Genomic DNA, 72089 nt, shown 5'->3' with positions numbered 1-72089 from the left:
TGTTTTTAATTTTACAATTTAAAATTTCCCCAATTTAAAAACACGTAATCCAAACTTCGCTACCACGTCAACTAATTTAGGCCAATTGATTGTTACGTAGGATAACATTTAACGTCGTTTTTACCTATTTAACGGAGATGATTGAGTTTACACCTTTTTCATAACATAGGGACCAAATAGCTTCACTTTTAAAACTGGGTACTAAACTGGAAATTACCTCTTAATATGAGGACGAAATAAGTATTTAAACCTTGAAGAAAAAAGAGGAAGAAGAAACCAGTAGTGTCTTGTTTCTTTTGGACTCAAACGTGTCCTTTGATTTGTTGCTTCTCTTTTTTGAGACCTTATCCTTCTTCCTAACCCTAACATTATACATAATACACTCGAATTCAATATATATGTGTAAAGTAAACAATGAATTGAAAAAAAAAGTGGAAGGAGAGAAGGAGGATTCATCATTTGCTTCATAAGGCGAAAAACAGCGGATTACCTAACGACACCGACGTAACATAGAGGAGATTCAGCCACCGTCATGGCTCCCACTGCACACCACCGTTGCTGCCTTTTTTTCTCTCACTTCTTCTCCTTCTAGTGCTTTATTTCAAAAACCCCAAACACAGCCTCTCGTACCAACCACTGCTCGCTAAGGGTTTTCGTTTTGGTTGAGATTGAAACCAAAACCAAAAGCTTCACTTTAAATAATCCTAACCAAACCCTCATTCTCCCATTTCCACACCATGGAGGTCACTCCTCCTCGCTCCCTCATCGTGTTCCGCCAAATCCGATGTAATCCTCAAATACCAATGTCTCTTCCCAAAACACGTTGCTCTCTCAATTCCCATCCTTTTCCTATTCCTCCTTGTCCACTTCTACATCCTCATCACCATTGCCCAAGACCATTTCTCCCTCGTCACCACCAAACTGCAGAAAGAGAAAAAGAAAAAAAAATGTTCTACAATTATGAAAATCATTAATATAGAAAGAGAAAAAGTTGAACTTTACAGAAAAAATAGATGAGAGAAAATCAAAAGATTAGATTTTATAGTCACGTCAACGCGGAGTTAACTCTGTTTATGCCGATTTAACGAAAGAAACTTGATTTATATAATTTTTACAATTTTATGACCTAATATATGCACTTTTAAAATCGTGTACTAAAGTGAGAAAAACCAATAAATAATTAAACCTAAAATATATGAATGAGTAAATAAAACTAGTAAAAGAGATAAACACAACTATTTCAATAAAACATAAAATAAGATATAAAATATTTAAAAATTAACATTTAAAACAAGTTATAGAGTTTTTTAAAATCATTGCTAAACCGAAGTCAAACAATAGGGTAAAATGTTAATTTTAGCTAGGTTTAATACCTATTTTGGTCCCTCCTTTGGGAGGGTTTGTTCAAAGTGATCCCTCCTATTTTCAAAAGTTCACTTTAGTTCTAGTTTTCGCAAAAAGTGTTCAAGTTGGTCCTTTTTGGTCACGATGTTAAGTTCACTAACAACAGAGCTGTCAGGTGTGTAATGTTTGATGATGTGGCATTGTAAGTTGTTTTAAAAAATAATTAATGATGACGTGTAAATGAATATAGTTAAGGTAAAATAAAAAAATGAATTAGAGGTATTAAAAAAAATTATTAGTTGTGATCATGGAATTTAATAAAATTAAAGTTAAAATAAAAATTGAAATTAGGATAATTTGGTGTAATTAAGTCAAGTGATTTTGGTCAGATACAAATTTGGGTAAAATCTGCGAATTGGAAATTTCTGGGCAATTGCAATTAGGGTTCATCAAGTACCTTCAAACATCATGAACACCAAACACGACAAATAAAATCGTGACTGAAAGATTCAAATGTTTTGAACCAAAATCTTCAGTTACCCATAACCCTCAGTGCATCCTCGACACAATTATTCCGAAGGTACCCATTTATCATGGTATTCCAAGAAATCACAGTCCGTTCCTGCATCAAGTCAAAAACCAGTTGGGCTGTTTCTTTCTCCCCAGCATTCATATACATTGCCAACCTAAAAAAATCAAGCGGGTCTTCAAAGAAGTTGTACCCAGTTGGGTTGTTTCTGAGAAGTCGTCTTCCATCGAAGGGTCTCTAGAAGAAGGATCCAAAGTTGGAAAAACAAGCGGGTCTGTGAGATGGGCCATGCCATCTTCTTCTTCACCGAAGAAGAAGTTTGGGTGCTCCGTGGTAAGAGTGAAAGAGTTATGCTTTCGTGTTGAGAAAGAAAATTGATCGAAAATGGAAGAAGAAAAACAGAGGCAAAGGAACCCTTTTGACTATTATGACGAAAACCTTAGTTTAGGGATGNCGCCGCCAATGTTCGGAGCNGAAAGGAAAGTGCTTTTGTAATGAAAGAATAGAAGAACATCATAAGTATATGTCTCTACAATCTCAAAACTGCACAAAAACTGCTGCTTCTTGATTTAGGTATGCAAGATGCTTTAATCCACTTTCCCAACTCCATTGTCGTGTTTGGTGTTCATGATGTTTGAAGGTTGATGAACCCTAATTGCAATTGTCCAGAAATTTCCAATTCGCAGATTTTCCCCAAATTTGTATCTCACCAAAATCACTTTACTTAATTACACTAAATTATCTTAATTTCAATTTTTATTTTAACTTTAATTTTATTAAATTCCACATCACAACTAATAATTTTTTTTAATACCCGTAATTCATTTTTTTATTTTACCCTAACTATATTCATTTACACGTCATCATTAATTATTTTTTAAAACAACTTACAATGCCACATCATCAAACATTACACACCTAGCAGCTCTGCCGTTAGGGAACTTAACGTCGTTATCAAAAAGGACCAATTTGAATAGTTTTTGCGAAAACTATAACTAAAGTGAACTTTTGAAAAAAAGAAAGGATCACTTTGAACAAACCCTTTCAAAGGAGGGAACAAAATAAATATTAAACCTTTTATCTATTAAAAGGTTAACAAATAACTACAATGACGTGTCAAATGACAAAAAGTTCAAAAACTAAAGGAAGTTATCATGCAACACCTGTAACTCCTTTTTAACTTTATTTAAGTAAGAGAAAACAAAACTTTTTTTTTTTTTTTTAAATATAGCAGCTAGAAGGATGAATTTTAAATTTTAATAAAATATTTATTTTTTATTATTTGTATTTAATTTGTGGGTTTTGCTTGCTATATAAGTTGAAAAAGAGGGGGAGGGAGGCTCGTTGTTCACCCGCCGCCTGAACAAAAACGAGAAGTGTGCCTGCAGAGAGGGAAAGAAAAAGGGTTCAACCAATTCATACATCACGCATTCCTTCCCATCAAACCCACTCTAAAACTCAAACCTTCTCTTTCTCTTTCCTCTCTCTCTCATTCCTTCTCAACACTTCTTCATTTCCATTTCCTGATTCAGATTCCAACCCTTCAAACTTTCCCACCAATACCCCTTTTTTCTTGTTCTTTTTCCTTATACCAAAGGATAAAAATAACCCTTTTCGCTATCACCCTCATTGTCACCTAAGGTTTTCTCACACACCCATCATCTCTTTTTCTGTAAAGTTTCCGTCTTTGTCAGTTTTTTCTTCGTGTTTGTTTGGTTCTGCATGCGGGTGATGTCTCTGCAATGTCACTGCAGCGTGTGTATTTTGTCATCTCATATTTGCATTTTCGTGTAATGTTTCTGTTGTTGGTGGTTGTGGTGGTTTCATTGTTTTCGTTAGTTTTGTGGCTAAGTGGTGGATCTTAGGAATGGTTAATTAATTCAATAACACTGTTGTGTTTGAGTCTAACGATTTTTTGTGTGTTATGGTTACTGACGTGTGAGTGTTTGCATGTGGTGTAGGAGAAACATCAAAAGAGGGATTTGGATTCAGAGAAAAAGATGAAGTTTTATGTTATGGTTACTGACGTGTGTGAGTGTTTGCATGTGGTGTAGGAGAAACAGCAAAAGAGGGATTTGGATTCAGAGAAAAAGATGAAGTACGTGTTGGTGACAGGTGGGGTTGTGAGTGGACTTGGGAAAGGAGTCACTGCAAGCAGTATCGGTGTGCTCCTTCAGGCCTGTGGCTTTCGAGTTACTTCTATCAAGATTGGTATTTTTTTGTTTCTTAGATTTAATTGTCACTCATTTACTGGAATATAGAAAAATATGGAATGGAATGGGGTGGTTTTGCCGGTTGCATTTTTTTCTTGAAACAAGAATGTATGGAATTGAACAGAATAACATGCATTTTGTATATATGGGATAGAGTAAGTTTTTTCTTTTTTTTTTTTTTAATTTCTTTTGTTTAGTTTTATTTTAAAATATCCAAACAATGGAACGGTGAGATTAATTCTTTCCATCTGATCGTTTGTTACATTTTTTATGCATGTTTCTGAATTGAGTATAGTCGTTTTATAAATGATCTTTTTTACCGTTGTAACCAAGACAAGTGATTATTTATTTGAAATAAGTTGAACACAACTTAATTAATAATACTGAATGGCAATGTGAAGTTCAAGGGAGAACTGAGAAAGATTTCATTTTAATGTATCTGTGTTGGCATAGAGGAAATGGCTGGTTTGTGTTTTTTATGTTGGTAATGCTGTAAAAGCCTGGTATTTCTTTGTTTGCGAAACTATTTTGGTTTACAAATTAATGTTTGTTTTATGCAATTTGAGTTGTGATTAAACTTATCTATCACTTGCAGATCCCTATCTGAACACTGATGCAGGAACAATGTCTCCTTTTGAACATGGGGAAGTGTTTGTTTTAGATGATGGCGGTGAGGTAATTATCTGACCCTTTTTATATGCCATGATGCTATGCACTCATTTCTTTGAACTTAGTTGTTGAATACATGGCATTGGGCATTATCATGTGAATATTCAATCTTGTGGTTGAATTCAGTTATTATAAAAGGATACCTTTTCATTCATTTATATTTTCAATTTGGTTAAAGGTTGACCTCGATCTTGGAAACTATGAACGTTTCCTGGACCTCAAATTAACTCGTGACAATAATATTACAACTGGAAAAATTTACCAGGTTGGTAAATTTGTCTTTTTTGCCCTTTTTAAGTGTCTTATGAAATCTGTTAATCTTCCTATTTGTGTTTGAATTCTTAATGTTTTTGTATTTATTTTGAATGCTTTTTAGTCTGTTATTGCAAAGGAGAGAAGAGGAGATTATCTTGGCAAGACTGTGCAGGTACATCTAGTCTTCTGTGTTTGTCTCCAAATATATTTGTTTTGGGTTGAATGCATCTTGGTTCTGATTTCATCTTTGCTGTATTGGTAGGTTGTTCCACACATTACTGATGCCATCCAAGAATGGATAGAGCGTGTGGCACAGATACCAGTTGATGGAAAAGAAGGCCCAGCTGATGTTTGTGTCATTGAGTTGGGTGGAACTATTGGTAAATTGATATTTTTTAAATATTTTTTTATTAAAATAGAATTTGATTTCCAATAGTATTATAACACTATTCTTCCAAATAAACTCATGCTAGGCATCACTACGAGATTTGACACTTTAGTTATGTTGACTTTATACATTATTCTAATTATTCAATATTTTAATTTTAAAATTCTTGGATGGGATGAAGCCATAATTTCTTACTTTAAGTAGGACTCTAACAGTATTATGAAAATGCCTGAACCTTCATATTTTCGATGTTAATCCGATGACTTTTCTTTAATGTAGGGGATATCGAGTCCATGCCATTTATTGAAGCACTTGGCCAATTTTCGTACCGTGTAGGTAATAATTGTCAGGCCTGATACCTCATATTCTACTGAATTATATTGACTAATTTCTGTTGGGTGTCTTCAACAATGTAGTCTTGCTTATGTTACTGTTTCCTTTTCCTAGGCCCCGGAAACTTCTGTTTAGTTCATGTCAGCTTGGTTCCTGTTCTCAATGTTGTTGGTGAACAGGTATAGTGCAAACTGTTTGCTATCACTGAAGCATTTTTATTCATCTTTCTTAGAAATGAACTAGAGAAAATGTTTTTAGATTATATTTTAGATCTATTTTTCATAGTTAATAAATAGATTGGGATTGCATTGCAGAAAACAAAGCCAACTCAGCACAGTGTCCGTCAACTCAGAGGGTTAGGGTTGACTCCAAATCTTCTTGCTTGTCGTAGTTCAAAGGTCTGTCTATTACTTCTTAACTTTATTTTTTTCATGCTGTTGGTTCCACATTTTGATTGTAGTTTTTCATTGTCTTTTACAGGAACTTGATGACAATGTCAAGGAAAAACTTTCTCAATTTTGTCATGTTCCGGTAATGATACTAATGTTGACTATTTTCACCTTGTTATCTTTATATACCCTTGCATATTCAAAGGAAACTTTTGCTTGTGCAGTCATCAAGCATACTCACTCTCTATGATGTTCCAAATATTTGGCACATTCCTTTGCTGTTAAGAGTAAGTAGTTCTGTGATATTTTACGAAACTACTTTTTGTGGTTGTGTTTGTGAAGTTTGAAGTTGTTTAGCTTGTGGTTTATGTATTTTTTTTCCTAGACAGTTGAATTGCATTGTTTTTGATTAAGCAATGTGATTCATATAATGACCGAAATTTCTCCTTTTGGATATTCTTTTACTAACAGGACCAGAAGGCACATGAGGCAATCTTGAAAACGTTAAACCTCCGAGGGTTTGTTTGACAAACTCATCTTTAATTTGGTTTACATCTTCATCATATTTATATGCTAATGGCAGTTACCACAAGCAGTTCTGTGATTCTGCTAATCTTTATGGTCCTATTATTTGCAGTGTTGCTACGGAGCCCAATTTTAAGGAGTGGATTGCAACAACAAAAGTATATGACAAATTTAATGAATCTGTGAGTTTCAATATTCCTGATGTATATCCTTCAAAAAGCCTTGTATATACCATCAGTGTGAGTTTCACAACTATTTTTTTTATTCACAGGTTAGAATTGCAATGGTGGGAAAATATACAAATCTTTCAGATGCATATCTTTCTGTACTGAAGGTACGAAAAATTTGCCAGTGATCTTTGCAATATCCGCAAAATGTGTTCATATAAAGGCCAACTAACTCTTAAATTAAAGTATAAATTTTGTCCTTTTCAACCCGTACATTAGATTTTATTAGAGTTCAATCACTGTTTTATCAATTTTGGTCCTGATTCTGTTATCTGTAGCATAGATGCACTCATACCACTTGTGATGACTAATCTGCAGTAATGTAATCAACAATGGGTGTCTATATCACCCTACGATTCTGATGCATGGAAACCTGGATTTGGTTTACTAAGGCAAAGCAACAGAACCTTAAGAAAATAAGGAAAAGTAAGAAAAATGGCTAAAAGGAAGCATTGGTTTTTCAGAATTTATAGGGAGTTATGACATCACTAGTGATAAATTACGACTTACAAACACAAATATTGAATTGCTTTTTCATATGCTATGTTTTCTTGTGCAATCCCATTCTTAATGTCAGTGGCACAAATATTGAATTGCTTTTTCATATGCTATGTTTTCTTGTGCAATCCCATTCTTAATGTCAGTGGCAAAGTGAGTCAACATATTTACAGATTTACTTGAGTAAAATAACCTGAGAGTTTTTCATGTTAAATTTGTATTTTCCTGCATGGAATATTGCATCTTTCTTTATCACTACATTTTATGGATGAAATCCTTTGCCTTTTCTGTTGGTTTTTCTTTTCTTTCCATCTAAAAAGGATGCAATATTTGTGAGGATAAGCCAAGGACTTGTTATTGCTCAAAATGAATGTATATGAAGTAAGATTGATTTTGAATATTTGGTATGTATTTAATTTCCTCATTCAAGTGAATTTGATATGAACCATACTCTAAGGAGTGTTTGAACTATAATGTTGCCGAAGCTTACGTTCTTTGTCCTTTTGTGCAGGCACTTTTGCATGCTTCTGTTGCTTGCAACCGTAAGCTTGTTGTGGACTGGGTTCCTGCGGAAAATCTTGAAGATGATACCTCTAAGGAGGTGGACAGATCTTTCTATTGTTCTGCATGTCATTTAACTCTTTTGTTTTACTTTATGCCAAATCTCTGATGATATTGTTTACTTGCAGGATCCTGATGCACATAAATCTGCTTGGGCTCTTTTGAAGGTTTTTTCTTTGCTACCATTTGGACTGTTTTAGACTAAATGCTTTAATTGTGTGCCAATACTCCTATTGACAATGAATGTATTGGAATGTACATGTAGATTATCTTGAGATGTTCCCTTAATGAACTCTTATTGCAGGGTGCTAATGGGATTCTAGTTCCAGGAGGATTCGGTGATAGAGGTGTGCAAGGAAAAATTCTTGCTGCAAAGTACGCCCGAGAAAACAGTGTTCCATTTCTAGGCATTTGCTTGGGGATGCAAATTGCTGTCATCGAGTTTTCAAGATCTGTTCTGGGTCTTCATGATGCTAATAGCACAGAATTTGATCCCAAAACTAAAAATCCATGTGTCATATTTATGCCAGAAGTATATATCTTTATACACCCATTTTACTCTGTTCATATTGTGATAATATTCTTGGTAAATTTAGTTAAGATTGTTTGTAACTTTGTATTGTATATATCAATAGGGTTCAAAGACTCATATGGGGGGAACTATGCGTCTCGGTTCAAGGAGAACTTACTTTCATGTTGCTGACTGCAAATCGGCCAAGTTGTAAGGATAAATAAGTATTTCATATGTTGTCATTTCCTGAGGGAATAACACTGATTAAAAGTTTTGATGATCTTTGTTCCAACAAGAATATATTCATTATCATGATATTAAGAGTTTTGTTCACATTGTACAATATTGGTCTCCATCAAAATTTGATATAGCAGCCATATGATATTATTCTCTTCATTAGGTATGGCAATGTACAATTTGTTGATGAGCGACATCGGCATCGATATGAGGTAAATTGTGTTTACTTTTAGAAGCTTCCTTTATGTGAAAGAGATATTGAATCATGCATACAATAATTGTCTTGCTGTACAGGTTAATCCTGACTTGATATCACAACTTGAGAGTGCTGGTCTGTCTTTTGTTGGCAAAGATGAAACAGGGAAGCGCATGGAGGTGTGTCTTTGAGATTGATTAAATTATGAAATTGCCACTAACTGTTAAACACATATATTCCTTTTATCATTATGTGACTGCGATTTATACAAATGCAGATAGTTGAATTTCCTGGCCATCCTTTCTTCATTGGTGCTCAATTTCACCCCGAGTTTAAGTCAAGACCAGGGAAACCTTCTCCATTGTTCCTAGGTATTTTTCCCGAGTTACTTCATGTTGTTTTTCAAAAAAACTTGAAGATAAATTAATTGATTCACTTCCTAGGTGAATGGAGTGTAATTTTGCCATCCAAAGTTTAGTGTTTTATGATTTTTCTTCCATAGCTTGCTATGGTTATTGCTGATATCAATCCTCTTCAGTGCTGAACCATATATTGAAATTTATTGCATTGATTAAGATGGGAATCTACATCTTGGGAAGTTCCAAACTAGGTTGGAGAAACCTACAAATTTGCTTCAATAACATTGCCACATACCTGTTTCAAGGAAATCAAACATTTTACAAAATTAAAGAAGCATGTAGTTTCATCACCTTCAATTGAATTTGTGATTAGGATGGTTGTTCTACTAGTAATGGGAAGTACTAATATTATTTGTTTGAAAACCTTTCTTGTGGTGTGGTCCATTTAATTGATAAATTTTGATTATATTCATTGACAATGTTGCAATGAATGAACTAAATGAAGAATGGGTGATTGTGACAGGGTTAATAACAGCAGCATGTGATAAGGCAGTTGTGCCAGCAAGCAAAGGGTATACCACAAAGATAACAAAAGGGATACTTGGTTCACACTCACCAATGTTGAAAGCACACAATGGAAATGGGTTCAAGTCTCCCAATAGTTCCTTAAATGGTGTATATACAAGTACAACTGCAAATGGGGTGTGTGTGGATGGTAGCTGTTAATCAACTTGGTTGTTTTTGCTTACAAATATGTGGGGTTTGATTTTCTCCAGTGAGAATTTTGTCCACGGGTTAGCTTGTACAGTTTTTAGTGGGCTTAGTAGTTCATTAGGGATTTTCTTTCTCCAGCATATCAAGCAAATTTTGAGTCTTAACAGCTTTTCATATTTCCAACCATATAGGCCAAACCTTGTGGATCATACTTGTTCACAATGAATATCAAAACATGGTTGTTGCCTATGATTATCAATCTTCATAAGGCACTTTAATTTCCATTCTGGTTTTGTTCTGTAGTTTTTGAATGAATAATCGAGAGGGGTGATCCTATGTTCCATGATTCATCATGTCACACTTTGGATTTCCTTGGGGAAAGAATAAAATTAGAGCAAAATGTGTTTTTTAGAGACTTCATTTTTGTGTCAAATTTGGTCTTAGTTATTGTATTTTAGAATCAATGATTTGGTCTTTTTGACATTTTTAAGATAAAGGTGGAATTGGTTTTTGTTTTACACCTTATCTCTTTTAGACTTGTTTGTTGATGTGGTTAATTTGGCCACATGACATTTGGGATTAATTTAATTGTATTTTAGAAATGTGAAGACTGAATTTTTAGATTTAAAGTACAAGGATTATCATCAATCTTGATGCAAGTTTTATACCAAAAGTTGTATTTTATATATTATTATCAACTCATTTTTAATGGTTTATAGATAATTAAATTTGGAAGTAAAATTCACTTATATATTAACAACAATAATTAGGCTATTGTTAAAGATCAAGTCTATATCAATAATTTTTTAGAAACTTGAGAACAACAATAAAGAATTTTAGTTTACAAAGATAAAGTTTGTTATTTTAACATGTTTAAACATTTTTAATAATATTAAATGTTTTATAGTAAAAATAGTCATATTAAAATTACTTTTTATATAATTATTATCATGGATACGGCTTGCCAAGTAAAGAAAAAAAAATATATTGCACTACCTACTTAGGTGTGAATTACCAAGACTAACCAATTCCATTCTCATAGGATTTATTGATATTTCTAGTATGAATAGATCTATTTTCACATCAACTTTCATTATAATATAGTTTTTATTATGATAAAAGTCATAAAAATAAGTGCATGAGCTCTTTTTATATAGAGTGTGGTTCTAAATAAAGCATAGACTACAATGATGATAGTTAGCTTATTTCCCTTTTCAAACAATTCAAGCTAAAGCTAGATATAGACAAATCAATATATTTTTAATTCCTTTTTGGGATCACATGATTCCCTTATAAACTCATGTACATCACAACATGTAAATATTTAATTTAGTTTATTTTTCAAATATTTAATTCATGTAATATATAAGTTTTACTCTTGAGAATAATTTGTTCTCTTGAAAAATAATATCGAGAATTGTAATAATCTTATCAAGTGGGTTTTGATCTTATTCAAAAGTTAATATAATTATCTATAATTTTTATGCCTAAGATAAGGAATAACACTTTTTTTGTAGTCCTACCAAATCAACCTTGCCTCACTAAAAAGAAACACTTAGAGTCATATTATTTGGAGTGATTCCAAAACCCTTTATTAGTTAATATATAAAAATACAATTCCAAATTAGACATCTAAGCCAAATTGGATAAATACTTAACTTAAAAGAAGATCATAATTTTCTTAAATGCAACACTTCCAAATTGAATCAGTCTTAATCCACATACATCTCAATAATCAATTCAAATCCTAAAATTCTAATTTCCTTTACACAGTTAAAAGAACAATTTGCAAAAATAAATTAATAATTAATTTAAACAGTTAATTTTTTTTATAATTAAACTGTGTTTAAAATTAGAACATATTTAAATTTCAATTTTAAGTCAAAGTTTTAAAATCTAAAAACATATTCTCTTTCCAACCATATCCTCTAATATTGTTCTCGAAGTTTCTTATACAAAGTTTCTTTTTCAATTCTTTCTGAATTATAGAATAAAACAAGTGAACATGAAAATAAAAAGACCTAAACCAATGTATTATCTTCTAAAATCCAAACTCAGCTAATTCTTAAACTTCTTTTACTCTCCCGATCAATCCAAGTGTATATAGTTTTAACTTTATCTATTATCACTTTGTTTTAATATTTATATTTATTAAACACTTTTACTCTATGATCTAATCTGAATTAAATAAGTTAACTAAGCTAAATAAATAACATATTATATTTTTTATTTTAGTAAAAACAAAATGTTTATCACACAGAATCAATTATTTTAATCATTTAATCAATTGACTTGTATGCTGAGTTTTTTAACTGATTATTTGGAATTGTATGATATTTCTAGAGAAAGATTTGCTTTCCATTTAAGTTTGTTTCCCACTTTTTCTTGCATTACCTAATTTTTCTCTTTTTAATGAATTTATAGTTTTATTAAAAAAACCAATTGAGTTGAACTTTTCTTTTTTTAATATTGTTGTGCCTAACTTTTCATGTGCAATTGTTGAGTGTTGTCTAGAAACTTAGGAGTTGCAAATTCATGTGTTGGCTTGAAAAAGCTTATGAGGATGTTACATAGAGGAATCAAACAAGACAGAACTCATGGTATGATGTTGTTTTGGGTAGAAAATATGAAAAAGAAAACGCCTGAATTTGAAAGATTTCCTTTTATGATACATGTATTCACATGGTATGATGAGTCACAATTGGTTACTTTTTCTCATTTCAATTAAAAAACTTGCTAATTAAAGAAAATGTTAGATATCCTTTATAAGTATTTTTAATAGGAAAAAAAACTAAAATAAATTCCTTTACGTATGAATTAGTTTATAATTGTCTTTGATAAAGAAAATGAAATAAATTTCTTAATAAAGTACAATACTTTTATTTGTAAGTTGAAATTGATTTATATATAAAATAGTTCCTTTTAACCGTTTTTAGAAAGTGATACGACGGGAGAAAGGAAGATGGATAAGATGAGGAAGTAAAAAAATTAGAACTAAACTTAGACTTGCAGATAAACTAGATCTTTCACATGCACCTTCAACAAAATATATTGTGTCATCAAATAGAAAGGTCCAAAAAAAATTACTTCAAATTACACTAAAATTATAAGTGGCAAAATTAAAGATTTATTTCCCCCACTTCCCAAAGACAACTTATCATTCAAATTTGATATTTGTAGTTCTAGTTAATATTTGTATAAAACATATTCCGAAAGTAAAGCACACTGAAAATTTTCACCTTTAGTTTAAATTTCTCTCCTCTTATACCGCTTATATATATATATATATATATGAGTTTGTTAACACTGTACGTCTGTTTTTCAGTTGGTACATTTTAACAACGTGTATAGTAGACAAAAATACCCTCATATATTATGGATTAAGTTTTAAAGTTAAAGATATTTAAATAATTTTCAATCTCAAAAGTAAAAAAAAGAAACCCCAAAACCCTTACCATCCTATGGTAGATCCAACTAAAAAAAATTAGAAATACTCATCGTTAAACAATTTACCTTTGTAAAAAGTCGAGTCATTGGCATATTCGCCTTCAGGCAAAGGTTCATTCAAGATCTCTTCAATCTCAACATCTTCACTAACCTCTCTAATTTCATCATCTACAGATGTTGAATCGTCATCTCTTAAAAAACCTTCAGGCCAATTACCAATTCCTTTTGATGTCATTATGCTTATGAAAATTAGATAAAATTAGATAAGACAAAAATTATAAAATGAAAGCTCATTATAAAATCATTTTTTTTTTTGTAAGAAATTGTTTAATAGCGAGTCTTTCTGAATTTTTCCACGCCAATTACCAATTCCTTCATATGTCATTATGCTTGTGTGAAAAATAGATAAAACTAGATAAGAAAAAAAATTATAAAATGAAAACTCATTATAGAATCATTTTTTTGTAACAAATTGCTTAACCGAATTTTTGTAATTGGGGCTATAGTAGAGATGACAGAGAAAAGGTTAGAGGGGGAGAGATGAAAGAGAAAAGATTGAGAGGAATGAGAGAGGTGAGTAAGGGTTTGGGGGTTTCTTTTTTTTTTTTTAGTTTTGAGAATGAAAATTATTTAAATATTCTTGACTTTAAAACTTAGAATCCATAATATATGAGGGTATTTTTGTGTACTATAATCCGGTACACCTTATTAAAATGTACCAACTGAAAAACAAGCCTACGCACGTTAACAAACCCTCTCTCTCTCTCTCTCTCTATATATATATATATATATATATATATAAAGTTTAAGATTAAATTTTTTTGTAAAAAATATAAATAATTAAAGATAAACGATAAAGATAAAATATCTAATAATTTAATGTATTTAACCATATCTATCGTGTGTATAGTGTTTGATATATAAATATAGTCAATTCTCGGTTTTATAAATTTTAGTGAAAATATTTGCTAACTGATCACTTAAGTTGAAAAAACTTAGTCTTAATGCTTCCAAATACAATATTCTCTCAAATGAAATGATAGCCAATCTTAATGTGTTTTGATTATTTAATGAAAGACAAGATTATAACTAATATGAAAAGCAATATGATTGTCACATATAACTGAAATTTGAGTAACATATCCAAATTCTATCCAAGCAATTGCTTAAGTTAAACAAGCTCGAAAGTGGTTGAGACCATAACTCTATATTGTGTTTCTACACTAGATCTTGCCACAACACTTTGTTTCTTGCCTTTTCAAGATATCAAGTTACCACCAATGGAGACACAATATCTTAATGTAGATATTCTATTATAAGGAGATCCTACTTAATCAACATCTGAATATCAAACAATTCTTGCATTATTATTGAAACCATGTAATCAACATGACTTTAATAAACAAATTATTGTGTTCCAATGATCTTCTCATGGGAAATTAAGAAATTGACTTATCACAATGAGTGCAAAGGAAATGTCAATGTCAAGATGAGTAACTATAAGATAAATCAATCCAACTAGTCTTCTATATATTGCTGGAGATCTAACATAGGTTCCCCCTAATTTGGTAGAAGTTTTGTACAAGGATTCATGGGTGTGTCAATAGGTTTTGAATTCATCAACACAGTTTCTTCCAAAATATCCAATGCATACTTCCTTTGAGATATAACAATACCATCATTGGATTGTGCCACCTAAATTCCCAAGAAATATATAAGTTTACTAAGACATTTCCACTAGTGAAAAAAAGGGTTTCAACGTCGGTGTTTTTCGGTCTTTAAAGTCGAAAAAAACATTGACGTCATATCGGGAGAAGTTAATTGACAACGGAAAATAAAACCAATACCCTTTGACGTTGGAAAAGTATGCCTACCGATGTCATATATGTTGGAAAGCAGGTAGACTTCTTTTCACACCAAGACGAGGGGTGAATTGGTGGTGTTTCAAAAATAAGTTATTTTCGCAATCTTGAAAACAAAGTATAAAGCTTTTTAAACTTTCTTGAAATGCAAGCAATCAGAAATTGTATGCAGCAGAAAAAACGTAGTTGATTGCATAAGAAATAGAGTCGACTGGAGTGTAAAAGACAAGCGATAAAGAAAATCAAATATAGGTTTTTATACTGGTTCGGCCAACAATGCCTACATCTAGTGTCCTTCCACCCTGAAGCAAATGCACTATAATGGTTGCGGTTTTTACAACAAGGAATTTATAGAAGACCTCCACGTCAAAAATATAAATCTCCTCTCTAACCCAAAACCAAAGTATAGCTGCAGAACAAAACCAGAATTACAGCAAGAATCCCCTCTTCTGCAATCTGCAACACCACTTTGAACAATCCTCAAAGTGAACTATCCCCCTGTATCACAATAGGTACAATTTCAACAATCTTCACAGGATGCCAAGCCTTCAACACGATCAAACAGAAGCACCTTTCTTGTGCAGGTAATGATCAGTAAGTGTAAGCGTAGAAAGTCTCCTCAATGAATCTCGTTCAAGAAAGATCACCACCATCTTCTTGGAGAGTTCTTGGAGCTAAGAGAAATCTGAAACAAAAATGAAAATTATTAGTTCATCAAAAGTCTCTGAACAAACCTGTGTTCAGTCTATTTATAGATTTCTGTTATACAGTCAAATTCTCAGTCGAATGTGCTACTAATTCAGTCGACTGTATTATGACAGTTATAACAGTTCAATCAACTTAGTAGCTCACGGTCAACAAATAACAGAACACATTTAATACAGTTGACCAAGTCATCAATGCTCAACTAACTTTTAAAAATATAGTCATTAGAGTGCAAGAGCATAACAAAATTCCAAATCAAATAACAAATACAGTCGAATATGTAAAACACATAGACGACATCAACCATGTAAAACATTTTGAAATTCTTTTCTTCTTAAAAATACATAGAGCACTGATTCTCAAAATCTGCACAAAGACTTTAGCATAGTCGAATCCATTCACAATGTAGTCGACTATACTAGAACTTTGTCACACAGTTAAAAGTACATAAGAGTGCTTGTGGTTTTCAGCTTTAAAACATGTTCCGTAAAACATATGAAATGATGCATAGCAGATAACACATAAAGCATGTAAAGCATATGAACATGTTCCACATATATATTAATCAATCAACATAGGAACATGTAACATAGTACATAAACATGTTCAATAGATATAACAGTTAATTTTCATAAGAACATGTAATAACAACAAACAACATATGCATGTTATTAAGCAATGTGTTGTCATCATCAAAAACTAGATTGATATAGAAATTGAGTTGTCAACAATCTCAACAATCTCCCCCTTTTTTTATGATGCACAACCATGATTAATAACCAACCATGTTTACACAATCTAATTCAAAACAACAAAATATCAAGCAGAATAAGCAAAATATGAGATAGAATGAAAATGCATTCTCCCCCTTTCATAAGACTTTCATACAATCTCTCCAATCTCTCCCCCTTTGTGCATTAGCAAAAAAGGTATGCTCTAGATATTTATGCTGAAATATTAAACATAGAGATGCATCGAAACATAAATATGCAATAATCAATATGCAGTGAAGCTTTCAATGGCACATTTAGATCACTTGAAAATGATAACTCCCCCTGAAGTGCATGCATGTGGAATACAAATGTGTAAAATGTGATACTCCCCCTGTCATTATGCATGGATATTAAAATCAGATCAGATGCATAATGCAGTATAACATAGAGTACACAATGCAGTATTTTCTATCAAAGATAGGATAGCAAACAATTTAGTCATGCAATGATACAATCAACAATCTCACAACATTATCTCAAATATGATATGTAAAGATCAATTTATATCAGAGATAATAACAGATATTCAGAATAAGCAATCAATGAAAGAATAACCAAATTCCAAAATTGGAATTTATAATCCTATTATAGAATAATCGATTGCTATCCTAAACGTTCTCCCTCCTCATTGGATGCCAAAAATGTGCAAGAAAGTAAAAAAAAATTTCTTTTATTACATTTAGACGTCCGTCCCTCTCCAACCTGACGTTTATAATCGATTTACATGTCGGCCAACCACGTTCGAAGCCAAATGGTCTGCAAAAGTAACTCAAAAGTCACTTTCTCCATGCTTTTAGACGTTCGACCCCACCTCCCCGACGTCTAAATTGGCTTTAGACATCGGCCCCCCAACCCTCGGATGCTAAGTTGTCTATAAAAGGTAACCTAAAAGCTTCTATTTCATTGCCCCTAGACGTCCGACCCCACCCCCGACATCTAAATTGGCTTTAGACGTCGCCCCCCAACCTCGACGCCAAATGGGTTCGTAAAGGCCTCATTCTCAACGCCAAAATTAATTTTTTAAAGGCCTTAGATGACGGTTGGGGAGGGGGGCCGACTTGTAAATACAATTAGACGTTGGCCCCCTTCCCAGCTGACGTCTAAAGTCCTGCTTTTTCACCCACCCCCGAGCGTAAGCAGTAGTTACGCGAGCATTATTCATCTTCTTCCTTCATGTTTCTCTCATTTGCCATTGACATACAGGTATGTTTTTGGCCATTTTCACTGTTTAAAATCATTTTTGCTTCGATTACATTACGTTTTGATGAACTATCTTTCATTTGAACCAATTAAATTGTGTTTTGATGGGCTTTTGGTGCAGTTGTTGGGCGCATTTTAGGATGACTGCGACAACGATTTTGGACCGTTGTTGTGCGCATTTGTCTCCTAAAGGGCAACCTACAAATTGCTTTGCCACTCCTCCATTTCCCTCCACTCCATTTTCAACTCATTTCAAAGGTTAGTTTTTGGTTGTTATATTTGTGTATGCTTGTGATTAGGTTTTGGGTATGCATGTGATTGGGTTGTTAGTTATAACATATATGAATTTTAGTTTTGAAATGTTATTGGTTATTGAGAGATATGATTATTTGATATGTGATTTTGCATGATAGATTAAGTTTCTTGTCTTATTATGATTGTCATGTTAGGTAAACTTTTTAAATTCAATTTTCACAATATATTGTTGATTTAATTTTGAATATATTTGTGGTATGGAATCATTGAGTGAAAATTAGTTCTCGTTTGAGATTTAATACAAACAATTAATCTTTTAATCGTTGTATTAAATTTCGAATTGTCCGATTAGACAGTTTGGAAAAATTATTTTTCATAATTTGGTATAACATATAGGTTGGAGTGTATGGATAAGTTTGATAAAATTTTAGTTCAGATTATTTATGTTGTTCTCTAGATGCATATTTGATTGTGGTCATCCTTAACCAGTCTCATTTTGTGTATTTCGGAGACCAATGCGAAATGCTGCCAAAATCTTATCAAATTTATTCTTTGCATGTGTATTAGCAAATTATGAAAAATAATTTTTCATAATGTGTAGGGCCTAACCTTGTGAGAGTTAAAAAATTGAGACTAATGAAGTTTGTTACGAACATAATATGGATTGAAGCTGGATGAATGAACGTTGCATCAGTCAAGAATATGAAAAGGGAGTTTCAGAGTTCTTGCAATATGTTGAACAAAACACAAACTCTGTGAACGAGACATACTTTTGTCATTGTGTTCGTTTTCTTAATCAAATAATCTAAGACTTAGGCAATATACGTGACCATCTATTCATGTTTGGTATGATGAGAACTTATACCGTTTGGACTTGGCATGGAGAAGTACTAGACCAACCTACAACGTCACGATGAACAAATTATGTAGAAGAATGATTGAGTGATAATTTAGAGGACATAATACATGATGTTGGTGAAGATAATTTTGGAAGAGCTAATTTGTATGATTCTCTTAGAAATGATTCAGAGCAACAATTGTATCCAGGATGCTTCAACTTTATAGGTTTGTCTGCAACTTTGAAGTTGTTTAGTTTAAAAGCAAAGAATGGATGGACTAACAAAAGTTTCACAGAGTTGTTGGAGTTGTTGAAGGAAATGCTTCTAGAAAATAACACTCTACTTATTCATAATTACGAGGCAATTTTTTTTATTTCCAATGGGTCTAGAATATAAAAAGATACATTCTTGTCATAATGATTGTGTTTTGTACATAAAGACATACTTGGATGGTTGAGTCAAATAGAGACATATACCTTGCTCCATAAATTGATGGTATGTGTCCAAATGTAAAATTTGATTAAAGTTTACTTAATTAGTCTAGTAACTAATTGTGATTCATGATAGGTCTCATTGGAAACTCATGGTCATCATTCCCAGACAATGCAATATTCTATGGTTTTGTTCATTGCACAAGAGGATGAAAAATGACCTAAAAAACATGCTTTAAGGGTAAGTGTTTCTCTTTTTATGTTTCAAATTCATGTTCACCTTAAATTTTTATGATGAATATAGTTATATTAATATTACCCTGTGTTTTCAATGTAAATGGAGTTATGGGTAAACCCTGAGGTCAGCTAGTTCAAATCTTGTATCCAAAGGTTGTAAGTCATTTATAGTTCTTATTTATTTTCTATGTTATTGTATGATCTACATGTGTGACTATTTAGTTTGTCATTTTAGTGTAAAAAGGAGTTAGATTCATGGGAATGTCGCTACTATGTGACATGGATTAAATACATCATTCGAGCTGGTATTACAGATGAGTGGACTAAGGTAATGATGCTTACCTTCAATACATTACAAATCAAATTTACCATTGAACATATGCAAACATAATGAATTTTTCTTCATTTTGCATCACTTCAAGAATACATCTCCTATATTAGAGGAGACAATTAAAAAGATACGACAAGAGTGAGCAACTTATCTTCTGTAGAGACGCACCTAGGTGATAAGTCAATATTTTCTCGACTTTACTTAGTTTATTGTGCTAGAATTAATCAGGGAATTGTGCTTAATTGTCCGGTATTTTCCCGTTTCTGCTAATTGTGCTTAATTTGACCGAAAATTCTAATTTTAATTAATTTGAATTTTCTGAGCTAATTATTTGCATTATTATTTTCAGGGAAAATTTTGGAAATACAATTTGGGACATTTGGAGTGCTATCAAATAAGTCAAGACTCTTCACATAGACACTTCAAATTTAATTACTTTGGAACTTAGTAGTCTAGATAGTTTTTAATTAAATTTGTAAACATTCGGCCAATTTTTGGCAAAATAGTTTGAGCCCAAATAGAAAACATGACATGGCACCTAGGGTTTTGCAAAGTAGGTGGACCCCACCTCATTTTTTGGAAGACACATTGCCCCTTAGAAAAGTGTTGCAGCCGTCATTTTGAAGACTCACTCTCTCGACAAAAATTCATTTTGTTTGGAGCTGCTGGAACGTTTTGCATTTTCTTGAAAAACATGTCTTAGGCATTTTGATGATGGATGAAAAAAAAGAAGGCTGCAACGTTTTCTTATAAGCTCCTGCCGCCACTTGCTTTTAGGCATTTCTTTAAATGGTCTTAGGTGCACTTTTACTTTTCTTGGAGAATGAAGACTATTTTGATTTGTGCACACTTTAGTTTAAATTGAATGCATTAATTTTCATTTGCCAGCAGCGTTCCTTCATTTTGGCTAGAGCACATCTGTTTTTAATCTTATAAGCTGAGTTATATTTTGTGTCTTTCAATGTTTAGTATTCAGTTTTTCCTTTTTTTTTTGTTTTTAAATCACCCCTTTTCCTTGTTATTAGTTCTATGATTGTCTTTCTTTTAATTCACAGAAATTGTGTTTGCTGCCACTGGATTCCAAGTGATTTAGCCCTTGGGCATTTAATCTTATCGCTGCTGCACCAAAATTCACTTTCATTATTTTTTTGGCTGGAAAATGTTTTCTTAGGAAGGAGTATGTCACGGCTAAGGGGTGTAGCTTCCGTTTTTTTTTGGAGTTTAATTAGGAGCACTTTCATTTAGTCTTTAGGTGTAATGATGCTTTTAATTTAGTGAGTTGTACCGTGTTGTAGCTATTCCATGTTTAATTTGCATTTCATTTATTATATAAAGCATAACCTGCTTTATTGAAGCTACGTGTTTGCTTATGCATTTATGATTTTGCACTGCACTTTAATGGATGCATGTTTTCTTGCATTAAATTTTTATTTTGCATTGTGTCTAAATTCGGTTCAAGCATATTTTATTTTTTTTTATTTGTTTTTATTTTATTTTTATTTTTATTTTTATTTTTATTTTTTTAATTGATCATTCATTTTTGATTTTATTTTAGTCTTTACTTCAATGCTTTCAATTATGTTCAATTGCGTTTAATTTCCATTTTAATTTAGTCGATTTGCATTTACAAAAACCCTTTCAAAACCCCCCCTTTTCGTGTCTGACCTAATGCTCGAACCACTTTGGTCCTTGAGAGACGACCTAGGAGTCATTCCTAGCTATACTGCATTTCTAATATGCAATTAAATTTAGGACCCATGCCCATGCCTTTACGAAGACTTTTATTGTTGTTGAACATTAACTAACTTTAGTTTAAGTTTAAGTTTAGGATTGTTTTTTAGATTGTTTAATATCCTGTTAACTTGAAACGCACAGAATATATTATATTTTGATGTGCTAGGATCATTTTCTACTTTTCAGATGTGATTTTACAGTAAAAATAAAATTATTTTTTTTTAAAAAAAAAACAATTTGGACATCGGTTAATGCATATTCGACATCTATGGACGTCCGTCAGTGCACTGTCTGACATCATATGCCTTCCAGTGGCGATCCAGGGATTTTTGTGCTCAAAACGGGGCAGTGGGCGCTCAACAATGATAGACGTCAGACATGGGGGGATCCAATGTTAACTTCGACGTCCGTCGTGGTGTAGTCGACGTCTATTGACGTCCGGTGAGTGATCCGACGTCCAATTGATGTAATCCAATATGACGTCAGGGCAGGATCAGACGTCAAAAGCCCAAAATAACAAACATTAAAAGCCTTTTCCGCAGTAGTGACTTGACTATTATTTGCATTCTAATGTTCAAAGTTGAATGTAATTTGTAAGATTTCAAAGATATATTATTACCTCAGTCCAATCATCTCTATCTCCTGCTTTGATGGTGGTCTTGATCTATAACATTATGTAGTAGTCGCATACCCAGGAATCTGACTACTTGTTACACTTAACATGACAAAGAAAATAGAAAAATATGATGGTCTAAATTTCACATACGAAAATTTATAAGTTAAAGATCAATGAAGGAAAACCTTTGGATAAATTATTTCAATTTATTGTGCTCTAGACCTACCCACAACTCTAATTAAATTTGAATAATTTGAAACATAATTTAATATATTCATATCATAATGAATTGATATGAAAGAATGTAATACTTACGTTTTTAACAAGGATTTCGAATAAGATTTCATCTTCCTATGTAGGGAACAAAACCATACAACTTAGGTTTGTCTTGGTATGCACAAATAGTGAGTCAATTAATTAAATATTGATAAAAGTGTACAATATTGAGTAACATATACCCATCAATGTATGGCGCAATATACAACTCTCTTTTGGACTCAACCATCCATGTTTGCATATATGCTTGTCTGTTTTCTACTGTGTTTCTAGATGGTTCAATGACCCGATGTTCAAAAAAGTCATACATGGATGCTAGACCTTTCTTCACTATGATAGTGCCCATGTACCTATAATAATAAAGTTATAAGTATATATATATATATATATATATATATATATATATATATTAAAAAGTATTTGAATATTTAAAAAGTGAAAGACAATTAAAAATCATACATGCACCATAGTTGTATGACTGAAATGTTTAACATTCTTTCTTCATCAACGACCTTCAGTGCATCATTTAGAGTAATATACAGTGACACGTGACAATAGATGCCAAATACTATTAACTCCCACTCCAACTCTATCGATCCTTCATTCAGCCTATGTAATTTTTTTCATCAACTTGGATAGAAGATCATCCTCTTATGATGCCTCTTTCTCATCATCTTCATGGTTCACAGGTTGAGCCACTAGCTATTTGTCAAGATGGAAGAACTAAAAAAACATTTATAAAAGTTATGAATCATTTATTTATAACTTGAACATGAAAATACTAAGAATAACAATATAATACTGCTAGTGGGCCAAAATATGGCATGATCATAACTTTAGGCCAAGCTATAAATGACTTAAGGCCTTCTCCATGAATTGTATTTCAGAAGTTGGTACAAGAACTTGAGCTTGGGTGTCTTTGATTTCATCAATTATCACCTGTACTTACGTGGGCAATAAAGGAGCGTCATGAATGGTCTATCCTCCTCCAATCTATTGTCCTTCGACCACTACATGCGAAGAATCTTCATCAACCAATAGATCATACTGATAACTTGAGTTCGTAGGATCTACATGAGCCTTTTGGTGCTCACATGATGTGCGGTTGGATCTTCAATGGGAATCTAGTCCCTCTGTTAGGACATCATCTAAAGTCTTTCTTCAAGTACCTTTTGAATTTGTTCTTATTATTGGAGGCGTTATATGAAGACACTCACGGGCTCATTGAATTTTTCCTCCATCTGGAGCTCCCTCAATGCCTCCTGATTCGGGGCCTCTATACTTTTTGGTTTAGGGACAAAGTAGTCTTTCAATTCAATAAATCCTCCAACACCACGCACAGGACTTGACATACGTACCTTGAGTATGTTGGTCAACTAACTCATCCTGTATATCATAATGAAGTTTGATACATAAATAAGTTTGTTAGATAAAATTGATATGAACTATGGTAATCAATTAAGAGTTTATACTTACAATTCTTTATGATATAACTTGAGTCATTTGTGATGTCATCTGACTATCAGACCTAGTCCATTAAGCCTTCTACATCTCATACCTAGTTGGTGGAGGTGTTAGGTCAGGTGGCTCAAGACCTAAAACCTCTGCACGAGTTTTTTCATTTTTTTTTTCTAACAATGCATAACCACCACATGAGAGTACGTGTGGTGCATCATTAAGCCTTTATCTCTAGTGGAATGTTATATATCCTTTTTTCCTATCAAACCATAAAAATTAATAAGTTTAAAACACAAATGAATGTCTTGTATGATTATAACAAAATATTAATGAACATATCTATTAGTCCCCAGACTGTTTAGATGCTTTAAATTGCATTCACTTCTCCTCAGTGATTTTATATTTTGCACAATGAGTGTCTTCCCGTCTAGCGTCGAACACGTATAGAAGAATTAGTCTGGTCTGAAAATCCCCCACCGGACTTTAGTGTGGGATAAAACCTTCTTCCTCTTCTTCCTTAATCTCTAAGTATTTGGAATATTAAAATTTTGCCGTTGAAAATGAAAAGAATGTTAATGTTTGAGGTTAAACATCTTAAACAATGTTTTAAGTAAACATACTTGAGTATCCTGCCATATGATTTTTTCTCCATCTCTGGAAGATGATCCCAAGAGGGAATGATGATTGAGACATGTATTTTGGCCAACATTCCCAAATAGCTCCTAAACTTGTCCGCATGTGGGCCATTAGGTGTACCCGATTGAGGCAAGCCGACGGGATGTGACATCAAGCAACCAAGTTATAGATCTATCATATCCACTTCTTCCTGATCTAGAGCTTGTCATACTTGTTTACAAAGTGCTAGTAAATTATATATGATAAACAAAATAACTTATTTCTATAAAGTTAGAATTGACAAAATAAATAAATTGTAAAATTGGCAAAAATAATAAAAAGACACCTATTTCTCCCATGTGCCTTTGTTGTGATCTCTTTGAATTGAATGAATTTCATTGGGTACATCATCGACCTTATTTTCAATGGTTCTTAATAAGAAAGATGTTGTCTCAAGTATATCTAGAAAGTCTTGATCATCATTTATGTGCATGGTTCTATCTTCCAATACCACTGACCATTTATAATTTGTTGGATTAGTGACATATAATATTTGTCTTACTTCACTATCCATAATAAATGGTTCATCCGTGTAACTCATCTTATTAAGATCCATCATAGTGAATCCGAGTTCATTTGTCACCACACCAGAATTGCTATCAACCCATTTACACTTGAAAACTAGAACTCTAAAACTGACATAGTCAACTTCCCCAAATTTCTTGTATTACTCCGAAAGAACTCATGGATGTTGTAATTGAATTTTTATCCTTGTAATCCCACTATTTTGAACTTTTCTTTTATCATCTTCTTGCTTTAAATATAAATAGTAATTGTTTATGTAGTAGCCATTGAATGTGACCATATCAGTGTTATGTCCACGAGCTAGCCTCAATAGACTTTTAGAAACATTTAGAGTAGCGTAAAACGTTTTCTTAAGCCAAGTTAAAAAAGTTTTGTTATGTTTATGAAGTGACCATTTTTCACTCATTTGTGGGTGTGCAGACTTTATTTCAACTATTTGTTGCAAAATGTACGAAAAAATATCATATGTGTTGTTTAAAATGTACAAAGGAGCTTGATTAACTTCTTTTCCACTAGCACTTTAAATTTTCACTCCTCGAACACCCTTAACTTCACATTTACCTTCATGTCTATTCTTTGGAAGCCCTATTGGTTCACAACTTGGCATATAACTTGAGTAGAATTCAATGACTTCTTTTGTAATGTAGCACTCTATAATTGAAGCTTCCGATCGAAATTGATTCTTAACATATCCCTTTAAGTTCTTCATGTATCTGTTAACTAGGTACATCCATTCAAGAAAATCAGCCTACATATTCAAATTTCTCTTACTAGATGAACGAACTACGAATGAACCATCATATCAAAGAATTAGGGTAGGAAATTTCCAATTGGCACAATATTATGATGACCTCATTTTGAAAACCATCTAACAGTAGAGGATGAACAAATTTCTCGCAAATGAAATTAAAAAAAAACTCAAACGTGTGAGAATATCTCTATAGAAGCATGTAATATGGCTCGAATAGCTATTGGCAAAACCTGTTGCATTAAGAAATGACAATTGTGAGACTCTAAACCAACTAACTTTAAATCTTGCATAGAAACAAGGCTTACTAATATATGATGACTAACCTTGTGGAACCTTCACACTACTTAAACACTAACAAAAAGCTTATTTTTTTTCTTTTTTTGAAAGAGTGTGACAAACTGGGGGAAGGTAGGTGTCTTTTTTAATTATTGTGGATGTAACTTAGAACGAATGACAATGCAACCAAATCTTGTCAAGCTTTTACTCCATCTTTTGTCTTTCCTTTTACATTAGGTAAATTCCTAATGACTCTATCACATACATTTTTTTTTCAGCGTGCATCATGTCTATGCAATGTCGCACATGACGTTTACAGCAATATGGAAGATTAAAGAATATTAGTCATTTTTTTTCAAATGTTTTTTCTCAATGGTTTTCTTTTGATGTTTTCCGAACACAACATAAATGTTCTTCACCTGGTTGCATACTTATTCCCCATTGCGAGGTATGAACACAATATCATTTTTAGAACTTCCATTAATGCATTTTTCAATCTAGAGCAAGGGTGATTTCGAGGAAAGAATCTTCGATATCTTGTATACATAGTTTTCTGCCCATGCTTCAACTGAAGATAAGTAGTATTTTCTTCACAAATGGGACATGAAAAATGACCTTTAACATTATAATCACTCAAGTTTCCATATGCTTGGAAATCATTTATGGTGTAAAACAACATTGCACGTAAACAAAAGTTTTCTTCTAAATATGAATAAAAAACTTTGACACCCTCTTCCCACAACATTTTCAAATCATCAATTAATAGTTTTAGATACACATCAGTGTCATTTCTAGGTTGTCTAGGACTCGATATATCATCATAGACAACATCATATATGTTCTTTTCATGCACAACAAAGGAGATAGATTGTAAATCATTAATAGAATTGGCCATGAACTGTGTTTGCTCCTTACGTTGCCATAAAGATTCATATTATTGTTAGTAAGTGCAAGTCTTAAGTTTCTTAAATTTGCATCAAAGTCTGGAAATGTTTCATTAATCTTCTTCCATTATGGGAATCAACTAGGTGTCCAAGAAGATTATCACGCTTTCTTTAATCAACGTGCCATTTAAGATTCTTCGCATCTACTTTAGTAGAAAACAATCATTTCAACCTAGGTACTATAAGAAAGTACCACATCACCTTAGAGGGTGGACCATCATTGTCTTCATCATTATTATTCCTATCATCTTTCTTCATAAACCTTGATAAAACACATGTGGGACACACCTTCAGTGAAGCGTACTCTTCTCTATACAATACACAATCATTAGGACATGCATGTATCATTTGGTATTCCAAACCAATTGGACATAAAAAAAATTTCTTCTTAATTACAGATAGGTAATATGTTATTTTCTAGAAGCATCTCCTTCAGCAATTCTAACAATTCCGTGAAACTTTTATCAGTCCATCCATTCCTTGCTTTTAAACAAAAAAATTTCAAAGTTGTCGATAATTATGTAAAGTTGGTGCGTCCTGGACATAACTCTTACTCTGAATCATTCTTAATAGAATCATATAAATGAGATATTCCAAAATTTTCTTCTCCAACATCACGTACAATGTCCTCTAAATGATTACTCATCCATTCATCCACATAATTTGTTCATCTTGACGTTGTTTGGTGGTGTAGTACTTCTCCATACTAAGTCCAAACTATATAACTCCTCATTATTCTATAGATGAATAGATGATCACAAATATTGTCCAAATCTCCAATATTTGATTAAGACAACAAACACAGACAAAAATATGTCTCGTTCACTAGGTCTACGTGTTCTTGAAAATATTGTAAGAACTTAAACACTCTATTTTTCATACTCTTAACTAATACGACATTCATCCATCCAACTTTGATCCATACTACCCTTTAAAAGTTTATAAACAATAAAAATGCAAAAAAATCTCATAAAAAAATAAATCTAACTTATGAAACACCAAATGAATACAAAAACACAAAAAAAAACATAACAACTTCAAAAACAAATACATTAATTGTAAATAACACAAAACTAACCTCTGTTGTTTCTTGACTTCATGAACGAAGCAGTTGGTTCTCACATAAGGGATGAAGTTTGAACTCGCATAAGCAAGTAAATACTACAAGAAAAATGAAAACCAATCGATCAAAACATACAACATATACAACCAAAGTACATGAAAACACTTTACCAAGAGTTAAATGAGTAAAAACTAACCTTTGTTCTTCCTTGCACTCGTCTTCGAAAACAAAACTTCAAGCTCAAATGAAAGCGCAAGAAATAGTGAGAGTGGATTAAGTTTTTACAAATTTTTGCAGGACATATGACGTCATAATTACTTGTTTTCCAACATCTTATAGGTATATGACGTCATAATCTAGGGCATCTAATGTCATAGGATAGTAAATACTTACACTTGCCCATAAAAAATTCAACGTTTTCGAGGGTGTATGCCGTTGGAATTCCCATTTTTTCAACGTCTAATTGATCAATGAGAAATCAAAAGGTCATCACTTAATCCTTGTAACTTTCGAAAGGTATATGACGTCAGAAAATGGAGAATTTCGATGTCGTATACCCCTCGAACTTTGTAATGCTAGTTGTGATCGTTGAATACATTGTTGAGTCCAATGAACAAATTGACGATGGAAATGTGACTTCTTTCGACGTCTACTTGGTCTAGGGCAAACTTAATGTCAGTTGTAAATTCATACAACTGCATTTACTCATTTTGAAAGGTATATGACATTGGAATTCCCCACATTCTGACGTCATATACTGTGTAAATGAAGTTTGGTAATCATTTATTACCTTTTCTCTATCGAATGAGAAAATTGACGTTGGAATTATTCCCTTCCAATGTTAATTTGGTCATTGGACAAATTAAAAGGTAATAAATTCTTACAACTGCATGCATTCCCACATGGTATGTGACGTCTGATTTATTCCTTTTCAATGTTAATTGTCTCATTGGACATACCAAAAGTCTTTTTCGATCAGAGTTCATGCCAACATATAACATCTGTAAGTGCGTATTCAGACGTCTAATATACGCATACAAATACCAATTCTATTCCAATGTGTAATCCCTTAAAGTTTCCCTGTTGAACATATTGAGATCCATTTTTATGCTTTCTGGAGATGTTTCTTACCATTAGATTTCACAGCATTTGTGTCCGTCAAACCGCATTTTGCTGTCTCAAGATTTTGAAATGCACCTTTATCGTCACAAAACATATGCATTATTGTAGGTAATGAATAGATTTTATGGAGATGAAGGTGAATTTTGAATTTCGGAGATAGAAAAATTTGATCTGGAGGACAAAAATGTCATTAAATATTAGTATATAAGACTTCTACGAAAAAAAACATAAACCATGAGTCACAATATGTTCAATGGGAAAACTTTTAAAGAAATTAACGTTAGAATTTATCATTTTCCGACGTCAAAATTATTCGAGGTTTTCAAAAGCACCTCCATTATTACAAAACATATGCACAAATGTGAAAAACATACAAGTCAGACAAAGGATAGATTATGCAAACATGAGGAAAAAATTTGAAATCCAGATATGGTAACTTTTGGTCTTTGAATTTTTATCACTTCTTCAAGTCTCAAAAGCTATGCATAAAATGATGAATCAATGAGCAAGAAAATCATAGCTTTTGTGAACATGAGCTAATAGAAATTTAAAGACAAAAAATTAACGATTTGGAAGTTGAAAAAGTTCTGAAACCTCTTTAGGGAAGGGAAAGTTTTGTGAATGGATGCGGGGGTTACAAAAGATTCGAAAACTCTCGAGGAAAGGGAAAATATTGTGAATAAGGTGTGTTTAAGATATTTTATTTTGTTTTGGACGTCAGCAATTGTCTACTAGATTTCCAAAGGACCTGATTCATGCCACAATATAACGTTTGAAATGGGGAAAACCAACGTTAATTGACATCAAAATTCTTCTTTTCTGACATCAATAGTATATGATGTTCGAATATTTCCTATTCAGATATCTAAATTATTGGATTTATATACAGCAATGTTACCAATCAATTTTAACGTTGGTTTTTTTCATCTTTTACTTTAAACGCTAGACATTGAAGCCTCTTTTGTATTAGTTTTGGTCTTGAAAATGGAGGCAAAGATGTTGTTTCATTTGAGAGATGTCATAGTTATCATTGTCTGTAAGAACAATGTCATCAACATCTATTATAAGGAAGACACATCCAACACTCAAGTGATGATAAAAGACTAAATGATCTGCCTCGCACCGAATCATACTAAGTTGTTGAGCAACGTTGCTAAATTTTTCATACTAGTCCCTAGGAGACTGTTTTAGGCTATATAAATATTTGCAAAGACCACATATCAACATAAAAGACTTTCCTTAAGCAAAAAATCTTAGAGCTTAGTTCGTACAAATCTCTTCTTTCAAATCTCAATATAGGAACACATTTTTTACATCTAATTGTTAAAGAGGTCATTGTTGAAGGGTATCCATGATTATAAATAAACGAACATAAGTCATCTTTGTCACTAGAGAAAAAGTATCACCATAAAAATGAATTCAAAAATTTGTGTAACTTTTAGCCACAAGACGAGTTTTGAGGTGATCAATAGTACCATATGAACCAACTTTGATAGAAAAAATTCATCTGCAACCAACAACAGATTTCCTGGACGATAATGGGACAAACTACAAAGTTTCACCATTCTGAATAGCACTTAGTTCATCTAGCATGACCTGATGCCAACCACAATGGATTAAGGCATCATTGACAAATTTTGGAATAGTCATAAAAAAAATAGATGAAAAAGACCGGTATAACAAGGTGAAGATAATCTATGATAACTCAAAGCAATATAATACTGAGAGGGATTACGGGTAGAATGAATACCCTTTCAGAGGGTAATTGGAAGATAAGACTCAATTGTTAGAGTCAACGAAGACAAAGTAGTTGACACTTGACTCAAGTCACTTGTGGTTGTTGAAAACGATGTCTACAACTACAAACTTGAAGTGGTGATGGAGAAGAATCTGGTGGTGGTGGACAAGGCAACTTTGGAGGACCAAAAATAAAAGGAATATTAATTGTTCTAAAAATATTGACTGTATTAGATGAAAACATACCAAAAGAAGAATAACCTTTAAAGGAAAAAAGAAGATTCATAGAATGTGACATCACATAAAGTAAAAGAAAAACACTTATATCCTTTTGGTATCTAGTAAATCTTAAAAAAATACATTTGTGTTATCGAGGAGATAAATTATCAAGACCAAGATTAAAATTATGAACAAACCATGTAAACCCAAAAACTTTTAGACGAAAAGGATGAAAAGGTTCATGAGAAAATAAAATAGAATGAGGTATTTTATTATCTATAACCAAAGAGGACATGAAATTAATGAGATAACATGCAATAAGAATAACATCACTTGAAAAATATTGGGAACATCACCATGAATTAAAAGAGTGTGATTTGTTTCAATAAGATGTCTATTTTTACGTTCAATCACCTCATATTGTTGAGATGTATAAGTATATGAAGTTTGATGGAACAAGAGGGATAAATTGTTTAAAAGAATGGGAAAGATATTCACAGTCATTATCATTTTGTAAAGCTTGAATAGAAACACAAAAATGAGTTTTAATTTCATTAAAAAAGATTAGAATATATGAAATGATTCAGAACAATTTTTCATCATAAACAACCAAGTACATCTGGAATCATCAATAAAAATAACAAAATATTATTAGACTTAACATGATTAGGTCCCCAAATGTTAGAGAGAAATGAGGCAAAAGGGAACAAAGAACGTTAAGAGACATTACGAGAAAAAGAACTACGACTATGCTTGCCTAATTGACACGACTTACACACCAAATTGGATAGCTTGGATAAGGTGGGAACAAGCTACTGCAATTTGGCAAGAGTAGGATGACCTAACTAAGCATGAAGAAGAGATTGAGACTTTATAATTGTGCCAACATATGTAGAAGGGCAGAGATGATAAAGACCATGAGACTCACATCCGATGCCAATCACCTCTTTCGAACTTTGATGCTATAAACAAACATGTTTGGTAAAAGAAATAACACAATCAAGAGAACATGTTAAATGACTAATGGATAATAAGTTAAAAGGAGACCTAAGAATATAAGGAATATTATTAATGGATAAAAAAAGGAAAAAAGTAAATCGTCCCAATACCTTGAGCTAAAACCCTATATCCATCAACCATTGTAACCGATGGTAAACCATCTAAAGAGAATAAAGAGGGAAAGAAGGATTTGTTACTAGTTATATGATTTGTAGCTCTTGAGTCAAGAATCCAAGGACCAAAAGAAGAAGTTTGAGTCAAACCAATAAAAGATGTACCTATGCTTACTACAAAAGCAATGTAACTAGAAGGTTGTTAACCCTTATACCATTTGAGAACGTTACTAATAAAAATATTTGTTGGTGATATCAAATTAAATAGGATCCACATGTGGTGATTGTGAAGGAGGATCAGTGTAAACATCAACACCAAATTGAAGAGGATGTTCATGTGATGTATAACATATGTTAACCTTATAACCTAACTTACCATAATGGTCATACTTGTGACGTCCTTATCCAGACTTACGAAAGCAATTGAGATCGTCATGTTGAGACATTAATGAATCATCAAGCATATATATCATTGATTTGTTTACTTGGTAAACGCAAAGAGTGGAACAAGTAGAAACCAAAGTGGGTACAACTGTTGAACCCAAAACTTGATCACAAACATAATAATATTTATTAAGTTCATGTAATATCAATACCGTGAAGAACTTTGACTGTTGCTTATTTCTTGAACAAAAGTAGAGACAAAAGACAATAGCTCATTAAATTCATGAAAAAAAGGCATAAATCTTATCCATATAATTAGCATATTTCTAAACAGAACATGTGTCTTAGGAAGAAAATTTTGTTTAAAAATTGAAGGACACCCTTCAAAATGATGCATAACAAAGCATTAATTTTCACCCAATGGATAACTTCAATAAAAGCAATATCAATCACTTATTGAGTAATAAGATCAACATACTTTTAACTCTTAAAGCCAAAGTTTAATGTATGATGTCTAAATCACAAAGTTAGTCCCATCTAACTTATCAATAGACATGCACACTAATATAATTGATATATATGAACAAATCAAACCCATTAATGATAGAAGAAAGATAAAAAGAAACAATGAAAAAAGACAAAGATGAACAAGAGAAACCTTATAAATTCAAGTTTCTTCAATCAAAACAACAAGACTAAATCCAGAAAGGAAAGAAATTATCTCACTAATAATGGTCACTACCAAACACAATAGTCATTTGGAGATGATCAAAATCATGTGATCACAGGATTGAACTAGAACTCCAACTACAATAATGACAACGACAATAAAAGAGACAACAAAAACTTTTCTAAAAAAACTTGAGATTTAATTATCATGCTGAGAATAGTAAAATTAGGTTTATAATTAATTTTTCTTGTGTAAAAATACATATAAAATATAGTATTTATAATAAATAAAATATGATCTAAACCTAAAATAAAAATAAAAATTAATAACAAAGTAACTATAAATAAAAAAAAAATAACATATCTAATCATCTAATATATATATATATATATATATATATATATATATATTAAATAAATAAATAAAAAGAAGCCAATATTAATGCATGTTAAAATTATTTTCGTTGATGAAGTTTTTGTAATATGTTGAACATCATCCCTTTAAAATTAAATAACTTTATTAGATTTAAACAAAAAGAGATCAAACATCCAATTGCTACAATTGTAAATTTACCTGTTGTACATCAAATTCATAATAGGATTAAACACAATGTATGTTTGATTTTTCGGATATAAATGTGTTAGAATGAATTGTGCCATGAGTTAAACAGATCTTGGTAGGTCAAAAGAGAAATTAGTCACTAAAGGAAACAAAAACAGGTGTTCAGTCACAGCGATTCATACCATGGTACGAATACAAAGCAGAATTAAAGGAATCATCAAATACAGAGTTGAGTTTCATGCGAGAAGATCTCAATGCTTTGCTCAAGGGAAGAACATTCTATCAGTATTCTGCTTCCCTCCATCGGCTGATGTTCCTTGAGATTTTGCAATCTCCACAACTTCTCCAGGTGGTGGGTGGTCAAACTTGCAGGTCGCACCAAACTTGCATGTTCCAGTTTTCAAATAATATGGACAAATAACCGCACCCTGTCAAGTAACAAAACATCCATCATACATTGTTTAAATATAACCTTGTTTTGGTAGCAATTGAGGCTAGTCAAGAGGATGCTACTTAAGCTAGAGCTTATGTCCACAATGACAAATGCACATGGACGATTTGCTTGGACACATTGTTTACAAGATCGGTCATAAACAGCATCTACTAAGATTGTTTTGGTAAGCTCTCTTCACATGCAGTGAGAGATATCAAGTAAATTAAAATAGGTTGACACCAAAGCCAAATCCAGACTAGTCATATCAATCTTACACTTTGAAAATGCAAACTGATTAATGAAAAAAGTTAACAGAAAATGCAAACAAAGCGACAAATTGAACTATGCCCCTGAAAAGGATTTGACATATACCTCTCTTCTTGGTAATCCTGCAGGAGTGAGCTTGACAGAAGCCTGCTTTGACAGTGATGGTGCTGAGCGATCAATTGGGTGATGATACTTGCATCTTTCACCGAATTTACAGTCGCCAGTTTTCATGTAAAACTACACAGAATAGAAATATAAAACAAAATTAGAATTTAAAGAGGTTGTGAGACACGAAAGTTCAGCAAATCAATAAGTTTCGATGAAGATTTAATAATTTTTTGTCTATATGAAATAATATAATTAAAAACCAGATACTCGATAACAAATAGCTAGTTACACTCAATTGTTAGGTAAAATAGAATCAGTATTACATGTATAAAGAGTAAAAGAGAGGAGAGAAAATTGGGATCTTCAGCTATTGCTCAGTTATATTTAACCTTAATTATCAACCACAACGTGAGCTTACTAATAAGCAGCCATGGAGCAGTGAACACTAATAGAATGTAACTTCAAATTTTATGTAATTTCTTAAAAAAGGGAACTAATCCGACTGATCAAATTGCCTCCACTTTGTAACCAATTCACCTGCTTCAACACCTACTTTCCACGTACTGGCTTTCGACGCTTGAAGGGAAATATCATATTGTCGATGACAAGAAAATGACATTAAAAACGTACTTAATAATCCTTATCCTAATCACTTCCTTGAAATCTCAATAATGTGTCTGCTATTGCCATGAGAATGAATTTATGATATTCAAGCCCCCAACATTAAGTTAATCCAATTCAAACCACACAATATGTCAACAAATGTTTATTTATTTCTAGCCAAAAAAATCACATAATGATACTTTGTATAATTCTTCATCTAATCTGCTTCATGGTATTATTATTAAGGCTACCCTACCTTATTTAGTTTTTTAAAAAAGAAAACAGAAGATCTGAATTGAACCCTTAGCCCCCTGCACTTTTTAAATTGAATACTAAATGACCCAACAAATAAATGCTGACATGTAAAATTCCAAATACGTATTGGCTGGAAATCTAATTACTAGAACAAAAGACAAGTCTTTGCTTACATCACATTCGATCTGGCCAGGTCGTTGAGGATAGATGGTTTCTGCAATTCCCACCTGAGACTGGAAAACATGCCACATGCATAAGACACATTGAGTTTTGAGTAAGTCATCTATGACACATGGAAATTCAGTTTAGAATCAATTTGTTGTTAATATTGAGAATTGTTAAGAGCAAATCTACTTGTCCTCCTACATTATTGAGTCAAAAAAGCAAAAGAGGCCTCACCACTATAGAACCCAAACATGTATTTTTCTGTGAGAAACATATCCTATGCATATAATGCACAAGATGAGCCGCAGCATCTCAAAAAACATTATGCTTAACAATTTTAGGCAACCAGGAAACCATGGAAGATAAACAGAAAACGAGACTTGAGGCAAAAGCAATGAAAAAAATGAATGGCTATAGCACACACCCACAATTAACCATACTTAATTACTTAATATTGATTTAGAATGGAAGATGAGCAAAACTACACCAAACAAATATTATTCTTCTTTGAGAATATAATTAACAAAATATTACTTTTACAATGTTTACTTATCACGAATACCTATCCGTTCAAATCTATAAATCAAAGACTCAATGTTCTATGTTTGACTGTATACTAAGATACTGTGTATTCATTTGGCGAATAACCAAAAATATACTACACATTAAGAAACTCAGCCAGAAGCATCCACAGCTCCACCCCCTACCCGACAATAACGAGCATCAGGGACAACATTATTTGCAATTTGAATTAGTCAATCCTCTACGACAATAAGTACAGTAGCAATTTCCACATTACCATTGGATTTGACAGCCTTGGGTCAAAAGCTTGATAAACAGACACAGCTGGACTAAGAAGTCCAATATTCAGACTAGTAGCTGAGGATGGCAAAGTAGAAGCGCCTAATCCAGCAATGGGTGGATTAATTGCTGCATGAAAGTATGATCATGTGAATAGTTGTTTGGAAAGGAAAATGAATGAACAATCAATGTTATACATACCATTCCTGTCAGGATGATTGTAGCGGCAAGTGGCACCGTACTTGCAACTGATTCATATGAATGAAAAAAAAAATAAGAATATTTAATCCAAAGAACATGTGCTATAACTAGCTTATTATGGAGAAATAATCACCATTTTGCAGTTTCCTATGAGAGCCAAGGAAAAATAAATATGACTTTCTCTAAAATTATGAAACCAATAGAAAATAAACCAATACTAACCTGCCAGTTTTCATGTAGAATGGACAATCCACTTCCCCCTGTAAGGAGAGAATTGCACAGTAAAATACAGGCTTTAAATAAAATGAAGGCAACAAATTAGTAAGGAAAAAGTCGTCACAAGCTAGAAGCCAAGGAATCTATGGGTATCTTATTGTTGATCTATAGAAAAAAAGAGAAACATTGAGCATAAACCAAGTGCTTCCATGAGACAGTACGGAGACTTTATTTATATTGAGAAAACAAAATCAATAGAATATTTAAAAGATAAGTGATATCCCCTAATATAAAGATACGAATAAGCAAAACGTATCTAATAATATATATAAAACATAGATACCTTATTTAAAGGATTTGCTCATTATTTCAACAATTATAACATTGGCCATCAGCTTACTGCAATTATGATCAATCATTGGTCCTCCTAGAGAATTTGTCAATTTGTTAGCCCACTTTTTACTAGAGTTGATAAATTCCTGGTGATATCCTGCATTCCACTTCTGCACTTGACCTAGCCTAGATATTGTTTTTTACTTTCCTATGATATTACATTACCTCCAACAATAATAGAATATGATCTATCCCTCGGAAACCCTGTCCAATCAGCGTCATAAAACCCAACAATTTGAGTATTTCCCTTACTTTCATAAGACCTTTGCTAGGAGGATTCTTAATATACTCTAAATCCATACAATTGCATTTGTCTCAACAAGGAGTTTAAAAATTGACTTACTATGCTCACAACAATGGCAATGTTAGACTTAAGATTAAAGTAGAGAAATATATTTCTAAAGGACTTAATGGACCCTTCTCATGTTCGGCTATTTATACTAATAAAAAGTTGATACAATAGGGAGATGAAAGGTCAAGGAATTGTCCTACACTGCTAGGTACAATCTTTAGAGATAACCCAACACACTACTCCCTACTTTAGTCCTTCTAACTACACTAACCTAAGTAGACTTAGTAATTATTCTAACACTCCCCCTCAAGCTGGAGCATACAAATTGTATGTACCAAGCTTGGAACAAATAAACTCAATCCGAGGTCCCCTTAATGACTTAGTCAACACATCTGCGAGTTGGTCATTTGATCCAACAAACTCGGTACATATTTCTTTTGACAATAACTTTTCCCGAACAAAATGACAATCAATTTCTATATGTTTAGTTTTCTCGTGAAACACTGGATTTGATGCAATGTAAAAAGCAACTTGGTTATCACAATACATCTTCATACTCTGGATGTCACAAAAGCTAAGCTCTTGAAGAAACTATTTCACCCATATAAGTTCACATGTTAGTGACACCATTGCCCTATATTCAACTTCAGCTGTTGATCAAGCCACTACATTATATTTCTTACTTTTCCATGAGATAATGTTTCCTCCAAGGAAAACACAATATCTAGTAGTAGATCGTCTATCGATAAGAGAACCTGCCCAATCAGCATCACAGTATCCAGATACCTGAAGGCTTCCTTTTTCTTCATATAACAGCCCTTGCCCGAGAACCTTCTTCACATACCTTAGATTTAAATTCACTTTCTAAGATGGTATTAGAACCTATTATAATGAGATTTGTTAGAACTATAATGTCATCCTCTATTGAACCACCCATAAATATTTAGTCTAACATTTGAGATGTCCAACCTTCAACATAAGAGGGTGCAATGGAAATCTTACATTGACTAGAGATATGACAAAATTACAATATAAGTTCATGCAAACCTCATCTTACAAATCAATTTTGTGATAAGTTAGATTAAAACTCCACTTTCTAAGAGTCATCTTGGCCAATACTCGATCCTACAAGGTAACATTGTTTTCAGTTACAGTGAATTAGAGAGTTTTCCGTGTAGGTTTTAACACTTATTAATGGCATGTCCAATGGGAGGTAATGGTTGCATTTCGGACAACTTCTAGGATTACCTTCACAAAAGAGTATAACATTATTGCTTTATGATGTAACGGAAGCTTTTTACCCAACGGACAAAGTATGAGACTCCATGTTTACTTTTTAAGGAATACGGAGAAGCACAGATGTGAAAAAGTCATAATAGGGTTTACTGGTGAACCCAAAATCGGATCACAAGGTAGTAGGATACTCTTGGCAAGCCATACAATCCCAAGGTCATAAAAATGTTTTGTGATTTTCAATTTCTTCTTTACATTTGCAGATGGAGTAAGGAGCTCATTAACATTCGGTAAGGTCATATGAAGTCACCCAAGGATACCTAAGACCTTCAATCGTCGAGGAGGAAGAAGTGTCAATATCTTTGCACACACAGTACAAACATTATGTGTCATTGGTATAAAGGGCATAGGCCTTACTCCAAACTGACGCACATGTCCCATGAGGACGAAAAATACATTTGAGTGAGGTGTGATAGTGGATTCAATAACACTACATAGTTAAACATCAATCTATATACATTATCCACATTGTGTTGAAGAAATGGATTATGCAGTTGTGGTGAGATATTTGTATCCCAACCCACTAACCATAACCCAATTTGGAAGCCCAAGTTGAATAGTTAGACCCAACCATCTTCACAATATTAAAAATATGGTTAAAAATGCAAGAGAATATGTTCGACATGTTGATTGGGTGCTGGAAGACGTTTTTTTTTTTCTTAAATCTAGAAAAAAAAACTAACCTGAGAAAAGTAGATCAAACAATGAATAAACTGAGATGGAGCCACCACCATAAGGATAGGAATTTATGGAGCAACAACCTAGGTGCAAGTTGGTTGGCCTTCAGGTGCCACCACAAGTGTATTGGAGATTCAGGGTGGAGAGAAGTCGCATGTGAGGGCACATGGATGGGTGGTTCATATCGGTGTTTACACAGTTGGATAGATTAGTGCAACCCAATCCCAAACTTGTGCTTGCGGAAGCAAATTCAGGTCGCCAAAACAATGCTCGTGAACTTGAGAGAAAGATTCACCGAAAAGAAAAAACCCTCTAGAGAAGATGAGTCTACTAAGCCAATACAGTTTTATAAATTCCTCTAATTACCATGTTAAACTATAGGAAAGAGAGAGACACTGAGCTGAAACTATATGTTTCTGAGACAACACAAATGCTTTGTTTATACTGAGATAACAAAATTAATACAATAGATAGTGAAGATTTCATATCCTCCAACAACAAATATATGATCCAGGAATAAAAATGTTCCAAGTAATACATATGTAATCTAGATATTCCTTATTATAAAGGATTTGCTCCTCATTTCTATAATTACAGAACTTACAATATAAATTAGAGGAATGCAAGGAACAAAATATTTTCAACACACGCTCTTCTACTGGTTAAAATTAACTAACTATAGAAGTTGTGTTCCTAGCATTTCTATGAGCTATAACTTCATATACCATCAAAGTAAAACAGTCGAGGTTACAAAGCCCAACAAAACCAATCCAATCCCTCAAATTCAATATCATTATTCTACTACAATTATTAATTTGAGTCAGCAGTTCAAAGCAGCATACATCTAGCAAATAATGGAATGAATTGGAAAAATCAATAAATTTGAAAAGGGCATGATACTAGATGAATTGATGTGTCTTTCCTTTGATCAAAGAATGGGCACCAAAGGATAAAAATTTACCAGTCTTACTGGAAGTCCTTTGCTATTTTGAAAAGATGGAGATATTAGTGACGTAATTGGTTGCGTATCTCCAAGTGCCCCTCCTATCATAGAATTTATTTCTGTCTGAGCAGCAGTATGACTCAACTCATGAGACGACTGAATCAGGATATCCTTGGGGTGATGGAATTTACAAGAAGCACCAAATTTACATTTTCCAGTTTTCATGTAGAACTGCATAAATATTAAAACATAGCATAAGCCATATAGATAAGTAAAATCTCATGTTAAGGAGAAGTGTAAATTACTAACCGAGCAAGGGGGCTCTGATGGCCTCTCAGGTAAGCCAGCAGATACATCATCATTTTCAGAGGAAACCTTAGGATGATTAAATTTGCACTTGGAACCAAACTTGCATCTCTGAGTTTTCAGAAAGTACTGCAATGTATTGGATTCAAATGAATTAGAAAATGACCACATACATACAAAGAGAGACAAAAAAAATTGCAAAATCTACTCACTGGACAATCTGGTTCCCCTGGTCTCTCAGGAGGAGTTTCACTTGTAACAACATTTGGAACCTAAATCAGGTATGAATCAACCATGTGCATCATCAAATTAGTACAAACCAAATTTTCTGGACAATAAGATATCATCTTGTGAGATCAAAACCCAATGCAAGCAGAGAAAGAAATAGAAATAATATGAAGGGTAAGAAACACCATATTTACTCACAACATGAGATAACTAGAACAAGAATGATCGTATCATACATAATAGGCAACCCATGTAGGTTTTAACCACAATATTTGCCACACCCATCCTAGAACTCAAAGGGTAATAGATTCTTCTAGAGAAAAATTCATTAACATTGTAAAATATCATTCTGATAAAATTGCACAGGAAGTACATAGACTAATGCATAAAAATATGCCTATAAAGTTGCCAAATCAAGAAAGTGAAACAGGGTTACCAAAGATCCCAAATTAAAATCTCACATGCCAGTTAGTACCCAGAAATAAAAATGGTTTCATTGAATTTAGATGCAGAGAGTGCCCACCACTAATATTACAGGATTATCGGCTCAGAACAAGGATATAGAAAGTAAACTTAAGAAAGATAATGCTACATTTGGGGGCAATAACCTCCTTCACAAAAATTAAACACAATTTATGCGTCTTTACCTTCCCCACTGACTTTCATATACTAATAGCCTAACAGTATATCCCACTCTTTTCCCCCTTTGTTAGGGTTCTTGGTGACAAGAAACCCAAACTAACCTCTGGTTTGGTCCACACAGAACACACACACACAACACAAGTAGATGACAAAGGTTTCTTTATTGCTGGAATGCAAAACATGAAAACAACCAAGGAAGCAATCCTTTCTCCCCATGATGTAATGATCCTGTCTACACTCTTTACAAAACAAAACGTCTCCCCCAAAGACACTTATTTTCCCTTATATAATAGGTACAAAAGCAACTAACAACAAACCAGACAAACTAACACCCTCCTGCCTGACCAACAACCTTTCTCTACCATCTAACCGCTTATATCTTGTTTTTTGTCTCTTTTTTCCTGACATAGACCCTTATGATCCTATCATTACTTGTCCGTCCCTAAACAACCTAGTCCTCAAGGTCAAAGTCTGGGAATTGATGGTTGCTTCATCTCCCCATGTAACCGCCTCTGGTCCTCCTTCCTGCTACTCAATAAGCAACTGAGGCACAGCTTCTCCTTGTATCTTCACTGCCCTTCTTTCCAACACCCGGAGGGGCCAACAAACTAACCCTTCCCCCCGGAGTTCCTCTGGTAGTTCTTTTTGTACTTGTTGTGTTCCCACTGCCAGCTTGAGTTGAGATATGTGAAAAAATCAGATAAATCCGCACTGTTGCTGGAAGTTGTAACCTAAGTGCTACTAATCCCACTTGTTTGCTTACTTGGAAAGGGCGTAGTATCTTGCTGATAATTTAGGGTGTAGTCTAGTAGGCATGGATGCTTGCTTATTGGGCTGAATCTTCAAATATACCCAATCCCCTACTTTAATCACCGATGGTCTGTGCTTCCAGTCGGCAAATTTGATTATTTGTCCTTGGGCTCTTTCCAGATGATAACTTAATTGCCTTAAAGCTTCATCCCTTTGTTGTAGCTCTTGTGCCACCGTTTCAACCATCGTTTCTCCAAGTACAAATAGTACCAGTATTCTGCCCATGGAAGAACCAAGCTCCAACTTTTGGGTTGTTCTGAACAGAAACATCTCAAATATGTTTCAAGAGTTCTGTTCACCACTTCGGTTTGGCCATCCGTTTTTGGGTGATAGGTTGTACTCATCAACAATTTTGTCCCCTAAAGTCTTAATAACTCCTTCCAAGAACAAACTAAGGAATGTAAGATCTCTGTCACTAATTATGGAGGAAGGTACTCCATGTAAACTTACAACATCTTTCAAACACTTCGGCTATACTTTTTGCTGAATAGGGGTGTTTTATGGGTATAAAGTGGCCATACTTACTCAACCTATCCACCACCACTAACACTGCATCGTACCCATTGGATTTAGGTAGGCTCACAATGAAATCCATGCTTATCTCCTCCCATATGGCCTTAGGTATGGGTAATGGTTAGATTAATCCTTGTGTGAGGATGCCTGATACTTATGTTGCTTATGTTGCTGGCAGATTAGGCAGGCAGCCACAAATCCAGCTATGGATTTCTTCATTACTACCCAGTATAACAACTGAGCCACCTTTCTATATATTCGATAGACCCCTAAACGTCCTGACTTTGGTATCCACCCTGATTTTGCTTATAAGACAAGTCTTCCTTTGTAGTGGAGGAGGTCAGTTTTCCTTCAATCATCACCTCCCCATCTCCTTTCCCAAAACTCATTGTTAGACTCATCCAATTTGTTCTGACTTCCCTAAGAAATGCTAGCCATGTTATTCCCAATATCAGGTCTACTCCACCTAATCCAAACAAATAAAAATTCTCCCTTACTTCTAGCCCTTCCGACACAACTAAAACATCCCTACAAAATCCACTTGTGGCCATCTCCCTAGCACACTTTGTAGGAAGAAGTTTCTTCCACACCCAAGCCAAGTTCTTTAACCAGTTTGGTTGAGATATAGTTGTGGCTGGAGCCACTATCAATAAATACCAACACACGTCTTCCCTTTACCACACCCTATAACTTCATTGTGTTAGTTGGTGTCAATCCTCAAACTGAGAACGTCAACAAATCCATTTGTTTCTGCCCATTTCCTCCATATATTCCCCATCTCTTACTTCCTCCGCCAAAATCAAAACTTTGACACTCCTTTCAAGACACCTATGACTAGGGTTGTACGGCCCTCCACAATGAAAACATCTCCCATCTTCCCTTCCCCGTATATACTCTAGATAAGAAAGGTTTCTTATCCCCCTATTTCTGTTATTCCCCATCTCATTACTACCAATCTTGGACCCTCTCATGGTACTAGCACCTTCTTTTCTTGTTGTACTAAGGTTACTCCCCGTACTCTGTCCAATTTTGGCCCCTCTGAACACTTTTGGCCTTGAAACAACCTTGTACCCTCCCTGATACCTTCCAGCCGATTAACTGATCCTACTGGCAACCCCCTATTCATACTTGAATATTTGGTTACCTCCTTTAAGTCCCTGGCGATCTCCATCGCCCTCAACAAATTTATGGGATTGTGTGGCCTAATCTAGCTCCTTATATCTCCCTGCAAACAAGCAAAGAAATAGCCCAACCACTGTTCCTCTGTCAACTTAGAAGCTTGCGCCACTAACCTTTCAAAATCTTGTATATATTCTTCCACGGTCCCTTTCTGCCTTAACGCAACCAGTTTTTCACACACCTATCTTTCCCTCCAAATCTTTTGATTAAAGATTCGGTTAGTTCTTCCCAAGATGGATTTTTGGTATTTTTTTCCAGAATTGGAACCAGTGGTTGGCCCCTCTCTCTATGATAATGTAGGCCAATCTTAATTTTTCCCTTGTTGCGCCACGTTTTGAATCTCGAAAAATTTCTCAGCTCTGGATATCCATCCCTCTGGATCAATCCCCTCAAACATAGGCAACCCTACCCTTTCATCCAAACTTTCTATATGTCCCCTTTCTCTTCTTCTATTTCCTCCTCAACCTCGTCCTTTTTTCCCCTTCTTCCCCCATTCACTGACCCTTGTCTGCCCTTTGAATTCCTGTCTGAATTCTTGGAATTTTTCATAAAATCTTTGAACATCTCCTTGAGTTCTTGATGACCCTCCTTTAGTTCCTCGATCTCCCTTTCAACTGTGCTGATTCTTCTTCCATTATTTTTCCCCTTTTGAGATCTAGCAGGTTAAACCAAATGTTAGGGTTCTTGGTGACAAGAAACCCAAACTATCCTCTGGTTTGGTCCACACAAAACATATAAATGACAAAGGTTTCTTTATTGTTGGAATGCACAAACACGAAAACAACCAAGGAAGCAATCCTTCCTCCCCAGGATGTAATGATCCTGTCTACACTCTTTATAAAACAAAATGTGTCCCCCAAAGACACTTATTTTCCCTTACATACTAGGTACAAAAGCAACTAACAACAAACCAGACAAACTAACACCCTCCCGCTATACCAACAACCTTTATCTACCCTCTAACCACTTATGTCTTGTTTTTTGTTCCTTTTTTCCTGACATAGACCCTTAGGATCCTATCACCCTTCCACACACACTGGGATTGGTAAACCAAGTTCTCAACCCATCTCATATTCCCCCTTATGTATCCTGCAAAGGGAGCCCAAGAAGAAAGTATGAAGTAGAGATTTTGAAGGAAAGTCAAGAAACTAGCTTGCACTGACTTGCCATTTCACATTTGTGGAGACTCCCACTGTTCCACTAAATCCCAAATATGGTTGGCCACACTATCAAATCCCAAGAACTATTAAAGACACAAGTCCAAATTATCTTACAGCTAAACAAGATATTTTTGTTAGCTCTACCCTTAGAGATAAAGAGGTTCCTATTTTTTTAAAAAGTAAAACATGTCAAGATGTATCTCTTGTCTCCACTAGTTTTGTTAGTTCACATGACTAAGAAAGATATCTTCAGAGTATCTCATAAGTCCTCAAGATGAATTTATAACAAGGTTCATTCGTAAGATTTGCATGCTCCAGTCTCTGGCAAACGCATTGGGATATTACAATTAGCCATTTCTCTTTAATATTATTAAAATATATACGGTAATACAAGAACAGTTGAACTATAATATTTTGCTGGTGTTTATTCTATTATAATCTACAATTTTACTCTATTATAAGAAATAAATATTTGTAATATACAGTTTTTGCAGTGAAAAAAAATAGAAAATGAGGGTTTTTGCTACAAATTAGCTAATATAAACACTGAAAAAAAACATTAGTTAAATTGGTATATAATACTCTACCATACATTCATATATGTTTAACTCTATAACTTTCTATAAAATATAGAATCGTAAGAACGCATGTTAACTTTACAGTTACCAATAGTAAATGTACTATAGAATAAGATATAATTTTCATAGGCATAAAAATAATAATAGTGATAATAATAGCAAACAGTCACCTCTTTCCAATCCGGGATTCCACCCTCAGGAACCCAAACAGGATGGTCAAACTTGCAGCTATCTCCAAACTTACAGGTTCTTGTGAGCATATAGTGGGCACAATCTTTTTCTCCTGGCCTCTGTGGATATATAGTCATATTGGAAGCACTTTCATATCTAGGGCGCTTGGCCAGTGAGTTTGTAGAATACCAAGCTTCACTTTGCCCAATTGTACCCAAAATGGTTGGATGGTAGAGAGCTATAGTACATAATAGACGGGTATATCCAAAAAACCAAAGCAAACGTATAATGTTACGTTATAAGTTTGACTAAGAAAATAATTTTCTACAAAAAGCATTCGTTAGTAAATATAACGGATATACTTTATATAAAAATAAAATATACGAACCACATAACATGACATATTCCTGAAAATATGTAAAGTAATAACTATTTGGACGAATTGAAGTACATAATGGTCAGTGTCGCCTTGTCGGTATGTAACAAGTAACGCACTCACAAGAAAACAAACCCTGACAATCTTTTTTTCTGTATTTAGCTACTATAATCAATGTTGTTCATAACAAGTTGCATGCATTCAATAATAACAGAATCTATCCTAAGCATATCTCCGCTCATTTGCGATACCAGCCACCAATATGCATCATCAATTGAGATTCCAAAATCATATCCACAACTAACCCTGTGCTGGCAGCCAGAGACAATGAAATTTAACCTGGGTACTCTGATGGCCAAAACACTAACTAATCACTAAAACTTTTAAACAAGAGTAAAATACTAACAACACAGCAGCCAATACAAACAACACTACACTACACTACTCTGCACAACACACCAATGCTATGATGTGCTTCGCATCCTCACCCTCAGGACCACCTATCATTTCATCTCAAACATAAACTCCAGGTACTGAGCTTATCTTGCTAGAAAACTGAAACAACAAACATGTGTTTCAAGAACTACACACAATGAGTGAAATCTCGGTTACTTCATTTCAAAGTAAACACAACATTGAGCTCATTTACTCAGACCCTGTTTGGGTTCAACGTAGAGAAACAAATAAACCCTTTTCTAATACTAAAAACAAAACTCTTTTGCTTTTCTTAAAAACAACCCACCCAAACATGCACCTATAACCTAAATTCGTAGATTACAACATAACAAGAGGACTCAGTGAAATCTCGGTTACTTCATTTTTAGTTTAACCTAAACTAAATAGCTTAGTCCTGTTAGGTTCAACTTGGAGAAATATGGAATCAGCTAGTTCTAAAAACCAATCTACGGAAACAAGCACTTTTGACCTAGAAAAAAAAAAAGTAGACAAGGAAACTAAAAGGGGGAAATGGGAGAAACTAACCGTCAGAGGAGCGTTTGAAGTCGAGGGAGGAGGTGGCGGCGGAGGAGGCCCAGGGGGAGAGGTAGTTGGCGGCGGCGGAAGAGGCGATGCGGGAGGTAACACCTGGCGGGGCAATGTCGTCGGCGAGGGAGGAGGAGAAGCGGAGGGCGGCGGAGTCGGCGGCACGGTGGTGGTGGGAGAGGAACATGGTTGAGGAGTCGGAGTCGCGAAATCGGTAGTTGGTGGACGGGCTGTAGGAGGAGTAGATGTGGTTTTCCATTTTGACGGAAACTGAAACGAGAAAACGATGTTAGTGTCAGTCACGGGAATAATGCTTGTGTTGGTGTTATGGTTGATACTAATAAGTGAGTGAACGAGTGAGATTGCACTTTGCAGAATGGATTGGCATTAGTGTGTTTAGTGGGATTTTACAAGCCTGGTGAGAGCTCACATACACACTCTCTGTTTTAGCTTTTATTAGGATATATCTTATATGTCCTCTTTTCTCTTTTGTAATTATTGTTATTATTTTTTTATAGTTTTATTTTAATTTCTTACATATTCATATTTTTTAATACCACATATTATCACCCTTCATTATCTAATTACAATTACCATTTATATATTTTCTATCAAAATACTATAGACATTTTTCAAGAATAAATATTTTGTTTCTTAGAAAAAATTAAAAAATGTTGTAGATAGAGGGATATTTAAGATAGATCCAAAAAACAATGACCATATTTAATCATCTCGTTTTCCTCCATTTTTATGTTTGTATATGTAGGTGTTTTTAGTATATAGAGAGTTATGTTGTTAGAGGAACTATGTGTAATGATTACTTCTTTGTGTGAGAAATCCTAATCCGTGGGTTTTCTTTTTCTATTTTGTAAAATTTTTTTGGTTTTGAAATTCAGCAACCTTCAGTTAAATAGATAAATGGAAGTTGGCGAAGAATTGCCAAAATGAAAGGAGATCCAAAACGGAGACAAAAATTTGATAAATAAAACATGTAGTATTATGTATGAAAAAAATGGTCTCAGGTAATGAAATTCAAATGTTATAAATTGATGAGTAATGATACTTTGGCACTTTCAAAATGACAAATTTTTACGTTTGACACATGTCACGTTGTTATCAGATTGGGTGAAATTTTTTTTTAAAAGGAGAAAATGATGTGGAAATAGAAGACAGTACGTGGTTTTGAATTTCGTTTCTCGCGAGTTTCATTTGGTGGTTTTCAAAAATAGAGAAAGGCACTTTCATGAAGCATCTTTTCTCTTGCCTAGAAATATTTTCGTCTTCCTCCTCCGTCACACTTATCCACTAGCCACCATCGTCGCCGTTGAAGGAGTTCGGAGTTCGTCGGAGGCACGCCGTTCACTGCAACTGTTCAGCTGTAGATGCTTACGAAGCCAGAAAATGCCATTGAAGGTCGGTTTTCGAAGTTTTTTACCGTCTATTTCGCTAATGGTTAGCTTTTGTTCGATGGGTTTAAATTTTTTTAAATTTTTTTAAATTTTTTTTGGGCATTTAGGTTTTGTCTTGGTAAATTTGAATGTTTTTTGAAGTTTTTGTTGAACATTTCGTCCTGCACGTATTTTATTGGTGGAAAGTTTGAATATTTTTTTTATTTGTGGTAGTATTTTGGGTTATTTAGACTTAGGTTTTGTATTACGTTTGTTTGGACAATGATGGATTGCATTATAGAAGAAAGTCATAAAAATGTAAGTAAATGTAATGTATTGAAAATGTAAATATGGCAAGAAGCACAAATTTAATGGCTTGCAGGCATATGCATTCATGCGATTAAGTGCAGGTGGAATCTTAGGTAACTTGATTGGCTAATATGATTGTATGTTGTTTTATGTGTAGTAAGAATGTATAATAATGTTGGGATGCCACCTGGGGGGCCTCAACTGCATCCTCAACCTCTAACGAGCCCTCAACCTAATTTGTTTGGGAATGCATTTAATGTTGTTGGATCAGGACTCATTCGAGGTGAATTGGGTGCATATGGAGAAAAAATATATTAGGATCAAGTTCTGAATACGTCCAAAGCAATGTATGTATTTAATTTGACATGGTAATTCATGGTTGACAAAATTATATCTGATTTCTTATTTGTCTCTTATATTAGCTTTTTGTATGTTTAATTTCTTTCTTGTTTTGCATCTTCTTCCTTAAATCTAAATTGTGTGTGGAAAACTACTTTTTCTTAGAAAACTTATATACCTATTGAGTATCGTGTTTCTAAGGTGTTTAGTATATCATTTGAGCAATGCTTATCTGCTGATCAAAAACAATTATACCATACAACTTAGCATCTTAATATTTTGCATATACTTTTTAATCCTATTATAGTAAATTTAAATGTTGTGCATTATTGCAATTTACTTTTGAATTTATTTCATATATGGCAAGTGGTGTCACTTCAACAATGCTTACATTTAAATTGAGTCAAGCTTCTTTGATTTTGGAGAAAAACCCAATGCAGCTTTAGTTAACATGTTAGCTTAATTATATTGATATTATATGAATAAGCCGATATTTCTCTAATCTCAATACTACTTTCAAGTGAATGATCACTATGTTAAGAACAAATTAAAGGTTATTTTGTTCCTATTCCTACACCGGGTAAGTAGCAATAATGTCACCTTTTTTCAAATTTTTCTAGTTGTCTTTTCAATTCATTATCTTATTCTAGCAAGCACCGGGTAAGTAACAATGAAGAGAGTCCTTTTCGCTGAAGTCGGGAGTTATGATTCAAGCAAGCACCACTATTTCTTACTCTTCATTGCTTTGGCTCAGTTCTCATTATTCACATGGCTTGGAAACATTACTGTCAATTGGCTAATATAATGATAGCATTTACAGTGTTCTTAAGAGTTAGAAGTCCTTGGTAATTCTTTTGGTTGTTAACTTTGGAGAATTGTAATATAAGGTTCTTTTCTCTCTTTATTGGATGTCAAAGATGCGAAATTATAACCATTCTCCTTCATCAGATGTATTATATTATATGATTTTTAGTACTTAATTTTCCTTACAGACTTTTTACCCTAGCTTACCATTAAGTTGGGTTGTCTTTAGGGGTCACTTTCTCGATAATGCATTATTTGATCAATGTCAGTTCATACTTTTCTATATTAAAATAGAGTTATTGTAATTTTATTGATTATTAAGTTCAATTAATAAAGTTGTTTTTCTTTTTTGAAGTAATCCAAGACCAGAGATTATGAGTTTCATCAATTGTAATAACTAGTATGCATAGATATAACACTGGTTTATAGATTGTATGTATGATTTTTTTGTAGTATTGTGTTACTCAAGAAGATTATTTCTTGGGAACTCTAATTGAGAAGGAAACCCTCACATATGCGGCTCGTTTGAGGTTTCTTCTGAGCTTCTTCAGATACAACTAGGAATGAGACTGAGAAGGTGATAATAAATGTATTGGCTGAAATGGATCTGAAAGATAGTGTAGAAAGCAAACTTGGGAATTGGCATTTGAGAGACATAAGTAGGCATTGAAATTTTAACTCAACCTCATGTAATGTTTCTGGATGAACCCGTTAGTAGCTTTGATAACGTAACGTAGTATCTTTCTATGTCATTTCTTCTTTATCAAATGTAGCACGTGATGGAAGAATAATTATTTGAATGGTCTTCGGGCTAAGCATCACGATTTGAAATGATCTTCATAAATTACAAAAATGGTTTGAAAATATATCCAAAACTATCACCAATGTGGTACAAGGACTTCCTTGAAAAAGAAATTAGACTTTCTTCTCATTCTTTCATTGTAATTAAAGTCTTATATATATATATATATATATATATATATATATATATATATATATATATATATATATATATATATATATTTATTTATTTATTTATTTTACTGGACTGCAATCGATGAAAAAAATACAAATATGTTATAGATTTGTTGATACTATTGCAACAATCAGAATGAAAAAGACACTATTATAATAATACAGTTTTCATTTTCCATATCCATCATTTATATAGCCAACAACGTTTGACGATAATTTCTTTGGTGTATTTGCATTAAAAATTTATTTCAATAATTTGATTGAAATCCTCTTTCCTTCCACTCAAGAAGTAATGGAGTTGAATATAAATGTGATAATCAATGCCTGAAGATCACTTGTATGTCCAATAAGTCTAAAAAAAAATTTGGTTCACTTAAAAATCAATGCCATTCGAACAGATTGACCCCTGTGTGCAGAAACTTTGTCTGAATTCCCCATTTATTTTGCCTTTGCTCCAAACGTTGTTTCTACACAATGAGGTTTACAAACAATTGTTCCTTGGCCATGGAGTTGGATATAAATGTGATATTCAATGCCTGAAGATCACTTGTATGTCCAATAAGTCTTAAAAAAAAATTGGTACACATAAAAATCAATGCCATTTGAACAGATTGACCCCTGTGTGCTTAAACTTTGCCTGAACTCCCCACTTTATTTGGCCTTTGCTCTCAATGTTGTTTATGCATAATGAGTTTTACAAAGAATTGTTCCTTGACCATGGAGTTGGATATAAATGTGATAATAAATGCCTGAAAATCACTTGTATGTCCAATAAGTCTTAAAAAAAATTGGTTCACTTAACAATCAATGTCATTTTAACAAATGACCCCTGTGTACAAAAGCTTTGCCTGAACTGCCCACTTATTTGGCCTTTGCTCCCAGTGTTGTTTCTACACCACAATGAGTTTTACAAAGAATTGTTCCTTGGCCATGAAGTTCGATATAAATGTCATAATCAATGCCTGAACATCACTTGTATGTCCAATAAGTCTTAAAAAAATAGTTCACTTAAAAATCAATTCCATTTTCACAGATAACCCAGTGTGCAGAAACTATGCCTAAACTCCCTACTTATTTGGCCTTTACTCCCAATGTTGTTTCTGCACAATGAGTTTTACAAAGAATTTTTCTTTGTTCTTGGAGTTGGATATAAATTCATAATTAATGCTTGAAGATCACTTGTATGTCCAATAAGTCTTAAAAAAAATTGGGTCACTTAAAAATCAATGTCATTTTCATAGTTGACCACTGTGTGCAGAAACTTTGCCTGAACGCCCCACTTATTTGGCCTTTGCTCCCAGTGTTATTTCTGCACAATAAGTTTTACAAAGAATGGTTCATTGGCCATGGAGTTGGATATAAATGTGATAATCAATGCTTGGAGATCACTTGTATGTCCAGTAAGTCTTAAAAAAAATTAGTTCACTTAAAAATCAATGTCATTTTAACAGATGACCCTTGTGTGCAAAAACTTTGTTTGAACTCTCCACTTATTTGGCCTTTGCTCCCAGTGTTGTTTCTGCACAATGAGTTTTACCAAGAATTGTTCCTTTGCCATGAAGTTCGATATAAATGTGATAATCAATGTCTGAAGATAACTTGTATGTCCAATAATGTCTTAAAAAAATTGGTTCATTTAAAAATCAATGTCATTTTAACAGATGATAATCAATGGCCATGGACTTGGATATAAATATGATAATCAATGCCTGAACATCATTGAATGAACATCACTTGTATGTTAAAATAAGTGTTAAAAAAAATTATGCACTTCAAAATCAATGTAATTTTCAAAGTTGACCTGCCTGTGCAAAACCTTTTCCTTAACTCTCCATTATTTGGCCTTTACTACCAATGTAGTTTCTGCACCATGAGTTTTACAAAGAAAGGTTCCTTGGCAATGAAGTTCGATATAAATGTCATAATCAGTGTCTCAAATCACTTGTATGTCCAAGAAGTCTTAAAAAATTTGTTCACTACAAAATAAGTGGCATTTTCAAAGTTGATCTGTCTGTGCAAAACCTTTGCCTAAACACCCCACTTATTTGGCCTTTGCTACCAATGCGTTTTTTGTACCATGAGTTTTACAAAGAAAGGTTCCTTGGAGATGAAGTTCGATATAAATGTCATAATTAATGCCTGAACATAATCAAAGGCAAACTTGTAAATTTTTAACAACTTATTTATGAGAGTTTTAATTAAACACTTTATTTATCTTTTAAGAAACAATTTAAATATTTATTCATATTTATATTAAAATATTTAAGATACACATTACATAAGAAGTAAAGTAAAAAATTAATTAAAAATACATTACATAAACTTTTGTAGTGTTGTCTCCATGTAGTACCAAACAGTAGCGAACCAAAGAGGATAATTCAAAATGTAGCACCTAAGTATAATGTGCTAAATCTCCCAAACCAGATTCATACTCTCTTACTCAACTTTTCAACAACTTCACATTAATTTTTTCTTTAGTCTTTGGATGAAGGGAAGAAACAGTTAAGGTTGAAAGAGAGGGTGTAAAACTCTTCATTTCAATTGTCTCCTTTAAATGTTCTGAACTTAGTCCACCATGGCATTCCCCTATCTTTGACATTATCCTTGTAGTTAAGAGTGTTGACCAAAAACACAACAATAATCAATGCAACCATTGGAGAAGAAAAAAATATAGTATTAAGGAAATCATTGAACTACAAAACCATAAAAACAATGACCTATTAGTTTTGTACTTAACTAATATAATGAGGGAGATAAAACAATGAACTCACCCATCCGACATTGGTATGACCAAGGCCATGAAAGGCCCTGATAATGTATTCTCTAAAATACTCAAGAATGGACAAACCTAAGAACACGAAAACACCACATATAAAGAGGTTCCTCATTGAGTTCATGTTATAGTGAATTGCAAAACAAAGATTTAATCATCAACAAACTAAAAAAATCTAATCAGAAATGGGAGTGGAAATAAGGGTAACGAAACTATCCATAGTGACATTATTTCTAGTTTAGGTTCATGCTTGTATGACCACGGTTTTCCATCTACTAAGCTATCTGAGTTAGATGCATAAATGGAGAAGAATAAATGAATAGACCGCATCCTGATAAAAATATGCTAGAAAGAGAGAAATGTACCACATGTATCAGACCATAATAGAAAGCTATCATATAAGAAATTATAAAAAAAATAGTTGTTATAACCTAAATACTGCACTAGATCTCTCTCTCTCTCTCTCTCTCTATATATATATATATATATATATATATATATATATATATATATATATATATATATATATATATATATATATATATNTATATATATATATATATATATATATATATATATATATATATATATATATATATATATATATATATATATTCTAAAATCATCATGGCTTAAATAAAATACATCAGTAGTTAAACTTTCATGGTTCAAGTTTACAAAAACAGTTATATACACTGTTTGGTTCTTCACGTGTCCATATAAAAATTTAGAGTGATAAAAATCTTATATGTCATAAGATATGAAACATGCTAGACCTACTCAGCCGCATTTATGTGAACCATTCTCATCTTAGAATAGTCATGAATTATTACTTTCAGACATCCATTCGGTGGTAAAAAAAAAATAATGAAATGAATTGTATTCAAAATAAAACTAGTACTTGGAAGGTATGGCCAATCCTGACACAGGTGCACGAATTATGGGAACAAAACATGCTAGACTAATTAAAATTAATAACTTTAATAAATTAACAAAAGAGTGCCTAAAGTATGACAACCTACAAAAGTAAACAAGATCCAAGAAGGAATAACATTCTACAGTTTCTATAGGAATCAGACTTTGTACCGTGAAAAATGTCTAAAGTGAGATACTAAATTTTAAAATTTTAAAGTGAGATACTTAATTTTGAAGGTTATTGGAATGATTTGAAAGAGGTGTTGAAGTATCAAGTAGTTGGAATGCAGAAAAGTCAACCAGTCAACAAGAAAAGTCAACTAGTCAACCAAAAAAGTCAACCAGAATGTTGAAAAGTCAACCAAAGTGCAGTTTAGTACCGCAGGTGGCGCTAAGCACTAGTTTTTGCGCTGAGCGCTCATTTTTACGTTGAGCGCCAGTTTTCTTCTATTTTTTCTTCTGTTTTTCACTGTTTTTCGCCTAGGCGCCAATGCTGAGCGTTATTGTAAGTGTCGCACCTACCGCTGAGCGATATTTTAGCGTTAAACGTCATTTGTGTGGGCCTGGACCAGTTTTTCTGTTATTTTTATGAGCTATATAAGGTTTTAGTCGACCTAGAGGATCTATCTTTTGGCAGAAGTAGACGCAGAACCACTTTTTTGACCCCTTAGAGGCGGATTTTGGATGCAGAAGCTCCAATCTACAAATTTTAGGGTTCTATGTTTCCTACTTTTCATTATTTTCATCTAGTTTCACCATGCCTATGGTGAACTAAACCTCCATTGTTGTTGGAGAAACGATGTAATCCTTTGAAATTATCATGTATTAAATTGATTCTTAATCTTTATCCTTTACTTCATTAATTGTTAGAGTTTTTTTTCTTTACTCTATGCATGCTTTATTTAACTCATTCAATAGCATGATCTTTGATTTTGTCGATATGGACACATACGGGAAAATCTAAAAATGGGGGAATTCTCTTGGGAGCAATATTACCTAGATATAGGGATAGGAGGACCGATTGCCTTTAAGCTTCTATACGAATGTAATGCATGATTAATTTCTAGGAAGACAAGAAATTGTAAACTAGTAGTTAGGAGTAGGCTCTCTTCACCGAGACATCGAGTTTAGGGTAAATTATAAAGTGGTATTGACATTAATGAAGAAGTTGAATTCGTAAATACATGAGAGTGGATAAGATAAGTCGTAAACCCCAACAACATAATTCATCCATATATCATTCACCTGCGTGTTTTCTTGGTCAATTGATCAACACTTGCATGCATGTTTATTTTTTTTTTTTGCATTAAATAATGGCCGAAATTCAAGGTTTGAACTTGAGAGTAATGGTCAAAATTCAACAACATCTCATTATCTAACCCAAGTTCAAACCTTGCTTTGCTTTAGCTTTGCCTCCTCTAGCTCCTTTCCCTTATGGAAAGCTTTATGAGTTAAAATTCATCACTACAATCTTATGTTGTTCTCTCCATTTCCGCGTTGTTCATTATCTTCCTTGAATTTCTTGTGTTGATTCATCTTGTTTTGTCTTGATTTGTTATTCTATATCAATTTGATTTGTTTGATTTGTTGCGTATCTTCTCAATTTGAGTATTATGCATCTTATTCAGTGAAGTTTGTTTTTCCTGTGTTAGGTTTCCAATTTCTGTTCAATAGGTTCTTATTTTGTGTTTGCGTCATTGATTTGAGTCTTGGTTTCATTTTTATTCAGTGGATTCCATGTTATTGAGTCTTCACTTCGTGATTCATGTCCTGTTATGTCTTAGTCATGTTAGTTACCTTGATTGTCATATTAATTCCAGTTTAACTGTTTGATTTTACTTCCATTTTGGTGTTGTTCTGCATTTGTAAAGTGGAACACCAAATGAGCAATGAAATTTCAATAATGAGCTCGGTGACCACTAGCAGTGAACACTACGTGAGTTAAGTTGCACTGAATTAGCTTATATTTGTGAGTTTTGATGTGTCTTGAGTCAATCATACTTGATATTAGTTCATTATGAAGTTCTGAAACGATTTCCAAAATTGTGAGTGTACTGTTTCAGTGATTCTTTGATCTAATCAAATATGCATGTGAGCAATTGTGCTAACAATGAAATTGATTTCCAAAGTTGCATCTGTTTTAATTATGACATATCAGTAAGCATAACAAGTATACTTTTGTGTATTAAATCACTCATATGGTGAAAAAAATAACTAGCTGATTTTGAATCCAGTTTTGTGGCATTTCTTTTCTTAAGTTGAACCAATTGTTTCTTATTGTTTTGTAACCTTGGAGTGATTGGAATTGTGGTCAGTGTCATAATAACAAATACAGTCTTGTCCAGTGTGTGCAAAAGAATTGTTATATGTCAAATGACATTGAAACTAAAAAGCAAAAGTTGTTGTAATTCATAATGGCATTTCACTGATTCCTTGCACTGAATTTGGCCAAAAATTAAATCATTGTTTGAACAACTGCATCTTTCAAATATTGAATGGTTCAACTTACTTTGTTTAATTACTTTTGAAATCTACTCTAGAACTACTCTTAGGATCCTGTTTGAGTGCTCACCTTATTCATTACCTTGTTTCTTGTTTGTCTTGATTGACTTTCCTGGTTTTGTCTAATTCATATGTGCATTCTGTTCTGCTGTCCATAATTTAGCTTTAATTGCTTTCTTCAACTAATCTAGAGTATGTCTTGAGTTTGTCTGATCTGTTGTGCTGTCATTGCTTTGATTTGTTCTATCCTATTTTTGTTCTGATTTCTCACATTGCTTAGCCTAGCCTTTTCTGAAATGAGAAGTTGTACACTCTGGTTTTGGGCATTTGAAAGAAAGGTTGTGTGTTTGGTAACATCTTAGGTGGTGGTGGTCTGAAAGACTCTCCAACCTTGAACTGCCAAGGGAGAATCTCCCTTCCAAATCTTTCATTTGTGTGATTTAAATTTCTAAAGAAAAGCCTTGATGTTGTGAGCTTTGTGTGGCTGCATCTAAAGCCAAATATCTTTGTTGAGAGCGTGTCTTACTTAAGTTCTGAAATTGAATTACGCTAACCAATTAGATTAGTGTAGTTTTTGTTTTCATTGCCATTTATAGGAGGTGTTGTGTAGAAGGTGAGTTACAACTAGCTACAGCTGTGTAGAAGTTGAGCAAGGAGTCTCATGAAACTTGATTTGAATAGGCTTTGGGAGTGCATACTAGAACCTTCACTGATATAATTGAAGAGCTTTAACAAAGTCTAGCTTGAGCAAACAAAGGAAGAAACACTTCACATGGGAGTGTTGACCTAAAGGGAGTTTTTTTACCTTAAAATTGCTTCTGTTTTGGTTGATCTATTCATGTTATAGTTTGCCATTGATTAACATTATTTGAAGTGTTGAATCTGGTATGACAGTTTATGTAGACTAGGATTAACCAATCTGAATTCTGAACTGGAATTGTTCTACATTGCATTGGATTAATCTGATTTTGATGAGATTGGGGTGGTTGTTTAATCAGTTTGGTTTTAGCTTAGAATTATATCCATTTGAATCTGGTTTAAATATCCATCTCCATTTGTACCTTGCTGGAATTTGGTGTGAATTTTTAGTGTGCAGACCTGATCTATTTGGGAGTTTAGTTGGAATTACACAGCTAAAACCAGTCTTTTAAATAGGGAAATTGCTTAGCTTACCCAATTCTAGTTTGCTTAGCTATTTCTGAATTTCAGTTGCCATTGCTTTGTATTGAATACTCTGCTAAACTAATTGTGAATTTTATGTGTAGTTTGGGGAAAACCGTAAGTTCACTTTCTTCACAAATCCATCTTCTTTCACTATTTCTTCGATTTCCCCCGGTCAAAACCTTTCTCGTTGTTTAAAACTTGTTCCACTGAATATTCTTCCATATCCACCGATTAAAACCACTTTTGAGTTGATCCAACCATTTTCCACCGATCAACCTTCCTTTTCAACCGATTAATAGGTTCCATTTCACTCTTTCCACCGTTTAATCGGTCAGATTTCCCCCCCTTTTTCTAGGGTTTCCTTTCGAGTCTCTAGGGTTTTCTACCGATTAAACCCTAGGTCCTAGGTTTTCCTTTATTGATCTCGATTTCCACTTCAATCTCGAGTTCCTTTTCCTTTTTCGTTGCATCATTCTCTATCAAGGAAGCCTCGGGGATTCAGATCTGCTTCAAATGGACTCAACTCCTCAAGCGCTTCCATCAGTAAGCAAGAGAGAAAATTGCACAGGTAATTTTTATACTGGTTCGGATCACAAAGATCCTACATCCAGTTGTTAATCTCAATCGAAAATTAACGCTTCACTAGCACCACTACTACAAAATTGATCATAGATAGCGCTAAATAGATAGCGCTTTTTTAAATAAGCGCTATCTATGAATATGCAGAACAATAGATAACGCTTATTTAAAAAAACGCTATCTATATACATGACAATAGATAGCGTTGGTTTAAAAAAACGCTATCTATAAATAATTTATATTATTTTTTAATTTATAATTTGAAATAAACGAATAAATAACGCTGTTTTAAAAGAGCGGTATCTATTCTAATATAATATAATTCTCTTAGTTTCTCATTTCCTTTCTGATTTTTGTTCTTATTTTCCTTATGTCCATCAAGCAATCCCCTTCATTCTAATTTTCCTTCAAAGTTTCTGATTTTTCTTTTGTTCTCATTTTCTCATCTTCTTCTCGTGATTCCATTTGCATATTACTCCCATGGGTTTTCACTCCCTCACTCCCTGCCACCATTAGTGGTTAAAAAACCCTAAGGTTTTAGGAAGAAAAGCAATGATGAGTGTGTGGAGGAAAATAATGAGTTTGGTTGTAGGCTTGTACGAGAAATTCATCTGGGTCTCACCCTAAAGCCTCAATCTCAATCCCTAACCCCTATTTTCTCCTACCCTTCCCACCTTTCCTCTATCTAAGTTGTCGCCGTCTCAGGCTCCGTCGTCGCTTCCGGCGGCGACGACGACACCATCCCCCTCTACGACCTCTCCGCCGCATCCTCCCTCGGTTCCCTCCACCAACACTCCGCCTCTATCACCGCCCTCTCTGTCTACGCCCCTCCCAATCTCTCCTTCCCCCGCAACCTCATCTCCGCCGACGCCGCTGGCTCCCTCGCCATTTTTGACGTAGACGGCTTCGTCCATATTACCACGCTCTCCGTCCATTGCAACGCCGCTATCAACGACCTCGCCCTACACCAGTCCTGTGAGCGCGCCCTCACCGTTGCCCTGACAACTGCCTCGTTGTCGTCAACCTCGTCCGCGGCTGCCGCAACTAGTGCTTGCAACTCAACAAGGAAGCTACTCTGGCCAAGTTCAATGCGTCCGGTGACCACTTTTTTATGGTCGCGAAGGAGAAGGGTTTTGTCCACCATACTGAGGATGCACGCATATTGTTCGAATTGGAATGCTCCAAGCCCGTTCTCTGTGCTGCTCCTGCTAGGGTATGCACTTCTTCAAATTATTTCTCTATTTTATCGAATATCAAGTTGGTTATTTTTATTTTCTCTGTTTCTTCTTTTGGTGTTGCTGATTTGTCTTGTATGTTAATGATGCATTTTCTTTATCTTGTAAGAAGAAGAAGAAGAAATGTTCCCTTGGATAAGGAATTCACAACCATTAATTTTGATAGGAAAGGAGAAAGGAAAATATTGGTACAGGCATTACTGATTGATGTTAATTCTTGCCTTTTGGAGGAGTGTTGGCTTCATAGTAATCTATAATCAAATGCTCTGTTGTATGTTTTAACGATGAATTAATGGTCTACATATTTATAATATAGACAAACACCACTGGTATGCAGGAAGTTCTGAATTTTAAATGATGTGCGATGTGTATGAAATTCCTATGTAATTTTCTCACTAACTGTCAATCAAGAGAAGGAAGATCAGTGTTGCGTAATACATGTGAATGTAATATAAATCTTCTATTAAGAAAATATTTGTTTGAAGTTTTAGATATTAGTATTGGGGCTGGTCGTGGTATGTATGGTATATAACTATGTTTTATTCCACTGAATATCGAATATGAATTATTAAATCGCTGGGGTTCTCATGAGCTTAAGCTAGCTGGTTCTGCCTTGCAAATGATGTGGGATAAAAAGTGATACCCTTCGTATACTTAATAATCCGATACCCTGCAAATTTCTCATTGCCACAACAGGTTCTTATGTTTTTCTTTCAAGGTTTATATGTCATATTAACATATGTTGCTTTCCTTTGTTACTAAAATTATTACTTTCAGTCATTGCATGGATGTGTTTTCCCTGGGTCGTCATCGTAAAATACTTTCAGTTCCTATACAAATCCTCATTGTTTTGAGCTGGATAATGTCAGGTAAATAGTCTATTCTCAATATTATTGTCTTTGTTGCTAAATGCATTATACGTTGAACATGATCCCACACCGCTTGCAGGTTTCTTGGGACATCTGGTCAAAATGTAGATGATCTTGACAAATATTCAGATGCAAAAGATAAACTTGAATTCATGGAAAGGACATTAAGATGGAGGCATTTAGCACCCACCACACCTAATACTCTTGGTATGCTTATTATATATTCCTCAATGCTTTTACACTTACTTTATCATCAATAGTCCTTTTTTCTTCTGCTTAGCTCAGCCAATTTTTTCTAGAGTGTTGTACATTTGTTATATTACCTGTTATTTTTTAAGGTATCATAAAGGGTATTTTTATTCTAAAATCTATTTCTGTTTATTGTGTTAGATTTTTCCGAATCTCAACGTGTCCTCGCTTCCTTCAATTTTCTCCTTATCTGGCTGTAGTTATTTCAAATGCTTCTAGATGATAAAAATGTTAATCTAATCATACATTAGTTGAGATTGTAGTCTTTCACAATAAGTTTATACTTGAACAGTTAGCTATAACTTTTATTTCTTGCAGCTCTGTTAGATTAGAAGTGGTGTTGAATTTGCAATTAACCATTAACTAGTTTGGTATTCATATTTTAACTTCAATAATCATTGTTTCCATTTCGTTTAATTGAAAATGAAGTTTCTTGATTGGTACTTGAAGATTGGGTTTGTATCTGCTTTGGTTGGGGCTTCTATAGAGGTGTTCATGATCAAAACTGGCTTCTGTGTGAGAACTTTCCTCTATTATTGTCTAACCTCTCTTGCCCTGCATTACCCTTTTCTTGATTTTCCATATTTAATGCTATTGTTGAAGTGGGTGTTTAAAATTTTTAATAAAATTTTCATTCTGGTTAATATGATATGACCTTTTGAGTGAAGAGGTATAAGGTTGATTTGGTATTAAAAATGGAATGGAGAGTGGGATAGGTCGTGGATTTTAATATTGCTCTAGCAAACATTAAGGATTAAAAAAGAAAAAAGAAAAAGATATGGCCTTTTGAGTTGTCTAGTACTAGCTGACTATTGATTTTGGTTTGCTAGATTAGTATCTTGCATTCTAACGTAGTGATGTTTTTCGCGGACCATCATGGTCTTCCAATGACAAAGTAACTATTTTGGACTCAAAAAAGCATGCCTGGGAGAATTCCCCGTATCATAAAGGGTATTTTTATTCTAAAATCTATATTGTGGTGTCTGAAATAAAAGTTACTTTGTTTCTGTTTGTGTTTACTATAATATCTCTTCTCTAAAACTTCAATCAATTTTGCATCTTGCTTGCAGGATCAGAAGGGCAGTTGGTGAGACTCTTATGTGTTCCTAAATTCAGTGAAACTGGAGTTGCTGTTATGGTGAGCTCCAAATCATGCACACTTCATTTTAACTTAGATATGGCCTTTATACTTGTATAAATATATTATTCCATTAGCATATCAATAACATGTCTTTGGTTTGTTGTTTAAGGTAATGGATTGGGTTAAGTCTATGAGGTATTTCCAACTGAAATCAACATCCTTTTTTTACTTGTCACATTTTCTCACTTTTAAAAGCCTAATTGGCATATTAGGCGTAACTAATTAAAATCTAATATGACAAAGTAATAATCTAAAATGCAACAAAGCCATTATTGAAGTCATTTTGGTGTAATGGTTAGTTTTTTTATAGTGCCTGAAGTCAAGTAAGTTATAAGATAATAATATATACTATGTTAGTAACAATAGGATTATTAGATATTTTATTTAAACTAACTAAATTAGTACTGAATTATTAATTTATATTAATAACATTACAGAGTTTCAGACACTTTCTCTGATTGATATAGTTGATGTTTCTGAACATTTGTATGAGTAATATTATGTGAACATGTACTGTGCAACACACTATGCGTGTGACTTTGTTGAATTGAATGTGTCTTACATAAAGTAAAGATAAAAGGAAGGGAAATAGCAAAAAAAAATCTGATACCATATAGAGAATACTTGTAATTGTGGGATCTGTATAACAAGTACTTTTATTTATAAAGTAGAGATACAATACTATGGAAAAATTAAATACTTAATAATCTGATGCCATATAGAGAGTACTGCTTGTAATTGTGGGATCTATATACACAACAAGTACTTTTATTTATGAAGTAGAGATACAATACTATGGAAAAATTGAATACTTAATGTAAAATAAGAGTGCATAATGGATCAGGTTAGAATTACATCAGTGTGTTTTATTTTATATTTATTTTAATGTTAATGTGGTAATATTTGTTTTACATTCTCTCAGGAGTTAGTGTTTTATCCATCTTCTCGTGGAAAGAGGAAAGTAGTAATTTCTACTAATATAGCAGAAACATCACTTACATTAGAGGTAACATTCCATTCACAATAAGTTTGATTATGTCTACGGGTTAGATGAATCCTCCTCCTTATTTCGTATTTTTCTAATCATGCAGGGAATTGTCTATGTTGTTGACAGTGTGTTTTCTAAACAGCGGTTCTACAATCCGTTAATCATTTTGTTATTTATATTGAAGAAATACAGTAATGAGCCCTGTAATGATTATTTCTTGTTTGATTTATAAATGTAACATTTGGTCTATCTTTACTTCTATTCAAGTTTCTTTTTTCTTTCCAGTTTTTAGCTAACATTGTTCCACTACATAGGCATTATCCTCATTTTCTACATGGGCACTTGTACTTTCTCAAAATGTTAGAGAAGTTTCATCAATTTTTATGTCACTTATTGTCCTTTTTTTAAATTTTATACAAGTTGTTGGTTTATGAAGAATTTAAAACATTAAAATTTTCAATATTTATTTGATAGTTTCCTAGTCATGGTATTCTATGAATTTTAAATTAACATTAATTATGTATTTTCTTCATTATTTCAGTTTAGAATGATTCTAGCTGTCACCCTAGTAATTTTATTTTTAGAACGGTTCCTTTCACTCTTTTTTTCCATCTTATGCTGATTTCTTAGATGTCTTCAACTGTAATTTTTTTTCACTCCAATATCTAGGGCCTTTACTAGACAAAGAATTGGTAGGACTGGAAAAGTTCGACTAGGAAAGTGTTACCGTTGTTTCATTAAAAATGTTTTTCCTTTTATTTTTATTTTTTTTTGTATATAATAGAACTAGTAGAGGTATGTACATAATAAAACAAATATTTTATATATTTTTTTTTTATTTTTTAAATATATATTTTTTTTAAAAAATTTAGGTCAATAGATAGCGCTTTTTTAAAAAAGCGCTATCTATTGTCAGACATCAATAGATAGCGTTTCTTTTAGAAGCGCTATAGATAGCGCTTAAAAAGCGCTATCTATGATAAAAAAAAAGCGCTATCTATGCACTTTTTTGTAGTAGTGCACAAACCAACAAATTGTTACAATCACAAAGAAAATAAAAAAGTTTAAGGTTAGAACACCTTTCTTGTTACCCTAAGATATGAAACTCACTTCCCCTGTGACCCACAAGGGATGAACACCTCCTCTGAATCTCCACAAAGGATGAACACCTCCTCTAAATGCCTCACGAAGGATGATAGGCTTTCAACTCAGCAACAACAACAACACTCAATCACACTCCTTGTGAAAGTTCTCGCTCTATGCCTAGAACAATAACACTCAATCACATTACCTATGAAAGTTCTCGCTTTATGCCAACACGCCAAGTTCTCAAAGCCACAACACAAGGATTCAACAAACCCTAAAACACTTATCACCGCACATTGCAAATAAGAATTTAGAAAAATACTCTTTGTATATTTCGTATTTTAGAATGAGAGTCCCAATATAATTTATAGAGATCTCACTCAAGGATACCTCTGAAAATCCGTTGTCAACTAATTAGTTGTGATAATCAATTATCCACTTATGGTAATTGATTATGCATTTAATGAATGCACAACGGTAAAAAAACTTGCTTAAAAATTCTCATAATTGCTCATGATAATCAATTATGGCAAATCATAATTAATTATTGATAATCGATTATTATAATTTGATAATCGATTATCTTGAGTGTAAAATGAGGTTTTTCGATTTAAAAATTAATTTTAACGCAAGCTAAGGCAAACAATACACAAAATCAAAGATAAACCACATCATATACATCAATCTACTATATTAAAAAAGCTTTAATATAAAAACAAGTCTTCATAAGGATCTTCTTGTAATAAGAGCACTTAAGATTTGACTTTGAGACGTCATCAAAATTTTTGTTGTTCTAGTTTATGCTAACAGGGCGAGTTAAGCACTACTCGCTAGGCAAACAGAGGTTTGTTGGGCGAACTGACTCAAATTGGACTAGGCCAAAAATTTGTACAAATTTTGTACTTGAAGTAACTAAACCTTTTGATAAATTATTTTGTTGATATATTCTTTAATATTTAGTGATTTCCACTAATATGCAAAATTATAAACTAAATACTTATTTTTTTTTCAAACTATTAAATAAAACCTTAATGATATGAAAAATAATAAATAAAAATACCAATAAAAGATAAAAATAAACAAAATAAAAATCATGATCATATCAACTATCAAAATACCCTAAACTTTAAACTTTATCTTGTCCTCATGAAAGATAAAAAAAACAAAAAAAAAAAATCAGGTTAACTTATCAGAATAACACAAAGGCAAATGACTTCTTAATTAATCATAATCATGTAACAAAAGAGAATTTCACTTGTAGCTTTAATACTCAAAATAGAATGATGTGATTCTTTATATCACTTGAATCCTCAAAACAGTATAAGAGATAATGACCAGACTATTGAATTAAAAATAGCTCAAAAAGAATAAGTGTTTCACTCTACACATAAGTGTTTATCAATTATGACTCATTATTAGAATTTTATAAAACCACTTCATCAAATTTACCATCATCTAATTTACACAATTCAAATATTTGGTTAGATCAAAAGGCCTTTCATAGGTTATAATGAGGTTTGGTTAGAAGAAATACGGTTTTTCAAGAATTCAAAAACACCACTAAGTAGAAAAGAACAATTAAATGTAAATAATTCTAAGGTATCATTGTATTCTGTCTATAATTCTCCCAAAAATTTCCATATACTTCTCATAACTCAACCTATTTTTTTATACATTTAAATAATTGGCTTTTCTATTTTTTTTTCCTTTATAATGAGCAATTAGCTTAAAGAAATTTCCAAAAATCTTATTTCAAACCCTTAGGTAGGGTACCATACCCTAAACTTATTCCTTTTCATACATGAGTAGTGTGTTTTTACCCTATCCCAAACTTATTTGTTCTCACACTTTTACTAAACATTTACCTGTTCTCTTTATCCATGGTGTGGGAAAAAATATATGTTTGTAAAAGGCTAAGGGTCGAAGAACGAAACAATTAGGCTAAAAAAGGTTTATAAATTATTAGCACATATATCAAGGTTGGATATTTGGTCAAGTAGCTTAAACACAAAAATATGAAACAATTTTCTCTATCCTATCTAACATTAATAGTCATATGAACAAGAATTACGCACTAATTCAGTCGACTATGTCAAGACAGTTATAACAGTTAAGTCAGACCAGTAGTATACAGTCAACCAAAATAAATTCTCATTCAATATAGTTGACTCGCAATCAATGCTCAACTAACATTTGAAAATATAGCCATTACTATACATGAGGATAACAGAATTTCAAAGCAAACAACTAATGCAGTCGAATGTGTGGCGCACACAGTCGACTTTGACATGTTAGAGCAAATTGAAATTTTTTTCTTCTCAAAATCTCACAAAGCACTAATTCTCAAACTTTGTACAAAGACTTTAGCATAGTCGATTCAATTAATATTGGAGTCGACTTTACTGTAGCTTTGTCACACAATTATAAGTTCACAAAAGTGCTTGTGGTTTTCATGCTTAAAAACAAGTGTAATGCATCCACATATGATGTAACATGTACAATCTCAATGAGTATGCATTCACACAACAATATAGCATAGAAACATGTTCAACAAATATATCAAACATTCAACATAAGAACATGTAACATAACAACAACATATGTGTATTATTAAGAAATGTGTTGTCATTATCAATAACCAGAGTTATATAGATATTGTGTTGTCAACAATCTCAACACTCTTGTGGTAATGCTAAGAGCTTCTTCATAAGAACTTCCATTTGTTGACTTATTAGCTTGTTTTGAGCTATCAACACATGTTGATGTTGTAGCTGCAACATACCTTTTTTCTACATTTGAATTTTTCTTGTTCTACACTTCAAAGTCATTAAATGTCATATTCTTTATCAATGCCTTAGCATCCTTAGTATCTTTGACTTGATCATGCCTCAAGTTGAGGCATCTAACATTCATTTTTTGTGTGCTCTAAATACTCCCAAGAAGATTTTGATTTGTGTGGCTTCACCGAATCCATGGATAAGAGTCTTCATAAGCAATCCTTTAATTTGTCCCATGCTTGACTCAATGTTAACAAACGCTTAAGTCTGGGTACTATTGGAAGGTACCAAACTACTGTTACCAATGAGGAGCATTGATAAATCTTGAAGTAAATAGTTTTGATGATGTTACAAGAAGTTTTCCCTGAAGAAGATATTAGAAATGTTTAAAAGCACTTTGTAGAATATAAGTGTAATAGGAAAGTCTTCAAAATTTGTAAAACTTGTATTTTTACTGAAATAATCGATTATGAGAAGCAATAATCGATTATCATGAGTCTTTCAAGAATAATCGATTATCACTCAAAATAATCGATTATCACATTTTGAAAAACCTGTAACGGACTTGAGTAATCGATTATCACTTACAATAATCGATTATTACTGGCAGTTGGAACTTGACCTTTGATATTCAGAGTAGCTGGCTATATATTGGACTTCTTAGAATTTCAGAAGCAACGTTGTTGAACAGAAGCTCTTGCAGAATACTGTTTGTTAGAGGAAGTTCTCAAAAGCTATAGTTCTAGTTCCCTTACTTGGTCTCGTGAATAGGAGAAGCTCGCATTTCGTGTGTCGATAGTCGGAGTGGTTCTCTTCGAGTTAGCAAGGTGCTCTGCCTAGTCTCGTGAATAGGAGAAGCTCACGTATCGTGTGTCGATAGTCAGAGCAGTTCTCTTTGAGTTGGCAGAGTGTTAATCTTCCGGTTCGTTCGTCGAAGGAAGGTTCATTTATCAGATTTTATTCACCATTTTTGTAATTTGTGAAACTCATTTTTAGTGGAACTGTTAATCACTTTTTATAGTGATTAACGACTGGATGTAGATTCTTTTGAATCGAACCAATATAAAGTTACTTGTGTGATTTTTCTAATAGCTACACTCTTTATTTTATTTTCACATCAACTACTCAATAAATTTATTGACCATTTTAATCTTAAAAAGGTGACCGAACACGCTTTCTGCTACTTTAAGTTTTATTCCGCTGCGTTATACTCTATCTCCAAACGATACCGATTGTTCCCAAAAATTGGTATCAGAGCTTGCTTTGATAGTTTTTCAAAATTTGTGAAAATGGTCGGTCATCATAATCAAAATCTTGTATATGCCGAGGGTGCTTTTATTAATAGACCACCACTTTTTACTGGTGATAATTATGCGTTCTGGAAAGTCAGAATGGAAATTTTTATTGGGTTTATTGACAGAGGCATCTGGGAAGCAGTACAAAATGGTCCTTTTATTCCTAAAAGTACAATTGATGATGCAGAAGTAGAAAAACCATATTTTAACTAGACTGCTGAAGAAAATAGACGAGCTCAGTTTGATATTAAAGCTCGTAACATTATTTCATCTGCTATTGTACTTGATGAATTTTATAGAATTTCAGTGTGTAAGACAACACAGGAAATGTGGGAAGTTCTCAGAGTCACACATGAGGGTACAAAGGACGTGAAACGCGCAAGGAAGAACACTCTCATCCAGGAGTATGAGATGTTGAGAATGCAACCTGGAGAAACTATTTCTGATGTTCAAAAGCGTTTCACTCACATAGTGAACCACTTGACTGGTTTGGGTAAGACTTTTGATAGTGATGAATTAAATGTTAAAATTTTGAAATCATTGGACAGGTCTTGGCAACCAAAAGTGATTGCCATCTCAGAGTCTCAAAATATCACTCAAATGTCGATGCTGATTCTCTTTGGAAAGCTTCGTGAGCACGAGCTTGAATTGAGGAGATTAACTGTTGAAGAAGATCAAGGTAAAAGGAAGACACTAGCCTTTAAATCCGAGATCTAAAAAAGCAAGAGTTCAAAAATATTTGAAGAAGATGATTCTGATGATGAGGAAAACATGAACCTCATGATAAAGAAATTTGCCAAGTTTATGAAAGCAAAAGGTAAGGAAAAATTTTGTAAAGAATGGAGAGAAAATCAAGAATCTCCTTCAAGTGTTAAATGCTACAGATGTGGAGAAAGAGGACATATGAAAATTGAATGTCCAAAGAGTAAGAGAAGTGAAGAAAAGAAGGAAAGAAAGTTTCCAAAGAAAAAGAAAGCTTACATAGCTTGGGAAGACAATGCGTCCAGCTCAACAAGCTCAAGTGATTCAGATGAAGAAGCAAATATTTGTCTAATGGCTGACTCAGAAGATACTGGAAGTCAAGTAAGTGATTCCAGCTTTGAATCTAATTAATTAGACTTGCAAAAACCTTTATTTGAATTAATGAATGAATCTAAAAAACTTGATGCTGTACATAAAGAGCTTAAAAAGGAGCACAATGAATTGAAATTGAAATATGACAAATTACTAGATGACGAAGTTATTTTAAGAAATAAAGTTAACACTTTAGAAACAAAATTGTCTGATGTAAATGCTACTGTTGAACCTATAGAATGTTTGTCTTGTAGGAGTCATATGTTTGATATTGATATACTCGAAAACCTACTTGCAAAGGCAACAAGGAAAAATTGGCATGTTAAAACAAACTTTAAAAGAAGCAATGTTAGAAATAGGAACTTGCATCAAGATAAGAAGTCCAAAAAAACTCCTAGAGTTTGGGTTGAAAAAGGGACTTTTGTCAAAAACAAAGTGAATGATGTTTGTTGCTTTTACTGTATGAAGCATGGACATACATCAAACAAATGCAACATTAAACATTTTGGTGTTCCAATTAGTAAATATGCATGGGTTAAAGTTGTGAAATGATATAAGTCAAAGAAGTCATTGTGGTATCTTGACAGTGGATGTTCAAGACACATGACCGGTGACAAGAAAATGTTTATCTTTTTTTAGAAGAAAAAGCAAGGATTTGTAGCTTATGGGGACAACAACAAAGGTAGAATCATAGAGGAGGAAACACATTGACTATAAGAGATGTCCTGTATGTTGAAGGCCTCAAGCACAACCTCCTAAGTATAAGTCAACTATGTGACAAAGGTCTCAAGGTAACATTTTAATGTGATAAATGCACTGTTTATGCTAAAAAAGGTAAACAAACCAAATCTTCATTTTCATCCAAAAGCATGATTTCTACTTCAAAACCTTTAGAACTTTTGCATATGAATTTATTTGGTCCGTCTAGAATTAAAAGTTTTGGTGGAAATTACTATGGTCTTGTAATTGTTGATGATTATCCTAGATTTACTTGGATTTTCTTTTTAACTTTGAAAAGTGAAGCCTTTAAAGCTTTTAAATCTTTTGCTAAACGTATTCAAAATGAAAAAGATTTGAAAATCAAAACATTGAGAAGTGATCACGGTGGTGAATTTGAAAATGAATATTTTGAAAATTTTTGTGAAGAATATGGCATTACACATAACTTTTCTACACCTAGAACTCCCCAACAAAATGGTGTTGTTGAAAGTAAAAATAGATCATTAGAAAAATTAGTTAGAACGCTTATGAATGAATCTAATGTGCTAAAATATTTATGGACTGATGCAGTTAGTACTGCTTGTTATGTGTTAAANAGGATGCTTATTAGGCCAATTCTAAAATTAACTCCTTATGAATTGCTAAATGGTAGAAAACCAAATGTGTCTCACTTGAAAATTTTTGGATGCAAATGCTTTGTCTTGAATAAGGGTAAAGATAATCTTGGTAACTTTGATGCAAAATCTGATGAAGCAATTTTCCTAGGATATTCTTTGACTAGCAAAGCATATAGAGTATTCAATAGAAGGACTTTGATAATTGAAGAATCAATGCATGTTGTCTTTGATGAGATTGTGGACCTTGAGGTAAATGCTCTTGAGTCAAATAAACCTATTGCAGGTGATGAGGATTATTTAAGGGAAGCTCTTGAAGAGATGTCCTAAACGAGAACTATCCTCTGGAACTTCAAGAAACACCTCAAGTTGTTGATCCTAAAAGCTATCAACAACCAAGAGGACTCTCTTTGGACAACATCATTGGAGATATTTCAAAAGGGTTAACTACTAGACATAATCTTAATAATTTTTGTCTAACTGTAGATTTTGCATCTCAGATAGAACCCAAGAACATAAAGGAAGCTCTTCAAGATGATAAGTGGTGCGT

The 72089-nt window shown here is 33.2% G+C and overlaps 3 protein-coding genes across 6 annotated transcripts; 2 read left to right on the top strand and 1 right to left on the bottom strand.

The window, feature by feature from the left end:
* The first annotated feature begins 3236 nt into the window (after positions 1-3236).
* On the top strand, positions 3237-10368 carry LOC106752961 (CTP synthase). 4 transcript variants are annotated; one of them, XM_022777331.1, is made up of 22 exons: positions 3237-3545; positions 3928-4084; positions 4682-4761; positions 4934-5020; positions 5132-5182; positions 5273-5390; positions 5678-5734; positions 5846-5910; positions 6046-6129; positions 6212-6262; positions 6345-6407; positions 6592-6638; positions 6758-6827; positions 6917-6979; positions 7882-7971; positions 8060-8098; positions 8236-8463; positions 8567-8652; positions 8843-8891; positions 8974-9054; positions 9153-9246; positions 9758-10368. In XM_022777331.1, exons 2-22 carry the CDS (start codon positions 3967-3969, stop codon positions 9958-9960), a joined length of 1824 nt encoding a protein of 607 aa, XP_022633052.1. In that variant the 5' UTR covers positions 3237-3545; positions 3928-3966; the 3' UTR covers positions 9961-10368. The 4 variants fall into 4 exon arrangements, with proteins under 4 accessions (XP_022633052.1, XP_022633051.1, XP_014490232.1 ...); XM_022777330.1 differs by having other exon boundaries at positions 3374-3514; positions 3835-4084; XM_014634746.2 differs by having other exon boundaries at positions 3375-3514.
* Positions 10369-34187: 23819 nt separating this feature from the next.
* LOC106752954 (zinc finger CCCH domain-containing protein 37) lies at positions 34188-48177 on the bottom strand. Its single transcript, XM_014634735.2, has 11 exons — positions 47744-48177; positions 46386-46624; positions 41318-41377; positions 41109-41234; positions 40818-41030; positions 37207-37244; positions 36985-37031; positions 36782-36912; positions 35991-36050; positions 34957-35088; positions 34188-34579 (listed from the first exon to the last, which is right to left on the bottom strand). Exons 1-11 carry the CDS (start codon positions 48000-48002, stop codon positions 34415-34417), a joined length of 1470 nt encoding a protein of 489 aa, XP_014490221.1. The 5' UTR covers positions 48003-48177; the 3' UTR covers positions 34188-34414.
* Positions 48178-59425: 11248 nt separating this feature from the next.
* Positions 59426-61940, top strand: LOC106752943. The gene is made up of 4 exons (XM_022777328.1): positions 59426-59480; positions 60182-60704; positions 61504-61595; positions 61675-61940. Exons 1-4 carry the CDS (start codon positions 59426-59428, stop codon positions 61701-61703), a joined length of 699 nt encoding a protein of 232 aa, XP_022633049.1. The 3' UTR covers positions 61704-61940.
* The last annotated feature ends 10149 nt before the right edge of the window (positions 61941-72089 follow it).

Source organism: Vigna radiata, unplaced genomic scaffold, assembly GCF_000741045.1.
Source record: "Vigna radiata var. radiata cultivar VC1973A unplaced genomic scaffold, Vradiata_ver6 scaffold_129, whole genome shotgun sequence".
Classification (NCBI taxonomy): Eukaryota; Viridiplantae; Streptophyta; class Magnoliopsida; order Fabales; family Fabaceae; genus Vigna; species Vigna radiata.
The sequence above is the reverse complement of the archived record's forward strand: the minus strand, read 5'-3'. Positions and strand labels throughout refer to the sequence as shown.

Coding starts and splice junctions, on each gene's coding strand:
- LOC106752961 (XM_022777331.1), top strand. CDS start 3,967: ATGAAGTACGTGTTGGTGACAGGTGGGGTTGTGAGTGGACTTGGGAAA. Junction 5,911..6,045: donor TCAATGTTGTTGGTGAACAG/GTATAGTGCAAA, acceptor ATTGCATTGCAG/AAAACAAAGCCAACTCAGCA. Junction 6,263..6,344: donor CTCAATTTTGTCATGTTCCG/GTAATGATACTA, acceptor TTGCTTGTGCAG/TCATCAAGCATACTCACTCT.
- LOC106752943 (XM_022777328.1), top strand. CDS start 59,426: ATGGACTCAACTCCTCAAGCGCTTCCATCAGTAAGCAAGAGAGAAAAT. Junction 59,481..60,181: donor CAAGAGAGAAAATTGCACAG/GTAATTTTTATA, acceptor CCTCTATCTAAG/TTGTCGCCGTCTCAGGCTCC. Junction 61,596..61,674: donor TTTGAGCTGGATAATGTCAG/GTAAATAGTCTA, acceptor CACCGCTTGCAG/GTTTCTTGGGACATCTGGTC.
- LOC106752954 (XM_014634735.2), bottom strand. CDS start 48,002: ATGGAAAACCACATCTACTCCTCCTACAGCCCGTCCACCAACTACCGA. Junction 41,235..41,317: donor CAGGGGAACCAGATTGTCCA/GTGAGTAGATTT, acceptor AATACATTGCAG/TACTTTCTGAAAACTCAGAG. Junction 36,051..36,781: donor CAAGGCTGTCAAATCCAATG/GTAATGTGGAAA, acceptor CATGTTTTCCAG/TCTCAGGTGGGAATTGCAGA.